The sequence below is a fragment of the Scomber scombrus genome, chromosome 10 (assembly GCF_963691925.1).
Source record: "Scomber scombrus chromosome 10, fScoSco1.1, whole genome shotgun sequence".
Lineage (NCBI taxonomy): Eukaryota > Metazoa > Chordata > Actinopteri > Scombriformes > Scombridae > Scomber > Scomber scombrus.
In genome coordinates this window covers 10082783-10153967 of record NC_084979.1, presented here as the reverse complement: position 1 = coordinate 10153967, position 71185 = coordinate 10082783, and the positions used below count along the sequence as shown (strand labels likewise).

General features: G+C 39.6%; 6 protein-coding genes across 6 annotated transcripts; 2 read left to right on the top strand and 4 right to left on the bottom strand.

Moving 5' to 3' along the window:
• Window positions 1–1631: 1631 nt before the first annotated feature.
• On the bottom strand, window positions 1632–9847 carry dalrd3 (DALR anticodon binding domain containing 3). The gene is made up of 13 exons (XM_062426918.1): window positions 8842–9847; window positions 7389–7696; window positions 6669–6991; window positions 6492–6550; window positions 6256–6357; window positions 6095–6159; window positions 5702–5760; window positions 5490–5572; window positions 5080–5206; window positions 4224–4282; window positions 3995–4111; window positions 3821–3889; window positions 1632–3494 (listed from the first exon to the last, which is right to left on the bottom strand). Exons 1-13 carry the CDS (start codon window positions 9073–9075, stop codon window positions 3375–3377), a joined length of 1725 nt encoding a protein of 574 aa, XP_062282902.1. The 5' UTR covers window positions 9076–9847; the 3' UTR covers window positions 1632–3374.
• A 1069-nt stretch (window positions 9848–10916) lies between these two features.
• On the top strand, window positions 10917–13849 carry LOC133988095 (uncharacterized). The gene is made up of 2 exons (XM_062427637.1): window positions 10917–11473; window positions 13141–13849. The coding sequence occupies exons 1-2, from the start codon at window positions 10978–10980 to the stop codon at window positions 13437–13439; spliced, it is 795 nt and encodes a 264-aa protein (XP_062283621.1). The 5' UTR covers window positions 10917–10977; the 3' UTR covers window positions 13440–13849.
• A 1322-nt stretch (window positions 13850–15171) lies between these two features.
• LOC133988094 (uncharacterized) lies at window positions 15172–17178 on the top strand. The gene is made up of 2 exons (XM_062427636.1): window positions 15172–15752; window positions 16309–17178. The coding sequence occupies exons 1-2, from the start codon at window positions 15239–15241 to the stop codon at window positions 16605–16607; spliced, it is 813 nt and encodes a 270-aa protein (XP_062283620.1). The 5' UTR covers window positions 15172–15238; the 3' UTR covers window positions 16608–17178.
• Window positions 17179–24690: 7512 nt separating this feature from the next.
• impdh2 (IMP (inosine 5'-monophosphate) dehydrogenase 2) lies at window positions 24691–36888 on the bottom strand. The gene is made up of 14 exons (XM_062426542.1): window positions 36457–36888; window positions 33679–33727; window positions 33149–33250; window positions 32969–33043; window positions 32392–32598; window positions 31878–31965; window positions 31073–31272; window positions 30620–30710; window positions 30202–30297; window positions 27336–27479; window positions 26893–27037; window positions 26511–26654; window positions 25347–25430; window positions 24691–25106 (listed from the first exon to the last, which is right to left on the bottom strand). Exons 1-14 carry the CDS (start codon window positions 36552–36554, stop codon window positions 25085–25087), a joined length of 1545 nt encoding a protein of 514 aa, XP_062282526.1. The 5' UTR covers window positions 36555–36888; the 3' UTR covers window positions 24691–25084.
• Window positions 36889–39003: 2115 nt separating this feature from the next.
• arih2 (ariadne homolog 2 (Drosophila)) lies at window positions 39004–55810 on the bottom strand. Its single transcript, XM_062426543.1, has 15 exons — window positions 55706–55810; window positions 51434–51987; window positions 48512–48579; window positions 48089–48161; window positions 47415–47556; window positions 46314–46435; window positions 45765–45874; window positions 45027–45144; window positions 44815–44865; window positions 44448–44469; window positions 43341–43492; window positions 42728–42871; window positions 42118–42186; window positions 41839–41964; window positions 39004–41158 (listed from the first exon to the last, which is right to left on the bottom strand). Exons 2-15 carry the CDS (start codon window positions 51701–51703, stop codon window positions 41087–41089), a joined length of 1539 nt encoding a protein of 512 aa, XP_062282527.1. The 5' UTR covers window positions 51704–51987; window positions 55706–55810; the 3' UTR covers window positions 39004–41086.
• Window positions 55811–56965: 1155 nt separating this feature from the next.
• xpc (xeroderma pigmentosum, complementation group C) lies at window positions 56966–69089 on the bottom strand. The gene is made up of 14 exons (XM_062427033.1): window positions 68963–69089; window positions 66968–67252; window positions 66659–66755; window positions 65842–65926; window positions 65568–65725; window positions 65216–65336; window positions 65017–65106; window positions 63705–64550; window positions 63329–63489; window positions 62098–62179; window positions 59751–59882; window positions 59380–59549; window positions 58769–58862; window positions 56966–58525 (listed from the first exon to the last, which is right to left on the bottom strand). Exons 1-14 carry the CDS (start codon window positions 69072–69074, stop codon window positions 58190–58192), a joined length of 2769 nt encoding a protein of 922 aa, XP_062283017.1. The 5' UTR covers window positions 69075–69089; the 3' UTR covers window positions 56966–58189.
• Window positions 69090–71185: the final 2096 nt, after the last annotated feature.

Below are 71185 nucleotides of genomic sequence, written 5' to 3'. Positions count from 1 at the left end.
AGAGAGGAAATACACAGTGTGTTTTCTGATCCCTTTCCTTCCACCTTTCTATCTTTTTTTCTTTTTCTTTGTTTCTTTACTTCTGATTGAATGGAAAGAACGAACAAGCCAAGAAAACAAATATTGGGAAATTAGAAAGACAGTTGGGAAATTAGAAACTAAACAAGGCAATGAACATAAAAACAAAGGAAGGAAGAAAAATGATGCTTGGAAGCAATTACATAAATGATTTTTAAAAAGAGTCTGGGTATGGACAGCATCATAATACAGAATATATCATGTTTCATCTACTCATAACCACATATTTGCATCTGTATGTAATTACATATTAAATAAACAGGGAATTAGGATTTGAATACAGCAAAGTTAACTGTTATACTGATTATTTTGTTCTTAATTAAATAAAAGCTGCATTATGTGTAATATACCGTATGTAAGTGTATAGATTCAGGAAGATATTGAATAAAAAGCAGCAGGATTTCACTGCAGTCAAACTTACAGTGTATCGTTCATTAAAGTCAGCAGAGGGCCTCGTTTATAAAATATAAAGAGTGTGTCTAACTTTGTCCTGGAGTACACTGTACAACCATTTCATAAGGGCAAAAAAAAAAAAATCTGATGTTTACAGGATTAACAGTGTGGATAATTCATTTTAACAAATTAGTTTTAGTTGTAATTAATCAGAAAATGTGAGCCCACCTTCCTTTTTACATATTAGGTCCAAAAGTGGAAAGTGATGATCAGCAGATGAGAGTGAAGGAAAGAGCAAGTTAGGAGTGAAGGCGAGAGGGAGTGATGTGAAGAGAGAAAAAGGTCAGAGACAAATGGCATGTCACATTACAGGGTTGTATCTACAGTGATGGACCACTGTTAACAGAATATAGTTCATATCCAGGCAGTGTGGGTGTTATTGTTGGATCTGTGTGGCCTGAAGGCAGAGTGCAGCAGTAGAGCAGGAGCGGAATTATCTGTAGAATAACAGTATCAGTATATACAGTATATCTGTTGGGTGATGGGAGGAGAGACTGTGTGTGTGGAGCCAGAGTCTCGTGGTTATTTTAACTCTGCAGACAGGAAATATGCAGATTCTGTGGGTGGGACAGATGTGTGTAGGAGAGAGTCTGACAGTATTATTTAGATTCTGATGAGCAGATATACATAATGGAAGAGACACACGGAGAGCTGCAGGATAGATGTTGTGTAAGACAGTAGTAAATTAACATACATAAACTAAATGTTTTGAAACAGAAGTGACACATTTCTAACAGCAGTTCTTGCAATTAAGAAAAAGAACTGAATCATTTGAAAGCGAGTATAGACGGACATGAAGAGATTTTTAGGAGGAAAATGATGAAGTCATTAAAAAGTCTGTACTGGGTAATGAGTTGGGTTTTCTTTTTTAAACATTATTTTGTTCATGTGTTCTTGGCCTGAGTCCATTATTAAAGTGTTTGAGTCATCTTGTAGCTGCTTGGTTTCCAGCTATAAACACTTATCAAGGTTTTCAGAAATCTCCTTTAGAAAATAAGCAGGACTAAAATGAATACAAGTGAGCTTAAGCTCTGTTTGTTAGGATTCAGTGAGTTTATATTACAGCACAGAATAACAGGATATATGAGGGCACTAAGCAGAGAAATGGGAGCAGAAGGTCAGAGATATAGAGGCCTGAGGGTGGGACCATGGCAGAAAGAGAAACCCACCAATAGCTACACTGAAAATACTGTTATGTGTGTACAGACACAATAGGACAGTGTACAGTATGAGATAAGAAGAAAAAAAAGATGCAAAGTAATTCTTCTTATCTCTTGCTTTAATACTATGATAATTACAGCGGAAGTTACCAAGACAGTTACTATAAATGAATCAGCATATCATAAACATCTCATCGCCTTTTCTATAGCGAACAAAAAGTAAAAAAATAACTTTAAAAAAGTCCATAGACCAATCAGGGACAAGCAACATTTGCAGAGAACATTTCATGCAGTGAGAGGTGAGTGGGAAAGATATTTGTGTTCCATACAATTATTTTGTTCCAAAATAAGAAATTCAAAAAACACCAAGTTACAAAAAAACAATGTACAGCAGAAAGTTCAAACCAGCTATGGCACATTTGAGCAGATAGCAGATAACATTTCAGAGATACTCAAGGATCAATTTCAGGTCATTATTTAGCCCCTTTCAATATGTATAAATAATATTTTTGGCATAAAACTCTTCATATATATTATTTTCATGCCATTTCATGCATTTCCTAAAAATGGTAACACAACACCCTAAATGCTGATTTTTCTCTCTCTCTCTCTCAATAACTTATAAACACTGGTTATTTTCTGGCACATGTCTGATAATGAAGATCGGGTGTTTGTCAAGCAGGACAACTGTAACTAGTTGGAGGATTTTAAATAATCATATGAACAGTAATTAAGACATATGCAGAATATATATATTCTGTACACATCTGTTTTTTTAACTGACAATAAATATTTGTATGGCATTTATAAATACAAGTCGGATAACACACATGAACATTTTAACAAGGCTCATTAAAAAGTACGATTTTTTTTCTTCAGACAGTGAAACAACTATGACTTTGAATGAGCTGTGATAAGAATAATAATAATACTAATTAAGTTTTTGTGGGATGTTTATACTGGGCACTCTGGTTAAGATACTAGTGAGATTTTGGCACCAAAATCATGCTAAAAAAGTCTAAGGTTTTGTGGGCTACCTACGGTCATTAAGAGAGGAGAAGGACCTGTGATAAGCAGGATTTAAAATTACAAAGTGGGGCTTCAACAAAGAAAACTGTATCATTTTCACTAACTCTGACATTGCAGATTTAGCTCATTTGGCTATTAAAATTCTGATGATTGATATATTCCCAAACCCATCGAGCAGCTAACTCAAAAGTGAGGAACAACATACAAACAGGCATCAAATTTTCCAGGAAAATCACTCCATCCAGATCAAGCTGACCTCGCACATTGTCGCTCAAGCATTTTGGATAAAAAGCGCAGTTTACTGAAGCCATATTTCATGATTTATGATGACATCCTTAAAATATTCAAACAGTTACAGTGAGTCCAGCTGCAGGAGTCATTGCAAACGAGCTGTAGGAGCTTCATAAGTGGGCAAGTTAAGGGATCTTATTATTAGTCGTAACAGCCAGAGACTGTAGATGTGACGTTGCTTAAAAGAGGAAAAAGGTGAGTGTGTCTTAGTTGGATACATTTTCATTGCTTAATGAAGTGTGTATGTAATCAGGCTACAACTGCAAAATAAAGGCGAATGTGTGAGTGTAGGTGTAGGTGTGGGTGGGTGGGGAGGTAAGACTAACAGTGACTACAGAATGATAGACGCATGTCAAGTCAAGGCTATAGCTGCCTGATGGGGGGAAGGTTAAGGGTGTCCAGAGCGCTGTGGTAGAGCTCTCTCAACGCTCTCAACAGATACAGACGACAAAACATCTGGTTGAAGAGATGAGGCAACGGCTCCTGGAAAGACAGAATGAGAGACGGGAAAAAAGAAAGAGAATAGAAAGAGAGAGAAAAAAAAATAGATTAAATATTCCTGACCTCATAGTGAAATGGTGTCTTTATTTATTTAACATCAGTAATCACATTCTGTCAGTGATTTTAAAAAATTCACCAGATGGGGAAATGGGCTATTAATACACTAATCTCCACATGGTGTACAACAGGAAGGGAACACACATTCACACACACACATACACACACACACAAACCCAGACAAATATATTTACTGTACAGAATCTGACCCACAATAACAAAAAGTATGCTAATAATAAATACGTCCTCACCCCGAGCACGTGCACTCTGTTGTAGTACGAGCTGAAGTCTTTACTGAGAGACACCAGGAATTTACAGATCTGAGGAACACAAACACACACATGAGTTACATAAACATGTCATCAACAGCAGATTTTGATTTAAGCCACTACTGATTAGCAGTGTGTTAATTATAGTCCTCCGACCTGTTCAGTTTTAATGTTGACTCTGGCTCCTCCCCCTTCACAGTCTATCGCCTGTCCTGATTGGTCCAGCAGCTCCGAGAACGGAATGAGGTAATTGAACAGGAGAAGCCACTCGCCCTGTCAGTGAAAAACAGAGCGACAAGATGTTTATGTATAATAATGGAAAGAAAGAAAAAGAAAAACTAAAAAGGACATCAAAGGAGACACACAGAACAAAATGAAATGTTACCTCTTCTTTGAGTGCAGAGAAGTCCAGCTCAGAGCCATCAGGGATTTCTGGGTACAGACCTGCAGATAAATAGTCAGAAATACATAAATACACTTGATGATCCGCAATTCAATTGTTATAAAGTAAATAATAATCTTAATATCTTAATAAACACTATTTATTTTTTCACTTCTTACACTTTATGTCGTACTTCAGTGCAGTGCTGCACCTAATGATTATTTCAGCATTGATTAATCTGCCTATTATTTTCTTGATAACTAACCATTTAGACTATGAAATGTTATATGTTCAATTAACTGTCCTATATGAAAAGGGAAAAAGTCAAAATTAACATTTGAGAAAATGGAACCATCAAATATATAATGACAGAAACAATTAATCAACTACCAAAATTGCTGGTGATTAATTAAACTAATTGTTGCAGCTTTAAACTTCTGTGAGTCTGCAACACACATGCATACTTCTGATATGTAATGATCAGGATGTCTTTCACAGCACTGAGATGTCTGTGACTTCAGTTTTCAGCCTACTTTTTAGTTTTGACTTCTTAGTGTAAAATGCCAAATTTAGAACGACACAAGAGTAGCTCTTTTGCTAACTGTAGTTCCAATAATAGTCTTACACTTTAATACATATGTATCATTCTTGTTTGATTAGAAAAGTGTATTATTTATCATTTCTGTGGCATTTTAACATATATTTTAACATCATGTTAGTTTGAGACATGAGTACAGTTTCCATAAATAACTGAGTGTAATGCATAAAAGATTGGCCTGCAGTTTATTTAGTTTTTTTGGCAAGTGACCTGATTATTTGTAATGTTGTTGATGTGTGAAATGCAAAGTGCAACTCTCACCCTTCCCCACTCCTCTCTCGTAGCTGTCAAACAAAGTGTGCAGTCTGGCGCAGTTATACATCACAAACACCCCTCCTCTTGGCCCTTTGGTGGACACGCTCCCTTCCCTCTGGACGTCCAGTGTCACCTACACAGACAGCTGTCAATCATCCTGACCCAGCTATTTACATCACACAGCAGACTGCCATTGGTGTAAAAGGGACGTTTCTACGTGAACAGAATTCATAACCGACAAGCTTGTGAAGTCATGTTATAATCACTTTGGGGGTTTGAGACAATTACATACTCTTGAACACACACACACACACACACACACACACACACACACACACACACACACACACACACACACACATCAGCAGCTACGTGACACATTGTGGTGCAAACGCACAGCTGAAGGGAAGACTCACAGGACTGGTGTGGACTGTTGACAACAGCTCAAATCTGACAGTGGCAGAGGTCATGACCTTGATGATGTCATCCCACGTCTGACCTACATGAGGAGGAAGAGGAAGCAATCGCCCAAATTATTTCCCCTAATCTATAGTTAATGGTAATTTGTATCAGTAGGGTCAGTTTCAACATATGCACGCTGCTTTTATGCGCACACACACACACACACCTTCTACTTGATCTCCGTACTTCATCTCTGAGGCCTCCTTCATTTGACCTCTTCTCAGCCTGGAGGAGAGTGGGAAGACAAAAAGAAAACGCAGACAACAAGACTTAAAGTATACAACAATAACATGAGGATGAAGAAAAGTATCGTCAACGCCTTAATTTATTTTAATTAGAGTAGTTTCACGGTGTGGAGTAGAGCTCAGTGAGTGTCTTTTTGTAAGAATAAACATCTGTCTGGTGGAGAGCTGGGCAGGGCCAGAGCTTTGATGGAAAAAGAAATGGGGGAAGAGAAGTGGACACAAGCGAAGGAAGAGGAGAGAGAAAGCCTACAAGACAAAGAAATAAACGGGACAACAGATGGGAGGGAAAAGATATATCACAAAGAAAGTCTTACTGCAGGTACTGTGCAGCAGTGAGGTGAGAACCAGGAGTCTTCACAGGCCCACACACCAGATGTCTCTGCGCACACACACACACACACACACACACACAGAGAGCAGAAGAGGTTAAAACAGGAATACAGTACTCTACATGATTGTGCGTCTGTGTGGATACCTGTGTATGTGTCGCTCCACTGGCTCTCCACAGCATCGCTATCTGCTGCTGGCGGAACTCATCCTGACAAGAAGTTACATGTAATGCTGTTGCCATGGCTACCTATAGAAAAAGGCAGCAAGGGTATCCAAATCAATGCTTTGTTTGTCCTTTTTTTTTTTTTTTTTGAATAATGGTATTCAGTGGCTATAAAGTGTTCAGTGTGTTTAGTTGCTGCATATTTGTGTGTATCTCACTGTGCAGTCGGCTGTGGCTGCGTCCAGTTGTGCCAGGTGGGAAACGCTGTCTCTGTGCACTGAAACAGATACATCAGCAATCTGTTACAAGCAAATATACAGTACCAACTATCTGTTATCCTTGCTAACTTTCATCTTACCTAAAGCTATGGTAAAACATGCCTCTGGTGGTCTCACCTGTGCAGGTACCGAGACTGGGGTCATATCCCAGCAGCCCCTCCTCCTGGAAAACTCGTTTCAGGTTGATCCTGAGTGCTCCCTCATTCTCCCCCTCCTCTGCCTTCCTCCCTCCTCCTCCTACTCCTCCTCCACTGGTCCTCCTGCCTCTCTCAGTTTCCCTCTCTCTGTACGGGGAGTTCTCCAACAATTCCTGGACTTTCTCCTCACGCTCCTCATTGGTGCAGTTGGCCGGGGCTGTTGGCCAATCGAGGCCCAGAGTTCGGAGGAACGTGATGATGTCGCTGTCTTCAGGAAGCATGGGGCAATAGGACACTGAAAATCTGAGACAGGTAAGTAGATTTATATCAGTATGTTTCACCTAAGGCTGCAACTTACATTTATTTTCATAACTGATTTATCTATTAGTGTACATAATCTCCAAATATACTGGAAAACGCCCTTTACAGCTGCAAAAAGCCCATGATGAAATATTCAAAATGCATTTGAACATTTAAAATTTACACTAATATAAAACAAATCTTAACGTTTAGGAGGCTGCAACCAGCAAATCTTTGACAATTTTCCTTGATAAAATAACAATTAATGGGGATTCTAAATTTTTGATGACTGATTTATGGTTTCAACAATGCTGAAATGCCACAATAAACAAGTAAATTTGCTTTCATGATTCCATTCACCAGAACCTCCTGTCATGTTGGAATTTACCCCCAGACTCACCCCTGTCTTCTCAGCAGTGCCCCCATGTGGTCAGCCAACAGAACAGTCCTCAGCTGGCCCAGAGTCAGTGTGTCAGGAGTGGGTGTGTTGGGTTTCGGGTGCAGGGCAGGACAGTTGATCACCACACAGCCCTGTCTCTGACCTGATGGCGTCAGGTACTCCGTGGCTCCACCCGCAAGGACGGCCCTGAACGCTGCAGTCCGGTCCACCCTCACCCTCAGCCCTTCACCCATCACCTCCCCACCAGCCACAGGCAGAACCCCACTGCCATGGAGGGACAGGACTCTGGACATAACTGCTGGAGGGACCTATGTGGAAACAAGGGACAGAGACATCAGAGACTCACATGCATGAAAGCATGAACACGTTTATATGTGAGTGAGTGAGTGAGTGAGGAGAGAAAGAAATGAAGGGAAAAGGCTGAATTTCAAGTGTACATACAGAACAAGTACTAGAGATGGAATGATACACTAAAGTGGCATGCAACTTATATTGTAAGATATTTTATTGGAAAGGCATTATTATTCTTGTGAGATTTGCATTTATAGAGATTTCCCATGAGTATGCTATTCAATATTTTCAAATTAGAAATACAGTAAACATACTTTGTTTGTTTGGGGGTTACTGTTTTTCAGCTCATATGCATTTATGAAACACGTTGCCTATTTCTCACAAGTTACTGATACTAAAACAGATACTGTCAGTATCAGTGGAAAACATATTTGTATCTGCTTCAGACATTCATATCAGTGCATTTCTTGTCTTGCAACGCAATGCACGCAACAATATCATGCATGCTTTTGCATGCTGCACATTACATTGCAGACCAAATTGCGTGTGTTTGATGCCACCACAGTTGCAGCTTCGTGTTTGCAGCTGTCTGTGCCCCATATTGTATCTATCACTCATGGGTTAATAATTACTGCCGCAGGCTGAGTGTCTGGTCGATCATGATGCGGCCTCTATTAGTCCAACGGTTTGTCTGTCTCAGTGTCATTAAAACGTCCTCATGGCTTCAGGTTTTAGGTCTGTTTTGTTCAAATGTAGATGAACTCAAAGCAGCCTTCTCCTGATTTATCTAGCAGGAGATTGGAGTCAGCTGGGCGTTATAAAGCAGATAGTTCCGGCCCCCTGTTCTCATTGGCCGAATCACGTTATAAATTGTTAATATTAATGTCCACAGTAACGTCACCCTACCTTTAGCTACAGTCAAGGAACTATACTATGTGGCGGAAGGATTATTTGTTGACTTTCTGTGAAGATATGTCAGTGAGGTTAACTAGCTAACGGTTAAAACCTCAATTTAATGACAGTGTAGTTCAGTGGCGACACATGTTATGAAAATATTTTTTTCGGTTCATCTAATTGAACGCAATTCGACGTAAAACATGGATAATTGTGAATTAAAGGCACTAAAATGCTGACAAACACAACAGGTATGAGACGAACCGACCTGCCCGTCCGCGTACAGCGTGTGAAGCATCGTGGTCGGTGACAAGAAGTCTCTGTTTCGGAGGTTTTTAGCGCTGCTCTCCTTGAACCAAAGCTTCTCCGGGTCAGGGAAGATCCTATCGCCTCTCCCCTCGCTGGCATCGGGGACATTTTCACGTTTCCCCCGCAGTGCGGAGCTCAGCGCCCGGACTGTAGGGGTGATCCGGAGGGGCGAAGACTCCTCGATATTCTCCATCACCACCAACAACACAAACAGGTGAGCTCGCTACCAGGCTATCAGCACATCCACGCCATGCTCCCGTCTCCTGCTAAAATGCCTCCACACTAATGTGCTCTGCTCCAGGCTACACTACGCGTCAACGCTGCAGAGTACAGTCGATTTCGCAGCGAAAGGTTGATAACTGATCGATGTCAGATATTGGCTGTAAAGGAGGACTGCATTGGCTGTTTTTTCCTTTGCGGAACCAGTGAAGTGCAATGTGTTTCTTTCCGAGGTGAATATCCGTGTTGGACCAGTGGATCATGCTTAATAGCGCCATCCAGTGTGAGGCAGAGTGAAGTGCAACTGTAATTATACTTAATGGCCAAAAGTAGTATATGCAGATCTTTATATATAGTCTATGGTGTGGTGCTGTTCTCCTGGTTTGGGCTGGACCCCATAATGAACAATAACCCTCATGCTACAGCACACAGTGATATTTTAAACATTAGTGTGCTTACAACTGTGTGGGAATTATTTGGGAAAGGCCCTTTTAATGTGTAAAAATATGACCCCTGTGCACAAAGCAATGTCTTTTCCTTGGGTTGGTGCAAAAGATCTCGACCAGCCTGTATAGATCCGCTCAGATCACTGACCTCAACATCAATACCTTTACCTGTACAGATCCCTGACCTCAACATCAATACCTTTACCTGTACAGATCCCAGGCCTCATCGCCAGGCTGACATCAGTGTCAAAACTCACTTGATTAACTAATCAATTAAGGCAAATCGATACATGAATAAATATCTATATGTATATATTGTATATGTATGTACATATGTCTGTACTTATAGACGTGTGTATGAGACAGGCTGAAGGCTGTCAGTGTTAATTGGTAATAGGCCCGTTGGCCTGGTGTAGAAAGCTGTCTAGATGGTAGCAGCTGAAACAGTCCATGGATGGGGTGGCTGAGTTGTTTAATATTCCTTAATAATGATAATAATAGTCTTATTATACTGATTTCATCTGTTAGTTTTTTTTTTTTTTTTTGCTGTTTCTTAGTTCAATTGTAAATAAATGAATGTAATTTGGTTTTGATTGTTGCACAAATTAACAAAATAAATGTTGCACATTTTAAAGACCAGACAATTAAATGAGAAGAATCATCAGAACTGTCAAAAGTAAAGAATAATCACTGGTTGCAGTTTGAGTAGATAATAGATTATCAATGATGTGGATAGGTTCATAGGTAGGTTTTTATACTGTATCTGTTTAGTAATCAGGTCCCACTGTGAACACTGTAAGGGCTTTTTCTTGCTGTAATTATTCATTCTGTTAATACAGACCATTGCTCACTTTATAGTGTGTTTAGAGTGGGTGGGGACAAAATCCACAGTCTTCAATGATATCAAGTGGATATCCTACACAGTTGCAACCTTTTTAGTACACATATCCATCATCTTGTTGTTGTTGTTGTTTTATTAGTTTAAGATAAACTTTTGAATGTATTTTTGCACCAAAGAAATGTTCCCCATCGTCTCCATGGATATTGTCTTGGGAATAAATCTTTAAATGGTCTATGAACAGGAGGAATAAAGGGAAAGAAAAACCTTTGGGAACCTGATTATTGCTTTAAGACAGACCTATTCTCTAATCTATATCATTAAACAACATCACATGTCATTTTTATAATGCTATATTCAATTATGTAACACATTATAATTACTTATTGGTCAATAAGAATGTTGCATTGAAATAATTGTTAGCTACAAAGAGAGGGCTGTATAATAGACGATCTTTGAGCGCGTCCACATCCGGCACAGAAATGTGACGTTAGGGGCGCAAATATACAAGGGAGCTGTTTGAGTTAGTACAACACTTTGTTGAGTTGAGACATTTTAGCGATAGATCTTTTTATTCCCCCAAAAAGAGAGGATGCACAACTGGCAGGAGAACGAGATCAAAGAACTTCTGACCATCCGGGGGTCTGAGGCGATCCGAAACCAGATCACAGGGACGGCCAAGGACTCTGTAGTTTACAACAGGATGACCAGACTGCTGGCGGAGAGAGGGGTGTACAGGTCCCACATGCAGATTGTAAGCAAACTGAAGGCGCTGAGGAAGCAATACACAAAATACCACCAGCTGATGATCCGCTGCGGGACAGACCGGGTCGACTGGCCGTTTTACGAGCAGTGTCACCAGGTCTTCTCCATCGCCCCCTCTGCAAACCCGGTGAAGCGGCGGCGGCGGAGTCCCACATCATCTACACCCACATCTCCAACTCCTGCCAACAGAGAGGAGCATCAGGAGGTCGTAGTCAGCCTCTGGGACGAAGTGGACGAAGCAGACATCCAGAAACAGCTGGGGCCAGTGGAGGCGGAGGAGGACGAGGAGCAGTACAGCTCATCAGAACATTTACAGCCCATCAGTAAGTGTGTCGGTCATTCATTGTTTTGATCTGTTTTGTTTGATTCCCCCCCCTCGCCCGTAAAGCGTCCTTGGGTTTGGGAAAGGTGCTATATATAAATTAAACTTATTGTTATTTATTATTACTGCGTCCACAACTGAAGTGAGACCTGGATAACATGCAGGGTCATGTGTCTTCAGGTCTCAGATTGAGGTTTACAGCATTTGAAAATAACTGTATTTTATTAGGATATAAACACAGAAAATGATCATTTAAAGTCATCTGATGCTCTTCTCTCCAGTGAGGCTGCAGCTGGCTAATGCAAACAGCAGCTGACAGTCTTGGTTGGGACTCTAAATAACAGTCAAAATGAGCATTTATATAACATACATGCCAACATAAAGGCAAACTTACCTAATGTTGTTATTTCTGCTGTGTTTCTGTGCTGTTTTGGTTACTTTCAAAGCACGCAGTGAGCAGGCACATCTCTCAACTCTGGTAGTGAAGTTCATGTATGCTCGCGAGACGACATTTCACTCATCAAAAATTATCAAAAGTATGAAGATGCATCCATGATGAACTGATGTCACTTAGTAATAAAAGCTTCCTAAGTTTTATTAAGCCAGAAAAAGCTCACATCATTGGTCTTGTCTCTCTGCTCTCATCAATCAAAAATATGAAACAAAACACCCATGGACGACCCACAGCCAAACTTTGAGATGTATTTGAAGTGGGTTTTTTTAGTCAGGTTGAGATGGACCTTTTAATTGAATGTGCAAATGACACCTTTGACCACCTGCTCACATCAGTTTTAAAACCAAAACTGGACCAGACAGTATTTACTGTGTCAGCCATCTTCATCCTGAGAAATCTGATGGGCCGGTTGCTGACATGAAGCCTATATTGGGCCATAACGATGCTGACTTTGATTTTTTTCTGGAAGTCCTCTCACCGTGTGCTGTGACTAGAATATGGCAAAAACTGACACATCAGTACTCGTCAAAAATATACCGAACTATCTGAAGGTTGTCACACTCTTATTGAATGGACTCATGAAACAATTTTCAAAAACCACTGGAGCTGTGCACTGCTGCCACAGAACGAGCTACCCTTTTGACCCTTTTAAGACTTGAAATCTATGTGATATATAACATGTTTGTTTTGCTTAAATTGTCCCAAGATGACTCCATATTTGTTCAAGTTAAAATCCCACATGTGAGCAAGTAATCATTTGTTCCAGTTGATTGAATCTTAAAACAACCCCCACCTCAATGAAACAATATAGCCAATGTTTTTTTCTACTTTTGATCATAATGCGTTCTCTGGTCTCGTATATTTACCTCATTTTGTGGACCTTTTAATGAGCATCACACTGATGCATCGTAATGGAGAGGACCCACAGATCAATCAGGTGGGTAAACATGACCGTCTGTTCTTTAACTGATGTAAGTCTTGTTGCTCTTCAGAGCTGCAAACATGCACATGTATGTAATGTAGCTTAAATACACATTATGTCATTGATATAATGATACATTGATATATAATTTATCAAATAAAAGTAAATGAGTTGATTGTTGACACTTAAAGCTCATAGTCATTGTTTTATTTTAAGCCCAGTCTGTTAAAACACAGATAAATCCTTTTACTGATTGATGATTTACTGATACTGCACTGTCTTTGTCCTCTAGTGTGCACCGTTCCATCGAGGAAGAGGAAAACAACAGTGATGGAGCAGGTCTCTACGTTGGTTTCGGCGACGGTCACCCAGCTCAAAGAGATGGACGCCGCCATGCAAGCTCAGGAGGACGCACGGCTGCAGAGGTTAATGGACCACGAGAAGGAAATGCAGAACAGTCTAATGAGTCAGCTTGTAAACATGCACGAAAGGATCAGTCGAGAAAACCACGAGAGACACCTGGAGCTGGTGGACAGGATACTCTCTAGGTTCCCCTCACCTTCAGCACCTTCAGCACCTTCGGACCACTGACCGACTCTTTCTGTGTGAGTGAAGGCAGCCTATGACAGGATTATTCAGGTTTAGGGAACACTTCTGTCTCTCTCCTCCTCCAGCTGAACAGTGCCTAAACCCACATTCCTCATTTACTTGATAAAATCTTTGGTTTTTTTTTTTTACTACCCGGGGAGCTGTCGCTGGACCTCCTTGGGGGTTATTGCAGAAGCCGTGATGAGCAGGAACATTACACACGTACTGTATCTACTTCGTGCAGCAGCCAAGAAAACAATAACACTGAACTGGCTTTAAAAAGAAAAAGAAACAAGCGATGACACATGACAGTCAGTAGTTAATGAAAATTCCACCATGGAAAAAAAAAAAGACTTTCCTGCTGAGACTGAGAAATGCACACTTCACAGACCAATGATCACCTTGATGTGTTCAGGCAGGCATGCAGCTAGGCATGCTCAAAAAACCTTTGCATTACATCAGTTTATATTGTAAATATATTTCTGGTGATGGGTAACTGAGGCTGATAATTTCAGTGTTACAGTTTCTATATTATTTTTGGTTTGTATTTCACTTTTTTTTGGTTTTATTTTATTGGGTAAGTTTTTTTTTTTTTAATTGGTTTTATAACCATAAGTTATAAGTTATAGTACTGTCCCATAAGTAGAAGTGATGGTTTGATGAGGGGATGCATGAGGGTAGAGACGAAGGTGTGTGTGTGTGTGTGTGTGTGTGTGTGTGTGTGTGTGTGTGTGTGTGTGTGTGTGTGTGTGTGTGTGTGTGTGTGTGTGTGTGTGTGTGTGTGTGTGTGTGTGTGTGTGTGTGTGTGTGTGTGTGTGTGTGTGTGTGTGTGTGTGTGTGTGTGTGTGTGTGTGTGTGTGTGTGTGTGTGTGTGTGTGTGTGTGTGTGTGTGTGTGTGTGTGTGTGTGTGTGTGTGTGTTGAGTACAAAAGGTTGACGGGTTGGAGAAGTGGTGTAAAACTGGGAGAAGAGGGACGGGCAAGTAAAGGAATATCTACACAGATGGTTTTCAATTTGGTAGAATTTAAAAGAGGTTTAATAACAGGAATGTGTGTGCGTTTAACTTTACCCAATAAACATAAAGTTGAAGGAAAAAAACGCATTCCTTTTTTATATTGACTTTATTTCTCAACAGTGGAAGGAAAATATTTCACTCATCTCTCCTTTGCCTTTTAACCTCAACATTGCTCACTGTACAGCTCTTCCTGGGTTTTTTTAATTTATTTATTTTTTATAAAGTTAACCCATCAGCAGTAGCTAGACATGAGTGCAGAACAGCAATGCACTATAATAGTCTAATCATTAATGTAACAATAATTCTATAACTGTTTACTATATCATTCTACTTCCAAAACTAAGCTGTAAAATGCATTTTATTAGGATGCAAATTTGGCATGAAATGTAAAAAAAAAAAAAAAAAAAAAAAAGTTAATTCAGCATCACAGTGGATGGTGAAGACCTGAAGCTAACCACTTGTTTAAGACAGATGTGAAAAAATTGTGAACCCGTCCTTTAATCTACAATGTTGTTACTTATTGCCGTTTTTATATATTTTTATTCAATTATATAACAGTATGATTACTTACTGATAACTAATATATCAAAAGGTTTAAATACATAATTGTTTTAAAGATTTACATTAAAATATTTTTTTAGCTATAGAGTGATGGATCTACAATAGACGATCTTTGAGCGCGTCCACATCCGGCACAGAAATGTGATGTCTGGGGCGCAAATATACAAGGGAGCTGTTTATAATAAGTTGAGACGTTTCAGAGGTACATTACTCCCCCAAAAGAGAGGATGCACAACTGGCAGGAGAACGAGATCAAAGAACTTCTGACCATCCGGGGGTCTGAGGCGATCCGAAACCAGATCACAGGCACAGTGAAGGACTCTGTAGTTTACAACAGGATGACCAGACTGCTGGCGGAGAGGGGGGTGTACAGGTCCCACATGCAGGTCATCAGTAAATTAAAGGCGCTGAGGAAGCAATACCTCAAATACCACCAGCTGAAGATCCGCTGCGGGAGCGATCGAGTCGACTGGCCGTTTTACGAGCAGTGCCACCAGGTCTTCTCCATCGCCCCCTCTGCAAACCCGGTGAAGCGGCAGCGGAGTCCCACACCCCCGTCTGCATCCACACCTCCATCCCCGCCCCCTCCACCACAGCCCGCTATGGGTGATGAGCATCAGGAGGTCGTAGTCAGTCTCTGGGACGAAGTGGATGACGGAGAGATCCAGAAACAGCTGGGTCCAGTGGAGGCGGAGGAGGACGAGGAGCAGTACAGCTCATCAGAACATTTACAGCCCATCAGTAAGTGTGTTTGTGTATTACTGTGTTCACAACTGAGATGAACAGCGTTTATTTATTTTTGACAGAATCCAGCTCGGTGGTTCTCAGAGTGAGGTCTGGGGACTCCCAAGGGGTCTTTGAGGGGGCTCCAGGGCCACCCAGGCAAAAATGGGAATCATTAATTTTACCTATAATTGCATCCATAATTAAAAGTAATGACAGAATGTGTGACTATTTTGGTCATGGGTTTCATACACTTTATCAGATGGGGACTCTTGAGACAAAATGTTACCAAATGAGGGGTCCGTGGTGTAATGAATGTCTGTTTAGGGGTTGACATGAAGAAGAAGCAACAATCCAAGACATTTCAAATGCTGTATACAATTCATTCTGACTCAAAAATGTAATGAGCATCACACTGGATCAGTCAGGTGGGTAAACACAATCGTATGCAAATAATTGTTGTTTTTTTTACACTTGAAGCTCATACTTTATATCAAGTTCAAAGGGTTTAGAGAGCAATGCAATATGTTGTTGTCCTTTTACTGATAGGCAACACTATGCCTTTTCCTTCTAGTGTGCACCGTTCCATCAAAGAAAAGGAAAACAACAGTGATGGAGCAGGTCTCTACGTTGGTGTCGGCGACAGTCACCCAGCTCAAAGAGATGGACGCCGCCATGCAAGCTCAGGAGGACGCACGGCTGCAGAGGTTAATGGACCACGAGAAGGAAATGCAGAACAGTCTAATGAGTCAGCTTGTAAACATGCACGAAAGGATCAGTCGAGAAAACCACGAGAGACACCTGGAGCTGGTGGACAGGATACTCTCTAGGTTCCCTTCACCTTCAACACCTTCAGCACCTTCGGACCACTGACCGACTCTTTCTGTGTGAGTGACGGCAGCCTACGACAGGATTATTCAGGTTTAGGGAACACTTCTGTCTTTCTCCTCCTCCAGCTGACCAGTGCCTAAACCCACATTTCTTTTATTTTCACTGTATTTCGTAACGATGTATGGAAAAATAATTAGCTGACATCATCTGTCTTTGCCTTTAACCTCAACACAGTTCATGCTACAGCTCTTCATGCTCTATTTTGATTAGCTGCTCATACAATTACTAATACAATCACTAACAGCGGAGCTGAGAAGACACAAATGCAGAGGAACAATAACAAAACACTAACTTAAATGGAATGCACGTTAATAGTCTACTCTATTACTATCATTGCATTTTTTTTAATAGCAGCAATATACAAAACAAATCTAAATTCAACAATTATAAAGCCCAAATGATTAAGTCACTTTAATCGGATAGCTAGACTATGAATTAGTGGATGTATAATTGTGTAGATAATATCAAAACGTACCAAATAAGTTCAAGACATGAATATTACATATTACACCTTTTCTGACTCAACTGACTCAAATATTGCTTTAAAATCATTAAAAACGTCAATTTGCTAATTTATGACAAGAGTATTCAGAGGTTCAGAGTCTGATGTTTGCATGTGATGCAGATCAGAAGTGAAATCAAACTCTTTCTGTACAGGTTTAATATCTGTGTCATGTGAGGCTGAATGAAAACCTGAAATTGGAAATGTAAAACTATCAGTTAACATTAGAGAGGAAAACTAAGTCCCAAAAACTGTATTGGAGTATCTGACATATGGGTTGGTATATTCCTCTTATCACCTGAGCTCAGCGTGCATGTGTCAAATGAACCGAGCACCTTTAGCAAATAAAAACATTGTTGGAGTATGATGTTTAGAGAAAGACTTTGCTGCAAACAGTAATGTAAATATGATTTAGTCAATGCTCCCCGGGAGGAGAAGAAACAAGATAGTGATAGAAGAATGATATACAGATACAGTTTAACGCTTTAACATTTATTTGAAATATCCACGTATACAAATACGACACCGTTAGAAAACAATGAGCAGAAGACGCTGTTTTCGGTGTCATTCTTGGCTGACACGGAATTCCCGGTTGCGTTTTCTGTTGCCAGCATCCGGGAGAAAACGTGTCATTGAGGAAAAACACCTCCTACATCAGTCAAAGATTGAGTCATTACACACCAATGTGCCCTCTTCAAAACGGCATCAACGCATTCAAAGATCTTACTGGGTTAGTTTCACTTTCCTTATGTATTTGACAGAAACAAAACTTCAGTTCCACCTTAAATGAACCATCAGGATTTAAAAGCGGTGAGCAGTTAACACTACTGTAGCTTTTATAAATCAAAGTAGGCACACTACAAGCTAAAGAGCTGAGATGTGTATTTTTATTGTACATACTTTAATTGTTACATACTGTTATCAGTGTTTTGCTGTTTTAAGTTTTTTTTTCTTTGTCGAACAATAAAGTTTTCACTGGACGGAACGTGAAGTTATTTTCAAACCGACTTATCAGAGTAATCTGAAGTTAAAGTGAGGATGATGAATGAGTCGTGGTAGGAAGGGGGGGACGACGCCCTGCACACGAATCTCCTCGTTGACGTGAAGGGAGAAGTGCTCGCCATCTGCCCGTCTCCTCAGGATGTCCTGTGCATCGTGGGATGGAAACGGACCCCATAACCAGCTGGAGCTCAGAATCACAGCTGCATTATGGGTTCCGTTACAATCCCACCCACCAAAATGAGCTTTGGGTCTGGGCTGGGGGTCTGGTCAGGACAGCACAACTAAAAAAGGAAGAAAAAAAAAAAAAGATTAGAAACAGTTAAAAAAAAAAAATTTAAAAAGAGAGACAGACTAATGGACCACAATTTTATGACTTGCAAAGGGAAAAAAAAGACATCCTACATCTCTGCTGTATCTGCAGAAGAATAAAAAGTTTGTTAGTCACAGCTTTTCAAAGGAATAATGAGACAAGTAGCATGTGTTTGAAAATGTTAATGGAAAGAATTAAATCATGATTTACAGACAGTATTTCCTGTGTTTCATTGATACAGAATAGCATTCTCTTGTTCAATATCCATATTGCAATAATAACTTAATAGTTTGATTTTGAAAACATTAAATAAAAAAACATTTTAATCCGTTTTTGTTTTGTTTTTTTGTAATTTGGATAGGCTGACCCTTTAAATCTTGTTTTATGCAGCAGTAACAAAGCCTAAACGTATTGCATGACCATAAACCAGAGTTATAATGAAAACAAAGGTTCCCTTCCCACTTTCAGTAAGTCATTATGTTAAATGATAATGTGGTTACAATAAGGCATCAACTTCCCCTGCTCACTTTGTTTTGCCTTCTGTTTTTTTATGTCCTGAAATGACCTTATTTCACATGATCAGTAACAATTCACATAATCCAATCATACCTACAGTAGTAACATGGTTTTAATTACTCATCTTGAGCTGAGTAGTAAATGTAAAAGTATACTGTACAAAGTGACAGTCTACATTCTGCTTATTCTTCACACTGTGGATGCTCAAAGAAGAAGGAAATACTTTTTTTTAAATTAACTTTTATCTCATGAATTATTTGTGTCACTTTTGTGCCACTTAACAACAGCTGCAGAAATGATTAACAGGTTTTTAAAGGAGTCCACGTTCACTGTATTGCTGTGTGACATAAAACAAGGCATCCATCCAAATGATCTGTAATCTTTTACTCACTCTTAAGTGCAACCACAGAATTAAGAATTACAAATCAAAACTAAAACTATCACTGTAAAAACAGGCCTTTATATGTATAGTACTGTGTGAGTTACCCCAAAACTGCCTGATTAAAGAAAGATGCTATGATAAAATATTAAATAAATAAAAGATAAAGTAGTAAAACCTTTTATTGAATGTTGTAAAATGATTATGACGCAAAGCTGCATAAAACTTGATACTTTAGTCTTTGGAGAATGGATCAAATTCTATCTTCTTAGTCTAGATAAAATAGCATTTTCTTGTATTTTCAGGTCAAACCTTATTGAAAATATTTAATCTAATAAAGTAATAAAAGTTTACAAGAGAGATGATGTGAATCTTTAAGGAATTTCTTTTTTCCTTTTTTTGTTTAGCAGAAAATGCTCTAAAAAGTGTTCTGTAAAAGCACACACACCTTGCAGCTTCTTCATGATGCAGGAAAATCATCTAACACCACATTAACAGCTTCTGCTTTTAAAATACTCCTATTACATGTTTATCTACTTTTTTTCCCTCCAAGACAGTCCATAAAATATTTTAGCAGGAAATGTTAACCTGTCACTAACAGTCTCACACAGATAAATAACCTTTTGTGTTTGTGCTCTATCCTGAAAAACCTGTTGTGAATTATCTGCTGAGAGAAAAAAGAAAGCAAGCGAGAAGGAGCACGGGAGGTCAACGTGACAAGGAAGAGCTGATAAAACGATAAAAGGAAGGAGAGAGCTGAAAAAAAAAATTAAGGAAGAGATTCACATACAAGGACTCCTCCTGTAGAATAGGTTTTTAAACCCTCATCTGAAAAGCTGGTGGCAAATTCTCACATTGTCAAAAGCTTTAAAAAAAATAAAAAAATAAAAATGTTTAAATGAAGACTAAATCTTAAGGGATAAAGTTATTGAAAAAAAGGAGACTTTGATAAATGACAGAAGCTGCATTATACTTTCAGTTTGTCAGTTTAAACCGTCAAACCTCGATGAGAACCAGAATCCCTCTCTGGATTTCTAACAATGAGATGAAAGATGAAACAAAGACGTTTATTACAAGCAGTAAAATAAAGATGTTTTTTACCAGGACAAAGTATAAAAGCTTAGAGTAAGGAGAAGGAGGGAGGCCGGATGAGGACTGTCACTTGGAAACAAACAAAGAAAAGCAAAGTGAAAGTACACAAAGAGCTGCCAAAACTCTTTTTTTTAATGAATTATTCAGATTACACTTAAGAATTTTAGGACAAAAGTGTTGTGAAAAAAGTTGTGCAGCTTACCAACATCACTGAGCGGTGTGTGTCCTCTGTGCTGTCCCGTCTGCCAACAGCTCCGGGAGTCCAAACTTCCTCTTTAAATACTCTAGAGATTCATTTCACTTTCACTTCTCCTGATGAGACAAAACTCCTCCTTTCCTTCCTTTATCCACTCCCTCCCTGTCTCCTCCTCTCCTTGCTGGAGAGAGGCAACAGCTCTACTATCTTGTCCTTTTTCAAAAAGAAAAAAAATCTTTATGTTTAATAAACACACTAAGTGAACAGAAATGCTCATTTTTGTAAGGTTGTTCACATCTTTACAGTTTTAGCTGCTATAGTTTGTGAAGAAAATGCCTTTTAATTCAGCACTAAGCTGTCATGTGAAGTTTGCTCTCAGTGTAATAATTAAACCTGCACTGATAAGGTCAAATTTGAATTAACAGTGTTCATATATAATGATAAATGTAGACATGTATATGCTCTCCCTATCAAGTAAAACACTTTAGTTATGTAACCTGATCCCTGTTCATTTTAATGGGTTTGTGATTTGACTGCACACACTTTAAAGTCTTGACTATTTGTTTTATTGAGTTCTTTTCTTTTGCTGTTGCAAGTTGCATTTTTTTTAAAGGACCGATCCACTCAAATAACAAAAACACATATTCTTACCGGCCTGTTGTGGTATTATTTACAGTTGTTTTTTTCCGTTTTTTTTCTTTTTATCTACTGAGGTTTAGAGATAAACATTCAGCCATGGCATATCTTTCTACAAACAAGACTAAACATGTGAGCAGTTATCACCTCATCATCTAAATACTTGATGCTGATGAAAACTGTGTACAATGTTTACTGAGGAATATTCAGACAAGTAAGGATTTGGATATTGGAGAGATTGGATATTCACTGCTGTGAGCATCACACATTAAAATCTAGAAAATATCTCAAAATCTGGTCAATTAAAACCAAAGCACCCTGTGTGGCTAGATACCACAAAGGAGAGAACATGTTTTTTTTAATATGTGTGAGCTGACCATTACATTTTAAAAAATGTGCTGTGCTTGAAGCTCCTCGCTGCCTCACTGATCTTTTAGTTCTCTGTTATCCACACAGATCCTCGATCCCATTCATCATGTTCCTCAGGTTAAAAAGTCAAGACTTCAAGTAAGTGCCTTTAACTTAAACTTTTACGTAATTCTCACTGTGAAATTCTTTAGTTTTTTGTTGAATCCCCCCCCATACTATAGGGCCTAGAAATGTTCAGAGTAATTAGAAGGTATTTAATTATTTACTTAATTAATTTTAAAAGTGGTGCAATTTGGCACAAATTATGGGGAAAAAAAGAGAAAAATTATGTGTAATTGTTGAGTATTTTCTGTCTGTTAAAGAATTAAGATTTTCTTTTATTAAGGACTTTTGCTAATTCAAAAATATACACAAACCTACATTTGGGATATACTGGGAAATACCTGCAATTACATAGAAAATTTGCAGGAAATTTGTATAAAATTCAGTGTTATGAAAGTTACACACGTGGTCATATACAACAGTACAGAGAATTTTTATATTAAAGCATGTCCTAATTAATATTGTTCATGTACTGTAGTTTTGGGTTGATTCTGCCTTTAGTGTTTGTTTTTGGCCTAGAAATAAATTAGTTTGCTCGGTCCACCTCAAAAAATACTAATTACTACCCTGAATTTTCACCTGTCTCATATTTAAAACATTTTTAATTGATCATTATTTTTATTTGTAAAGTGCAATTGTCATAAAGTCAGCTTTTTAGATAAGTTTCATACAAAAAGCATCTGTGATCATAGTATCTGATAGTAGGTATATTATAGTAAAAAGAGTAGTAGTAGTCCTAGTTATAATGGCAATAGCATTAATCTATGTCATCTAGCCGTGTAGGTTTAAAATTGGGTTTACATTTTTTTTTAGACATTTTGGTCACATATAAGCATTTTTGAACTCCATGTCAATACAATATTTCATTGTTTCATGTTATTCTTAATGAAATATAGTCAGAAATCAGCTGAAACAAGTGTTACATGCAACCTAAATGTAAAAAAAACAACTTTTTCACACAAATTTAGTTTGATTTTAATCAAGACATCTACATTCCTTTGACCAGCAAATACTGGGGTGTTGTAGTATAACAGTGGTAGCACTAGCAGTAATGGTGATGGTGTCTGTTAGCAATAGTATTCGATGGATCAGTGCTTAGTTTCACATGTAAACCTCTCATCTTCCATTTGTGCTGATTTCAGCCTGTAAATGGACTCTTTTCTTGTGTGTTAATTAGAAACATCTGCATGAGACATGATGGATGAGGTGAGACAGGTGTGACCAACAGACTGTGACAGGAGGATTCCCATCAGTCCATCTGGCTTTCAGGCTGGAAAGTCCGGTGGATTTGGCGGAGTATGTGATCCTCCCAGGAGACCTCCAGCGGGCAGACTGAAGGTGTGGTAGGTGGCTGTTTGTGCTGTGATGGAGGAAACTGATGGGTTTAACCTCCCACGCTTTTTCCTTGAATGTACTTCGATAATTAGCGGTTTTGGCAGTCTGTCAACAAACTGGGTTTCTACTTCTCTAAATTAAAAACTGAAGTAAATGATGCCAAGTTACCTCGTTAAACTGACAGTTATTGGCAGATTTTTAGTTTTAAATGTATACTTTGTTAACATTACACAGTACCTGTCAATACCTGCCTTTCTAATTCAAGAGCATGAGAAGATCAAACTTTTGACTGGTGGTGTATTTATTTTTTAGGAAACAAATTGAAATGATCTTTAAATGTTTTTCTTACTCTTAAATTTGAATGTGAGATTGATGCGTAGTGACCAGATGAAATTATCGAAATTCAAACTGATAACAAGCATTGGCACAAAGTGATTATTTTAACAGATTTGGTCATTTAGGTAATATCTTTTATATGCAGTCTATGGGTAATATACTATAAATTAACTGATATGTAAATGTAAATTCTTAGAAAGGCTCCTGAAAATAATGATGTAAATTATAAATAAATTGGAGACTGTTTAAGGGACAGGTTCACATTTTCTTAAAACAGTCAGGAGCCCACATGAACATTGAAATAGTTTTTTCTTGCTGTAATCATTTGTCCTGTTCATACTGACCAATTAAAGAATTATTTCCAAATGTGCTTTTAATGTAAGTGACAAAATCATCCTCTAGTGCAAAAATGGATTCATCCAAATCTAATATGACGCTAGTCGTCCAAACGAGTAAAACCAAGTAGATACGTTTCACTATTAGTCTTTCTAGTGCCAAAGTCCCTCTTTTTGTTCCTATTCTTCCACCACAGCTCAACAGGGAAACACAGAGGGGGATTCTGACGCTTAAGACTGTAAATGTGTAAGATATTCACTTGACATGACTAAATCAGAATGCTGAAGCCTCATATAAGCTTCGAATTTTAAATAAATGTTTGTGCAAAAGAGGACTGATATCACTTACCATGAACGTTCTTTAGATGTCCAGTATGAGCAGCAGGAACGATTAGAGTAAAACCTGTTACAATGTTAATTTGCGTACCTGAATGTTGGTTTAAGAAACACTTAAAGTATTGCCTACAATTAAATAGGATAGCATGTTCTTATAGACATATAGTATGAAGGTTTAACCTAATTCTGCCTTTAATTTCAGATGTTTATTTGGTCTTGCACTGTACTTTATGTGACTGGTCTGCCTTTAAAAATACCAATAATGACTGAATGCTTGATTTAATAACAGATTAAATCTATGAGAATGGTAGTCAGGTTGAGAACACATTGGATTTTCAACATCAGATGAAGAGAAACTGTATGTTGGGTTGTTGAAGTGACAGTTTCACAGTAGATACACAAGCTGTAACACGTCGTCTCGGGATATGCTTCTCCTCTCCTGGTAACGTGAGAATCTAGCACTTTGAATCTTATGTATTATCAACCAAGTAGAATTTGTTATCTAAAGCATTAACACCGCTAAATGTTATCCATGAATAGATACTAAAAATTCTTTAAAAACTTCTCATTCCCCAAATTATAAAAGTTGCACCATTGACCAAAAATAGATGACGGCAGCTTGTGGAAAAACACGTAAGCTTTTATTATTTGACAACATTTCTGCCATTCAGTGGACACACCAGTATACTGGAGACAATTTATTTAATCACAACATGGAAGGCATTGGAGGACTCAATCACACGTGCACTGACTGATAAATGCTTAGCTCCCCTCCATTACACACAAACATACTAAACAAAGACAATGCATAGATGATACTGGCAGGAAGACTGATGGATCCTTGGAAGAGTGTGTGTCTATGTGTGTGTGTGTGCGCTCTTATCTCTTACAGGCTAGTTTGTATGAGAAGTTAGTTGTGCGTGTGTAGAATGATGATGTATGAGTAAGAGGGACTGGCGAGTAGTGTGTTTGCATAATGTGCCTGTTGTGGAAGGATTCCTCCGTCTGGCTTCTTAAAACAGACGTTTCTCGTAACTGTGGGAGAAAAAGAAGAGAAGGAAAGATCACACGACAATCCATGATGCTCCCTGAGGTTTCCTGTCAAGAACAGACGCAGTAGTGGCGCTAAAGAGGAAGTTTAACTTGAAGGTTTGTGTAGTTGTGGCGAGACATGAAACTAAAAACTTTGAAGACGATGGAATATGAAACTGAACAGAACAATGTGGATCTGAGTTGAAGAAGCAGAGATTTGTATTGCACTGTATGTGTGTGTACCTGTGCAGGCTGTGGACTCCACCCTCCATTTGAGCTGATGTTGTTCTCTTTTCAAATTTCAGATCTCCAGAGTACATCATGGCTCTGTCGGGAAGAAAGAAACACTGTTACCCACAACATCAAGGGAAGAAATACTCTTCTACACAAATGGTGGAAACCCGACTAAGAGGCTACACCCATGCTAACAGCCCTTTGAGCTACAGTTTCAGTCAATAATCATTCTCTTCTAATTCTAATTTTAGCCCCATTTTCTATCAGGGTTGCCTCAGAAATCAAAAGGTCTTTAAACCATGAAAATGGAGTTATCCAATCAGATTTTTTTGTTGTTGTCTCTAAGCAGAGGAATGGTTAGCTGGCTCAGTCTTTGGTTAGGACTTAATAACTGGGACAGAAGGCCACAGCAACCATAGCCGTGTGTTGGTTTAGAAAGTGATGGGTGAATTAATTCTTCATATTTTGATTTATAGTGGGAACAATAATACTTAATTCAAGGCTCCTCATCACATTTGTTTGGTGATGGTGGCTCATAATGACTTTTGTGTACACATCTAGTAGTTGTTTTTAAGTCAAACAGTGTAAAGCTAACTCTGCTATTTTAGAGATTTTTTATGGGATTATTACTGTATTAATATGTTGTTAGCATCATGCTAAGTGAGGGATTTATTTTATTTAATAGCTACTGCATTAACTTCAACCAGAGAAAATTGCTATTTTGCTATCCATTAACAAGAACTATATATATATATATATATATTCAGGCTGGCAGGTTTTGTATTTCCGGTTATCTTTGCATGCCATCCTAAATGATCTGTGATTTGTTTGACTTGTTTATGTTGAGCATAGAGAAGACCCGAGGTTAAAATGATTATTATGCCTGTTCTTGTTTACCTTTAGGTAATGGTTAGTTAGTGTTACAGTTGCTTATCCCATGCAAAATCTTTTGCCCTGTTGCTGCTCTTTTGGTGTGTGTGTTTTTTTGGGACGAGGGGCCACTGACATTCTCGCATGACAACATTCACTTGCTTAACAACAACAAAATATAAACCTAGGTGCTCATACCTTTTGTTAATCTGTTTACACTCACATTCCTATCAATAGTTTTTTTTCTATGTGAGCTCCAGAAGCTTCAGTACACACAGATAATGATGTGCTTGTGTTTTTTACCTGAGCTGTGTGAGACTCTTTGATCCGATGTCCTGACAGGAGTGCTGAATGCCAGCCAGCAGGTAGGGAATAAACTTGTGGATGGAGCCTTTGTCCTGCACTGCTCCAGAAACACCCTGAGCAACTTTAATCTTATCACACTCACTGTGGTGGAGAGAGGAAGGGAAAAAAAAGAAGAAAGAAATTAGTGGTGCGGAGGATCAAATGACCTTCCCCAGCCTGTGTACTGCCACCTAGTGGGTTCTAACAGCATGGTAGTGAGGATGAATGGTGCTGTGTAGATGGAGGTGGTCTTTTTTTTTTTTCTGGGGGTAAAAATGAGACCACTGTATTGTTGTGTTCTAACCTGCAGATATAAAAGTGTTAGCCTGTGTTTCTGTACCTGAAGTATCTCGTCTGGGAGCCCAGGTTCTTGTCCATGGCATCCAAGGAACCCATGCCACGATATTTCTTCAGCCTGATACCGTCAGAGAAGAAATATTCACCGGGAGCTTCACTGGTGGCAGCTAGCAGGGAACCCATCATCACTGAACCAAGATGGAGAGAGAAATTGGTCAGTTAAATTAAAGGACTGGATATTAATGATGACTGAAAAGCTAAAATGGGATGAAAGTAGGGAAAGGGAGGTCTTTTTTTCTCTTTTTCTCTCCCAGTGTGACCATGGTTTCACACAGAGCAGTAAATACCTATAATCTAAATCTAAAAACCAACTGCTCAAATTATAATCTGTAACATTTGAAAACAACAACATGACAGCATCCTAATAATCTAATCTATAATCTTATCTTCTGAAATAAACTCATTATTAACTCAGACTATCCGTACCTGTGGATGCTCCCAGTGCCAGGGCTTTAGCGATGTGCCCGACAGTCTGGATTCCGCCATCAGCAATGACCGGCACGCCGAAGCGCCTGGCGTACTCTGACACCTTATAGACGGCTGTGGCCTGAGGTCTGCCGCATGCCAGCACTGTGAGGAGGAGGAGAGAGACACATATGATCAAAACAATGTGACACAATGTGTACGACTGAAGACGTTAGTCATCTTAACCACAGGTTTCTGGTCTCATGACTGCTAGCTATGCACACTCTTTATCTATCAGAAAATACACTGCAGACGCTCGCAAAATGCTAACCCAGCTCACCACACGGGGCTTTACAGGTTCATGTTAGAAATCTGAATAAGAGAACCTGTTGTGTTGGTGAAGTAGGAATTTAACAAATACTTAAAGTACACATCAAACACAGCTTCCTAACTGACTTCAGAGATTTGGAGCAAGTTTTAAAAAGGCGTGCATGGTGGAAACTCCCAGGAAGTGAACCACATTGGTTTCTGTAGTGATTTTTGTTCAAGAAAAGTGGGAAAGAGGAAGTTAAACTTGTCACATCAGCAGACAAGTGCCCCACACTTCAGTAAGTCTCCACTCTCTTCTCACATATTATGCCACCTCTGCTCAGCCGAAACACTGAGTTTAAAGATTTCAAACCAGTAATGTTTCACATCAGCGTAAGTGACAATCAACACCAATACCAGCAGCAAAAAGGAGAAACGTCACAATTCCTGTTTTAACGCGACAGTTGTTTTGCTTCCCGTCAACTGAGGGCTGCCCGGTACTTACCACACTAACATCCCTGCTCTGTGTTCATGTCACTGATGGAGAGAAACCTGGTATGATCACAGCTCAGTAAGTTCAAGCTACCATCGTGATATTTATGATACTCCTCTTCAGCTATCATTTCAGAAACCATGGGACCAAATCAGAATTACATTTTTTTTTTTTTTTTTAAAGTAATCTCGTCCTTTTTCAGCCACGATGCTGCTCAAATTCCACAGATGACAGGTGAATCTCTGACACACATCCATGCTTCATCTCAAAAAGTGTCGCCTTTCAGTGCAACAGTCACAGCTGGCAGCACATTTTAACGTCAGATTTTTGAATGCATGCCACCACGTCCAAATGCAGACTCACTGTACTGACTGACAGGGCTCGTCTACACAGGAGGGGTTTCACACTTTCTATATGTATGTCGTTGTCAATTGATATGGCAATTAAATAATTTCTATAATTGTGATGTATTTTTTTTTATTTCATAATTGTTTTTTGTCTGTAACCCATAAATAAATCATATCATTTTAGGCTTCAAGTGCATTTTCTTCTGTTCTGTAACTAACTACAGTGATTGTGTGTCTTTTAGCTCTGCCAAAACATGCAGCGTGTGGAGTTCATCCATGTTTGAACGCATCCTGCTGTGTAGACACTGACCGATGACAATGCTGCTGCACTAGTCACATGCTGCCTTAAAGGGAAGCGTTGGAATTTATCAACCTGGACCTAATTGTCCCATTTTTGTGACTCAAATTTTGCCGAAATGAATACAATGGTATTCATCGCTAATCGTTCTCATGGTGTCATCAAGACCAGAGACCAGGAGGTCAGTAAAGTGGGAGGAGGAGGAGGTGCAACATTCACTCGGGATGATTGACAGATTAGTGAGGACGCAGGAACAAGCAAAACCCCAAAACCCCACAACACCCGAGGCCAGCTCTCAAAAAACAAACCTACTGCCACTACTTCTACTGATGCAAAGCCGTTAACCAATCAATGCAGCGGGCTGTGAAGGGAGGGAGAGGGGAGAGGGGTGGGGGAGTGGGGGGCGCACACTGTGATAGTGGAGCCAATGTGAGCTGAGAGCAGGCCAAAGAGGGTGGGGGGGGAACTTACTGCAGTATCCTGTAACAGTGGTTGGGTGTTTGGGGCTGTGGAGCTTTATTGCTGGTGGTATACTGGGGGGAGCTGAACACGGACACACAAAAACATACACACACACCACACAAAACATAGAGGGAAAGAATTTAAGAGGAAGAGAAAGAAGAGGAGGAGGCAGGTATGAAGATGACAGACAAACAAATTTAAACAGTGAAAGAAGGAAAAAATAGGATAAAAAAACGAATATTTCTCATGATTTGAGAAGAATCTTCGACAAAATGAAGAGACGACAAGAAGCACAAAGACAAACAATAACTAAACTTTTTAACTATGCCAGAAGAATCATAGCAAAATCCAGAATCTAGTCGTTTTCACGCCGGCTACAAAGAACAAAATCAGCTTCGATCTTCTTGTTAACTGACTCACAACAACCCGAACTGCATCATTTAACCAACAACTTTATTTCTTAAATCCAGACACTGAAGCCCAAAACAATTATGAACATGATCATGACAGGAGAGTCTAGAGAAATATCAACAACCACTGCGTCAAAAGTATCACAAAGAACGTTGCAGACAAAAGATGGCAAAATCCTTTAGAGATGCTCATGTTTCAATATCTGCTGAATTGCACTATGGCACACTATATGGAAGTACACATACTGCTGTGCCATTATTGATTTTAAACAGTGCACTCGCATCCCAGCGTGAAGATCAGTCAAGCAACCCCGAAACCTAAAGAGCACAACAAGCTAAAAAGTAACTAATGCAATCAATCGAACCACTTAAGCATCTCATTGTGCGTTTTTACAGCAAAAACCAAAGTTAATCAGTTGGTTGGACAAAATGACACCCAGATTTTCATTTTCTCCATTTGATTGGCGTCTATATTAAACAGATCAGAGGCCCCAGAGTGGCTCATTTTGGGTGGGAGCTGTCAGTGAGTCTGATAGTGTGTTTTTGAGTTTGGTGGTCAGTCACTCACCTTCCTGTGTGATGCAGATGGAGCCGCTGCCCATCCCCACTCTCAGTCCGTCCACACCTGCGTCGATCAGGTTCTTGGCCTGAGCTGCAGTCACCACTGCAGAGCACAGAGGGAGACAGAGAGGCTTTTAGCTGAGCACAGGAGCCATTAGGGGAGCTCAGCCAGTTGTTTGGGTGCTCAGAAAAGCTTGTTGGATGAGAAATGTAACCCAGCTGATTTCAATTACAAATATCAGATGTGCATGCTTTCTCTTTTCCCTGCTAATAAGAATTGTGAATTTCACTGACTGATCATTAGCAGTGTGGCTCTATCTAGTCGAAATAAACAAGCAGCATCATTATGAAAGCCAGTTCTCTACAGCTGGAATCAATGAAAATACTTCTGATTATTTTGCTCATGTATGTGAACGGGTAGTTACCGTTGCCTCCGATGACTTCTAGGCTTGGGTACTTCTCTTTGATGTATTTGATCATGTTGATCTGGAAGATTGAGTTGCCCTGAGACGAGTCCTGGAGGTACAGAGGAGACATTTCTTATAAAAACATCACTTTACTTTTTATTTGCAGTCCACTGTTGGCAAGAATCCAGATCAAATCAAAGGAGTCTGCGCACCATTAAATTTACTCCCACAGCTGAAGAGAGATTGAGGTTGTAGTCCTGTATGGATCTTTATCAGAATGATCATCTCTCATAAACATCCAGTGGGAGCAAATTTAAGTTAATCCATTACACATCTTTGAAATGGCTCGCTTTCCTAATCGGCACCACAAATTCAAAAATCTATCCCAGTGAAATAGCACAAATCAGTCTGAGACCAGTCCCACTTCATTCTCTTTAACCTCCATGGTAAATCATTACAAGTCCTCCTCACCAGTACGACCACATCCACCCCGCTTTGCACCAGCAGGTCCAGTCGGTATTTGTCGTCATTGTGTGTGCCGATGGCGGCGCCGCACAGCAGCTGTTTGCGGGAGTCTTTGGAGGCCAGAGGGAAGTCTCTGTTCTTTTTCAGGTCTGTGCGGGCGATGATGGACACCAGGGAGCCCTCTTCATTCACTATCGGAAGTTTACCTGCAGGAGCAATCAGAGCGGTTAAACACCTGGATGCAGTTTTTAAAAAAGCACTGATAAAACACAGATTTTCAACTATATCACTATCTGAATTAGAGATGTAGTATGAAAAACAACATCAATTTAATGTTATCTGTCTGAGGTGCAGCTGCAAAATGTGTTGTTCTTCCAGCTGACTGTTCACCTGCAGCTGCGTCAGCATTCAGGCCTGTCTAACATTACAGCTCATAGTAAGTTTGATGAGGAAAAAAGGTTTTATATATGAAAATAAGCCTCAGTAAAGAGTATCTGCTCATTAACTTTGCCTTTGCCTCTCTGCTGGGAATTAACACACTGAGTAGGGTTAGTCAGTCTGAATGTGAATTGTGCAATGCATTCTGTTAGTTGTAGGACTCCCTCTTAAGAGCAATATAAACAATCTTGTTGTCATATGGCACCAATTTTAAAAATAACTGCCTATTTTTGTAATATAGGTGACCTGGTTTTAAGAAACCATCACATTCACAGAAGTCAATTTTCCCTTCAATTCTCTATTAATTTGTTATCAATTGGTATTTTTAACTGAGTGACTAAATCATTATTTTGTAAACAAACCTCCTGCTCACCTTTCTTACTCCTCTGGAGGATTTCATTGGCTTCTTTCAGCGTCACTCCTGCGGGGGCGACAACGAGATCCTCCCGCTTTGTCATCACCTGTAAAGACAGCGACACACGGGACAAAAATAAAATACACATCTGAACCTGACGAGAACAGTCCCGAGAATGAACAAACTTCTAGTGTTTCTAAAGGTTTTGAGATGTAACAGATCCTCTATTTAAAAAAAAAAAAAAAAAAAAAATCGTATTCAATATGGAGACCCTGGATTTGCCTGATATCAACAAATCAACACTTTTCTCTTCCCTCCAGCACAAATAAAAGCTAGATGTTAACACACATTTATTTTAAAAGCTTGTACTCGAATTTAAATGTGTGATTAAATTATTGCGTGGTTTAGCATCAGCAGGCAGGTGTATGAGACACTTTTTGTGCTGATTTCCAACAGCCTTGTATCTACATGTGATGTACAGAGGCTCTTTCTAAAGGGAAAAAAAAGACTTCTATTTCTAAACTGCACCCACCTCGCTGAGCAGCAGGTGGTGGTCCTCTTCCTTCAGGAAGTCAATGTCTCTGGATGAGATGATTCCCACCAGCTTGCCGCCCATCTTACCGTTGTCAGTGATGGGGATGCCGCAGAAGCCGTGGCGAGCCTTGGCCTGGAAGACGTCGCGTACGCGCTCGTTGGGGCTCATCACCACGGGGTCTGTGATAAAGCCCTGCTCATACCGCTGGAAGGAGGAAGGGAGGGAGGTGAGGAAAAGGAAGGATGTGGGGAAGGACAAAAATCACACAGGTCTACTGGATCTAACTACAACCCAAACTGACTAAAAGCAGCAACTAAAGGAGGACATAAAAACACACGAAGATGATGTGAGAAGAAGAAAAGGAAGATAAACATACAAAATGAACATAGAAAAGAGTCATGAAAGATAGGAGGCTGAAAGAGAAGAGAGGGGACAGGTAATACTTTAAATACAGAAAATAGCCTGAAGTAAAGAAAGAGATAGCAAACGATGAGATGAATGAAATAAAAGAATGAAAGAGGAGGAAAGAATGAAAATAAACATCACAGATAGTCATCATTGTCATCATTGCTACCTTGACTTTGCGAACTTCATTGGCCTGGAACTCTGGAGTGCAGTTGTGATGAATGAAGCCGATGCCGCCTGTTAGCTGGGAGGACACGGTGCATTAGTGCGAGCGTCACGGTGTGAACGTGTGAAACGACAAACCACCAAATCATCCACGGACAGTGTGTGTTTGTTTTGTTGTACTTACTGCCATAGCGATGGCCATGTTGGCCTCTGTGACTGTGTCCATGGGAGTGGAGACAAAGGGAGTCTTCATGGTGATCTGTTTGGTGAGTGCTGACGTCAGATCCTGTAAAAAGAAACGGGAAAACATAGATATTTCTATTTATTTATTACTGATACAGTAGATAAATTAGTGAATCGACCACCTCAAAAGGCTTAAAATATTTTAATGTTAGCATTGAAAGTAAAGTTAATTCAAATCCATGGCTTGTTGTTGTATGGTTATATGTTGGTGCAGCATTTAGTGTATATATTAGGTGTTGGTGAAATGTATGTATAAAGGCTCAGTTATGATTCTGGGATGCTACGATTCCCTGCTCTGGTTTGTGGATGCATCACGAGTCAGATTCAGGGAATATCTGTGATGGGAGGAGTGATAATCTTCACCCCCCACCTCCAAAACTATCCCAGACTCAGATTAGTTTAATACCACAACAGCTGCGTTAATGAGATTGTGTGTGTTTCGCATGTTATTTGACCCTCGTCACCACTCACCACTTGGTCTGATGTAAAGTCGATGTAGCCTGGAAGTATCAGGACGTCGCTGAGGGAGAGACGAGAAAGAAAAGAGGGTTAGGGCAATAAAAAAAAAGATTACATCATCGGATTTCTCGTTTAAGTGCTAGTAACAGATTGTTTATAGATGGTGTTTTTTTGGGGGTTTTTTTAAACAATGAGGTAAACATGTAGTCCAAGTCTGCTATCAGTGAGCACATCTGAGTAAACATTTCCAGCTTAATATTTTCTAGTTCAGAAGTAGAAAAGCCAAGAAATCATGCAGGGACAAATGTGACTGCACTGACTCTTGAACAGGACATAACATGAGTTTCTTTCTTGGGAATCCTCAGCAAGTTATCACGTTACACTGCGAGGACATGGGACATATTTATGCAGAGAATCTATTCCAATGCAAAACATGTTGCCGTGTAGCCTAAGATGCACAGTGAGACCAAGAAAGAAACCGCAGCTCGAGTGTCTGTTTAACCATTGCTAGACTTTAACACGCCAATCAATGAAATCAATGGGTTCAATGGGTCAAAGAGGCGTCATTACACATTTACTATGATATCACAGTACGTATTTACTCATTAAATAGCGTTTGGACTAAGTACCCAAATTGAAGGTCCAGATTGATGTACAAAGGTCTTTGCAAATAGGGCTCGTAGACTTTGGAGTGACCTGCTTGAGGAAATCAGGGCTGTGAACTCTGTCTCACCTTTTAAATCCCTTGAAAACCCACTTTTTAAAAAAAATCGCTTTTCACTGATTTAATTCATATTTTAGTTTTTTTTTAAATATTGTGATTAGTTTTTATGGTTTTTAGTTTGCTTTAATGTCTGTGTTTTAAATGTGTTCTGCCTTTATTGTAAAGCACTTTGTAATTGTGTTTTGAAAGGCACTATATGAATAAAGTTTATTATATCACTGCCATGATATGATTTATCAATTGATTGATCAATCATTTCGTCTATAAAATGTCATAAAAGTGATTCCCACAGCTTGAACTCTAATATATTCCAATTAAAATGATATTAAACACATAGATGGAACCGTTCCTCACATCTGAGAAGCTCTAACTAGCAAATACTTCACATCTGTGCTTGGTAAATGAAAAAAAAACAACCTGATCTGTTATTGAAATTAATGTGATTTCCTTTAAAAATTGCAAATTTCTTGCTATTGACTAATCAATGGACAGATCCTTTCAGTGTTTCAACATTTATTACCAACATATTTTAAGATATTTCGTTGTAGAGCTGGTAGATGTTTTATATCATATATTGATGTTTCTATATTACCAAAGATATTATCTGGGATTTTGGACATGAAATTGTGTCAAAATCAGGTCACTACACATCACTAGTACTGTTTGCACTTTGTTATAAAGAGGATGACCAAGATGAGAGATGCTCTAAATATAGCCGGCCTCCACAGTCCAGCATAACAACACAGGAACATGTAAGCCTGATCCTAAATTTGGGACCAGCAAGTTTACACGAGGAATGTTCCCTTCAAACACGTCATTTCCAAGAGGCTGCAATTCAGATTAAGTCAGTGTTGTTCTCCTTTTCTGAGCATGCTGCTTTGGTTACCAGCAATCCTTTCTTAACTGGCACTATATAATTTCAAAGGTAAAAGCAGTTACTGCCTGAGATAAATCGCCATAAAGCTTCACTGGAGGCTAAAATACAAACAAACTTGCCTATTTTACTGTCAACAATGAATGACCAACCTGGTCATATAAACACAGGGACACTAGTTGTATGAAGTTTGTCCCTATTATATAACTAAACAATGGATTAACTATGCACTTGTTTTCTGACATTTTTTCTGTTGGTTTAATAATAATGATTATTACAATATTTTAAGACATCACAGATCTCTGGTAACTAACTTAATCGTGATTGATTAGTTTGGACATTTAAAGGGCCAGTTCATCCATGTTACAGGCTGACTTGTTACATGTGGAGTAACAAGTCACCCTGTGCGAAACAGTTGCACTGTATCTTCTGTGGCTCTAAAGGGAACCTTCAAGTTTAAAATAAATATGCAAACTCATAATGTTGAAATATAAGTTAGCAGAAAGCTTGCACTGAAAAGTAAAGCGGTGTGAATGAAGCAAGCGTTTAGAAGGCAGGGAGAGTATCAAGAAAACTGCAACTGGTTGCATTATGGGAAATGTAGGATCCAGTGGTTTTGAACTTGACTTATATTAGGGACTAACTTAGTAAAGGTTGCTTTTGATCAAAGTGCAGCTTCAAATGCATTTAAGAAGTTCTGTGCATTAATGTCACATGTCCTCATGCTGTAACATGATAACCTGCTGAGGACTCTCAAGAAAGACATGCATGTTATGTCCTGCTCAAGAGTATGCGCAGTCCCATTTTACTGCATGCCCTCAGGCTTTTTTTTAAATATTTCTCAACTAGAACATAATCAAACGTCCATTTTGAATGAACCCACCCTGGCAGGCTGGCACGTGTTACCACAAATTTTCAGTTATTCATTCATGTAATGTTGATAACTGTTTTTCGGTCAACACCCCCTCAGTAGGAGGCTGTCGGTCAGTGTCACGTTAGCTGAGTCTGACTTTTACGCAACACAGAAATGAGCCAAACGGGTCGCTGAGCAACCGACAAACACCCCGCAACCATTAACTAGCAACGTTACGACGATTAAAACAGATGCTTCTGTCAGCACACACGAGCTAAATTAGAAAGTGACTCATTTGTCGTGGCTGTTGGTGGGCGGGAATGAACATGGTGTCTTTACTTGTATGTGAGCCCTTCTCCTCCGTTGAACAGCTGCTGTCCACTCAGCCCGTCTTCAGGGACGTAACCGGTCTGCCCGCTGATTAAGAAGTCCGCCATGGCGTGCTAATATCGCTTCAAAGTCCTCCTCAGCCTTTTTAATTATTAAAAATGAACAAGCTGCTAAAGTATGGACACAATGCACACACACACATACAGAGGCCCGGGAACAGCAGACAGACTACTTTCGATGTGCTTCTCGGTCGGTTAACGGTCCGACGTCGTCCTCCTCTTGCTCTGTCTGTATTACCCCGGGAGGTTCCTGTTGTCTATTAGCGGCTACAAACTGAACAAGCAGACGTCGGTATGAAAGCTTATCTTTCCTTTTTCAGGCCTCTCTGCCAGCAAGAGCTGTGTACTCATGCTCTCTGTGCAGCTGCCTCCAACACGTGTGTGTTCCTGTCTGACAGCGTTTCCGACATCGACGTCAGGTCCGGCCTAATCGTCACACCCACACTCCCCAATTGGTGTAATGTGGCATTTCAGAGGTGTCGGAATAATCGGAAATTATTAGTTCCCCAGTAGGAAAATTCACGTGACCGCTCTAAACCATCATGAACAGCGCAAGTACCAAATTTGTGAATGTGTAGAAAAGATCTGTATTCTTTAAAAAACAAAACAAATATATGAATAAAATCTGTGAACAAATTATATCTGTAGTGAGGTTACACAAAGACACTGACAAAAACGTGGTTTTGTGCACACCTGCCTACAGATTCATAGCAAGTAACAGCATGCAAAACTTAGATCTCAAAGTTCCCACTCTGTGAGTGTGACACTAAAGTTACGAGTGCGAATTTTGACACCGTTTTCTACAGCTGAATCCAATTGGTCAAACGTAGAGTACATCTTTCCAATCAGAGGGCAGATGGTTTTGACGCTTTCTCCTTGCAGGTCCTTGGATTTTTAAAGCATGGGTATATAATAAGAATACAACAGTTGTTCATACATCAATGATTAAAACATAGAGAAAAATACTATTTTACAGTCATATCTGAAGATGATGATAACGATGCAATCAGTGGAATATAAAGATAGCCTGAAATAGTTTAGCTGATGTATATATTGTACACATAAAGTATATTACTGCTAATATTCTGCACTGCGACCTCTTTTATGTTTTTACTTCTTTTTTTTTAAATACTGCAACGCAAAAAAATCTGAAATTTTGATATAGGTTGATGGATTCACAGAAGACAGACAAGAAAAATGTGCCCTGAGCTCATCCTATTTTACAAAGGCCACTTGCAAAACATCCCCCATACATCTTTCTTAATATAGGAATAAACACTGAGTGTGCAGTCCTCATCATGCTCCATGTTACCGTGAGATGGTGAAACTGGGTCACAAACAGAAGGCCATGGCAGAGCAGTGGAGCAGTTAATTTTGTCTTGGCACAAGTCTACACTAACTATATTAGGCTGCAGGCACTTGCAGCCCTGTGTAAAACGTGCCAATCTGATAATGTCAGAGGTGGCCTGGCTTTCTGCTGCACATGTCAATACTGCAGTGACTGTTGAGAAGCACTCAAATCCTTCTAAATCCCCCATAACCCAGGCAAAATCCCTTCACTTCTCTTTACATTCACTCAATGTGCCGTTCTTTTGTAGGGAGCTATTCCAGCATTTTATACTGTTGTTGGAAAAGCCCGCAGTAACTACTGCATGACAGGTGCATGGTGAAAACGCCTGCAGTGTGTATCATTCTGTCATTTACAGTGGTAGCACAGATGTGAAAGATTCAGATGTAGATCTGCAATCCCTATAAATGAATGGTATATTGAGCACATATTAAAGGGTCAGGCAATAACATGGAACTCTATCTTAACAATCACAGGAAATTATTTCTATAACTATATAATAACAGTATGGACTAGAAAATTAATTTGAGTTTAAATACAATTATCTTTATCATAAAATAAATGCAGACTGTATAATTGCACCTTACATCACTAAAATAACACCTTTATTGTATATTTATTGCCCCAAATTGCTTGAATGTAGACTGTATCTCTGTCATTTCTCTTACAACACCCTGATCCTCTTACAGCATTAAAGCAGCCAAATGCAGCTTTCTATGAGCAATAGTTCTGCTTCTGTTTACAAAAACAAGCTTGTTGATGATATATGAAATGTTTTGACTGGTACTGTATTCTTTCACATCTCAGCTGCATTTTTTTTAATCTACAAAATTGAAAGTTAGCATTTCGCAAAAAAATGTGTCCAGATGGTTTTGTTTTTCAAAGTGATGTCATATGAAACTTCTTTTAAAGGGGAAAGAAAGAGACATTTCCTTACAGGATCTTTAATTCATCACATTAACTCAGCTAAAATGGGAAAAACCTGAGACAAATACCCTATGAAATGTTTTAACTCTATTACTTTTTATTTGAAACAAGCACTTTCCCAAATATTATACAAGTTCAATTCGGTTATAAAGGTTGTCCCTGTTGTGTATGTGTGTGTGTGTGTCTGTGTGTATATGTGTAATGAATACACAAGAGACAGGGTCCGGTTTGAAAAACTCTCAGTAACTCTATTTCTGTATTAATGTACAACCGTTGAAAATTACAGCAATTTTTTTTGGTAGTTTTTTTCTTTTCTTTTTTTTTTTTTTAAACGATCTATCTATCAACAGCCATTTTCCAGAAGAAACGTGAACAATGTGAGCGGGGGAAAAGAAAAAAAACAAAACGAGAGAAATAAAGTGAGGGGATGAATGTAAAGTAAGACAGAAGAGCACGAGATGGGGGGGACAAATTAACAGTTAATGTTTATCTTCTGCTGCGGAGTGTTTGAGCATGAGTGTGTGAATGTGTGTGTGTACGCATGCTATGTCAGTGGGTGGTGTTGTAGTGTGCATGAGTGAGTGGATGAGATTACACTTGCTGCTTCAAAAACAACTATCATCTGATCCGTGGGGGTAAACAGGTTTTGCTCACCCTGTCGTGACAGAGGTCAGGCGCACACCGGTTTGGATTTACATTAGCTGAACACAATCAAGCAACAATACCAGTATAATGAGAATAAAAAGACACAAGAATGGAACTGAATAATTCAGCAGTTTTACTTTGATCACGATCACTCGCAACGGTTTGCTGGCAGTTCTGGTCGGAGCAGGTTTGGCACCAACACAAACACAGGAGGGGAAGGTGTGTGTACTGTGAAACACTGGCAACAAAATCAGTCATTTATACACACACTCATCTTATTCTTTAGGTTCTTCTGTAAATGAACATGCATCATACATAGGAAAATACTATATTTCGTTTGTTTTTCAAGTAATTTAGGGAGTATGTGGGGCCACCATTTTTTCACAGTAAACACACCATATTCATATACCAGGCAGAATATCAGGAAAAAAAAAAGCACTTTTACAATAAAAGTCTTCATACTCTGCCATTTAATTGTTCATTGCACATGTCCTGGTTGATACAGTTTGTTAAAAACAGAGCCAGAACAGTGGCAATGACATGTTTCACCCAGATGTATCACACCCTACTAGCCGGCACACTTATAGGTTTTGCAATAGCTGATGTAAACAAACATCTGTTTCCGTACAACTTTCAAGAATTACTCCCATCATATTTGTCGTAGTGAAACGTTTTATTCATTGGTTTACATCAACCTACTGCAGCCGAGGAAAGAACTGAAAATTAAGGTGTAGAAAATTATGAATTTCAACTTTGTGTGTGTTCAGGCCAATTCAGGAAGTGATACAGCTAATACTGCCAGCAAGTGGCTGCTAGGTGGTATGGTCTCATAAAACCACCAAACTCATCATCAGCACCATCTCCTTTAAGGTGCAGTGTGCAGAATTTAGTGGCATCTAGCGGGACTGACTTGTGAGAAATGGAATATAATATTCATAAGTATGTTTTAATTAGTATATAGTCATCGGAAAATGGTTGTGTTTTTGTTACCTTAGAATTAGCCCTTTCTATCTACATAGGGAGGGAGTCCTTTTCCACGGAGCCCACCATGTTTCTACAGTAGCCCTCAATGGACAAACCAACCCTGTATAGAGGGCATTTCATAATTTTTCGCCTGTTTCACAGCCACCATAGATTCCCTACACACTTGACGTGGAGGGGAGGAGAGGGTTGAGTTGGTTGCAATCTGCAACCTCACCACTAGATGCCACTAAATCCTGCACACTGGTCCTTTAAAAGAAAACTATTCCTGGTCCCCGTAACAGCTCTGACATTTAACAGGCTACAGGTTGCCTTCTGCTCCTCATGTGAGTAATGGGCATACCCACTATTTTCAGACAAATGAGACATCAAAAAAATTGACCTTCACGATCAGATCTGAAACGCTGCGACAAGTGTAACCATGGTGAATGTGATGCTCTGAAGCCAAAACATGTAAATGAGGATGAGGGAGGGGAGATACAATCGTGCCATTCTGTGACCCTGCAGCATTATAGGAGTGAGATGAGGGAGAGACAGAAAGAAAGAAGCTGATGAGCGAGTGTAGAGAAGCGTAAGGAGAGGTCAGGGTGACTGCACCGAGGGATGGTCATGGAAGGAAGCAAAAGTGGGAGACAAGGAAGAAAGGAGATGCTGGTGCTTTGCAGTCGCGATTGGAGCTTCAGGTGTCGTGGAAATCCTTCAGCAGCGTGCGTCGCCTTTGCTCAGCAATGTGCATCTGATTCTCCAGATCCTGTCAAAACATCAAAGACAAAAAAAAAATCAGTGATGCTTTAAGACCCAAACTTTTCTCATATCTACATTCCTAAATAAAATAACTTTTATAGGACGTGGTCTTGATTGGCTGTTCTATTACAACTTGATACAAAGAGTTGCAGCACATGGAAAAGTTAAATCATATGTGAGCAAAACACAGGTAAACTATGCTTTAGAGACTTTACCATCCACAATGCTTTGAAACTTATACTTTTTAAATGAAATATAACTAATCTAGAAAGAGTTTTTCTTTTGATTCTATTTTAAGAGTTGTGTGATACTATTTTACTATTTAGGAGGCACTTTTTTCCATAGCCAAATGCCAATTCCCCTCACTTAAACTGATAAAAGTTACCTGTGGTTGTTTAGAATAGAAGTTTCTTTAAATTTTAATGTACATTTTTATCAGTCTTCCAAACAAAAACTGACACATTTAGGCGCACATATTAAAGATGACATTTAGCTTTTTACCCCCGCCTGAAGTTTCTATTCTCTGGGTACAATCTATACAAAAAATGCTACAACAGACTAATGCTCACTTGGTACACACTTTAATCAACAGGGCAAAACTTGTATTCCTTTAGTCATCTGTCAGAGCTATTGTAATTTTACAGCTCGTCTCCTCTTACACTCCTATCATTTATTATCCTCTCTCACCCCTCTGTCACTGGCACTGAGCTCCCCCTCGGCTCCCACCACTCCTCTTTCATAGGTGTCCGCACGCTCCACCTTCCACGACAGGTTTTCTATCTCTGCCTCCAGCTGGGCCTGCTGGTACTCAAACTGCAGACAAGGACAGACAAACATAAAATGAGTCTGTTTCAAAACAAAAGTATAATTAAAGACAATTATTATAGGACTCAAAACAGGCTGTAGGAGAGGTAAGGATTAAACTACGTGTCCTGTAATAGAGAACAGGCAGTGTGTGTTTCTCACCAGTTTCTTGCGTGGGCCGGACTCCATGTAATAGGCGTAGGGGTATGTATACTGCAGTGTGTAGCGACACTGGAAACAAAAACACAACACACACAATGTTGTATTTAGTGTGGAAATATTTGAAAAATGTTCACTCAAATTTAGAAAGTGTGTGTAGATTTATTAGAGATTGAATAATCATATTAAACCTTTAATTAAGTTAGTGTGTAAATTGACACAGACAGATCTTCACTGCAATGTTTTATAATCATCCAATCAGGAAGAGAGAAAGTGAATCAGGTGATCTGTCTTTTTCCCATAACATTTCACAAGAAAAGAGGTGTGATAAAGCTGATTTTATTGTAGTAATGAGAATTCCTCAAATGTGTGTTACGTGTCTACATTGATCCACTCAGACCTGTTCACTCTGTTAGCAGCTAAAAGTTAGCCATCAGGCCCACTGTTCTTTCTTTCTCCGCAGGCAGGAATTATCTTAAGTTTTAAATTGAATTTAAACAAACTTGTCAAACAAACTGTTAACCTATGTGTCCATCTTATGTGAATCTCCTCCTCGCATCACTAACTGTGCATCAACAACACACATGCAGACACAGTTCAGTCTGTTGAGTACCTTAGCCAGTAGCTTTGCAGCATTGTGAAGGTACTGCCAGTCGATCCAGGTTCCCAGGTTGTTCATCACTCTCTCCTGGATCTTCTCCTGGATCCTCTGGTACGTCTGAGCCTCCAACTGCAGAGACTTGTTATGATTCTCCCACTGGTGGAGGAAAAGGAGAAAAGATAAAACAAATAATGAAAGATGGAACAAATAAAGAGTATTTTTCCTTGAATATCTAGTGCTACGTTGGATTGAAACGTGTCTGTGTGCTGATCAAATTCTCATGTCCTCAAATCAGGAGGAATTCTGTTTAACGTTCATCTCCCTCTGATCAAAGACATTTGAAATAACAATTGTGAGTTCATTTGGTTTTAGTATCTCTAAAACTGGGTTTTCCTTGGTGGAATCCCACCAAGGATCAACAGATTTCTGCTCCAGTCTCAGCATTTGGGTAGAAAAGTAAACAAAAGTAAAGGATGAAAAGGTTTTTGGCACACCAAAAACAGCAATACAGTTTTTTGCCAATTACATGTATCCCGGAAGCTTTACTGAGCATTTTGCTATTAATAGGTTTTATTTGATGCTATTCAATCAAAATGGAAATGGAAATCCAAAAAAACACCCTCACCCTCTCAAAGTAGAAGAGGTATTTCTTGAGGGCCTCTCTGGCCTGAGCCTGTTGGCTCTGGTTCACTATATCAGGGTTTTCTTTGTATCGACTGCACTCATAGTATTCACTGCCATGAGTCTTCCAGTCACCAAGACACATCCAGCAGAAGTCTGTAAGGGGACAAAACATACACATGTATGGACGCTCAACTGTTTCAGGATTACGCAGCATGTACAGTAACTAACACTGTTTACAGGCTTACTTTTACACAACAGCCTAAAACATCAGCTATGTTCTCTACAAAATAGTCTACAGCCCCTCTAAACTGGTTGATAATAGACTGTGGTTGGTAATGTATTTAAAAATGTTTCCAGTCCATGAAACACAGCTGGATTTAACATTTGTGGTCTGATTTAAAAAATATGATAAGTTAAGAAGACGTTTGTGACTTGAGGGACATATTTACAACATTATTCCAAATGTTTTTTGTTTTTTTTGAGTATTTGACTAAACTGTATGCTGCTTTCTGACTTGTCAGCTGCCATCAGCCCAAAGATGCAAAGACGAGGAAAAGCCTTCACAATTTACATGGATTCAGGCAGACGGACAACCCAGAAAAAACTAACAGTCCGAAAGAATAGCAGGACCGGGCCAGCGGCTCCCCAACATCTACCAAAATGTCGAAGCAAATAAACAAGCAATAAACTGACCAGTGTACTAAAACTTAATAAAGTGACAGATTTGCCTGCCATATGTCAGTTTTTCTTGTTTGTAAATAACATCCGGTTGTAAGTTCCGTTGCAGAAGACAGCAAATGTTAAAATATTCCAACTTTTGGCAGCAATGCCATCTGTGGTTACAGTTGCTGGTATTCGCTGCTGGCCTCATAATTTTACCGTCCTGCTCTCATCCACTAAAATGATGACCAGTTTGCCGTCTACAATCTGCTTGAATCCATGTGAAGACAGCATTGTGTGTTATCTTTCACTTTGAAGTTTTAAGTTCTGTTATTCTTTCCTCTTACATATCACACCACTAGGTGGATGTAAAGTGCCTTGCAGAACAGTGATTTCATGCTTCACTGGATTATACTGGAGGTGCAAAATTCTGAGATGCACTACTTACCGTGTTTACACTTGGAGCATTGCTGAAATGAACAGAGACATAGTAGGAAGTCAAATTAGTGAACCACAAACCTGAAAACAACTAAGCACGTCAAACCAATACAAGCGAATAAATCTGAGCAAATACGCAACTGAATGTTTTATGTAAAACCAGTAAATGCTTGCTGTGACTCATCTGCTGTGACACACACTAATTAGAAAATATGTTAAGAGAAGCAAACAACAGATAACATATCTTTCCAGAAATTCAGTGTCAAAAAATTAAAGTGTCAAACTATTAAAGTTGCAGACTTCAGCTCTCAGAATCAAAATATATTTTTAGCATATCCTGTTTTCTGGGAAAATGTGATTTTTCAGCTCTGACTCACCATGTGATTGCATCCTCCGTTCTTCTCAATGCAGATATTGCACTTAGGACACTGAGGGAGAAAAACAATCAATTCACATTTCAATCTGTGCTGCACAGTTACCATCAAATTAGAGAAGTGTTTCAAACAGTGTTTTCAAAATGTGTGAGATTGTTTGTTGCCCTATGTGTGTATAAAACTGGTGTGTGTGTGTGCGCGCAAATCCATCGTACATCTTTAGTGTGTGCGCTGATGTAGTTAGCCGTCTCTGAATCGTCGGCACATTTGGTCAGCCATTTCCGGATTGTTGCACAGTCTGTGGGTGCATGGTACATCTGACGGCATTTAAAACTGATGGAGAAGAAAAGAAGATTCACAAAAAAAGACTCACATTTGTACTGTTTAAAAGGACACAACGTAATTATTCACATAAAAAAAATGTTGTTGGGAAATTTGCAGGGCTTGCAGTATGACAAAAAACAGAAAAAACAGGTTCCTTATTTAAAAATCTTACTCCACTTACTTCCACTTTCTTAAAGTAACTTATAACTGTATACAATGTCATGGGGCATACAGATGTTACCACAAAGTCTTTAAATAAGGGAAGTACAATGAAAAATAACTGCTTCAGGATAGCAATTACACATAATCAATTCTTGATTCAGTGCCATATTCAAATACAACCATATTTCACAGCCTGCAGACAGGCCACAGTACCTCACCATACCAGACTGACCGTGACAAAACTTACATCGTGTTAAAATGTCTAGCAAAAATAAAATTATTACTCCTGTATTTTTGTGACATAAATAGTACAAGTTAAAGATGAAACCATTTAGACCAAATATCTATGCATATATCAGTGTAGCTCCTGTATATTTGCATGCTGTCTGTGTGTGTGTGTGTGTGTGTGTGTGTGTGTGTGTGTGTGTGTGTGTGTGTGTGTGTGTGTGTGTGTGTGTGTGTCCTACCAGAAGACTTCACTGCAGCGGCTACACTGCACCCTGCGAGCCCGCGGCTCCTGCACCTTGATGACGATGGGACAGTCTGCACCCGGACACAACTGCAATTGGAAGTGACTCTGCAGGTTGGAAAGAGAGACGAAGATACATTAAGACTGTCAGAAGATAATTTGTTATGATTTTGTTGGATGGACAATTTAACTGTTAGGTCAAGGTTTTTTTTAAAGATAAAAAAAAAATAGACATAAAAAGCAGCTTGGTAGACTGGCTTTCTACAGGAAAACTGTTCTGATGAAAACCTATATAATGTAATCATTTGCATTAATGCATTTAGATGAAAACCCAGCTGTCAAAACAGACAGTGAAGAGAGTGATGATTCAAATTTAATTCCGTGTGAAGGAGTATCAAAGGTTCACTTGTCAAAAACAAAGACTTACTGAGTTTTTCTCCCCTTCTCACTCCCTCTCCACATACCTCTGACGTCGCATTTCGCTATACATGCAGATTCAGCACACACATACATACACACCCACACACACAGACAGACAGACACACACCTCGACATAGTCTCTGAAGAGGTAGCGTCTGTATTTGTCCTTCAGCTCCTCTCCTGGCAGCAGTGGCAGGACAAAATCTTCTGGCATTTGCAGGGAACAGTCCTGAGCCATACACGAGATACCTGGAAACACACATACACAATGTTTTTATACACATACATATGTACATAGAGGATACACATACTACTCTACAAGAGGCTGAAATGATTACCGTTTGCATTTCGTCATTTAAAAGTTTGCGTGTGACTGAAAACATTCCACTGTGGCTGTGTTTGGTTTTAGTGGACTGGTTTCTAGTGTTACAGTGACCCAGAAACCTTATTGGGGGTCATCTTTCATTATAAAAGTGTCCTTCAACCAGCTGATAGAGAAACACTTATCAGGCTTAGAAGGGCTCTGACTTTATCAGAGACGCTGAAAGTAGCACAGGGACACGCCACAACTTGCTGCGTACCACACACACACACAATAAAGTGCTTGTGCTCCCACACACTCACAACTAACGGACAAGAAGTCTGGTAAGCTGTATGCACTTTACCACACACATACAGCATACAGCATACTGCACAAAAACGTATTACTGATCTGTGAACACACCCACACATCCATCTGCTCTCCTGCTAACTCGCACACACAGTCTCACAGTCTAATAATCATAAGGCTGCTGTAGGAGCTCGTCTGCCTGCTAAATTTTACACCATATGGGAGCCACCAAAACCTCAGATTACACCTTCCTTATCTTCAAAGTCAAATGTCACTCTTGGATTTTACACACGCCCACGCACACAAACACGTAAACAGATATGAACATGTGCATAAAAAAACCCACCAGGATGTGCAGGCTTTGCTGACGTTAAAAACAATATAATTAAGTGACTGTCGTGTTAAATTAAACACCAGTCTGCAAACACTGCACGTCTGGGAGGAAAGCCGAGGCTAAAATAAACTTTTTGAAAAAGATCAGAGGCTGAAACAGTGATAAAAACCTTGAGCGAATAAACACACACACACCCACACGAAGGACAGATGTAACGATACATGAAGAGACATGGATCACTACACAGACACATGCAAACACACACACACACATTCTCTACCTACCCACTCCCAGGCCATCTTTGACCAGTACAGTGCAGTGCTGCTCCCAGCATCCTTTGCAGAAGGAGTGCTGGCAGGGAAGTGCCAGCAGGGAATCCCTCCTTACGACCTGTAGACACACACCACACTGGAGGGACTGAGGGGCCTGAAACACACAAACACATGAATAATCAGCACACACTGTACTGGAGAACCTGGAGGGGAGCTCAATACACAAACACACTCAAAATAAAGTAAAAACAAAGATAAATAACATCTGTAGCGCTAATATTTAGGAGGATTAGAGACATGTTACATAAAACTCAACTGCATTATAGCAACCAGATGACTGTGTGTCCTTAAAATTACTTTTCTGTGAATACAGCAGTGAATCAGTGGCTACACGCAATGACTGATTAGGCAATGACTGATCAGGCTCAAACTACTCATTATACCTGCAATAAACACTGTCTCAAAGGACATTAAGGCTTTATTATGGCTTTTACATAATGTTTACAAACGCATGTGTATGGTCTGCAAGGTTTTACTCATAGTGTCCACACAAAGGACAAATGAATGGGAAAAAGGGCTAGGTTAGCAACCCATAAGCAGTTTTGAAATAAGTTTCAAACATGTGAGTGATATAAAAACATGTAAGCAAATCATGTGAAACATCGTTTGTTCCTGTTTGTACTCACAGTGACTGATCTGCATGTGCTGCTGGGCTGAACCAGCGCATCTGACAACAGCAGAGATGAGTTGGACTTATATCTGTGGGAAACATGGACAGAGTCAAGGGTTGTGTGTGTGTGTGTGTGTGTGTGTGTGTGTGTGTGTGTGTGTGTGTGTACACATTTTAAATTGCAGTAGAGAAGAATGAAAGGTAATGTGAAATAAACAAATAAGAATAGGAGAAACACAAGTGGTGGAGGAAGATAACATAGAAGATAGAGAGAAAGAGGAAGTACAAGAAAACGGCTAAAAAGGTGATAGACACACTTGAGAAAGGCATGAATAAAAATGCAAAACAGGAAGGAAGGGTAGCTGAGTGATGAAAAAGATGGGTTGTAGGACTGGACAATGAAAAAGGCGGGAGTAAGGGAGGAGCAGAAGAGACATACCTGTCCAGTATTTGTGTAACCTGCCAGTGAAGATGCACCAGGATCAATTTTGCTACTGCTGGTAAAACCTGAGAGAGAGAGAGCGAAAGAGACAGAGCAAGAGAGAGAGAGAGAGAGGGAGAGAGGGAGAGAGAGGGAGAGAGGGGGAGAGAGAGAGAGAGAGAGAGAGAGAGAGAGAGAGAGAGAGAGAGAGAGAGAGAGAGAGAGAGAGAGAGAGAGAGAGAGAGAGAGAGAGAGAGAGAGAGAGAGAGAGAGAGAGAGAGAGAGACCACTGAAATGTTACATGAGTGAAGTGAGTGACGTCCGTCTTGACAGTCAACTCGTCTGTAATGATGCACAGCTCTCATATCCACAGTTGGGCTTGTTTTGACTTTAATGGATGAAAAGCTGACAGTACTACTGATGAGCAGGAAACCTGAGCCCACTGCAACCACTGATAACAGAGTTTCCTAAGTACATATATTTTGGCCGCATACCAAGTAACCTAAAAAATCTAAATACATTTTAAAAATGTAAAATAATCAAAGAAAATATGGACTGCTTAAAACAATTATTTGATTAATAATGGAGAAAATGTATCAATGACAATTTTAGAACTGAGTAAAAACATTAAACATTTGCTTAATGCAACTTCTCAAATGTGAAGATTAGTCTCCTCTTCTCTGTTTTACTGCATAACACATTTTGTTTTATTGATCATTGAAGAGACAAAATAAGCCATTTGAATCTTGGACATCATTTTGCCTGAATAAAAAAAATAAAAATTAATAGCTTTATATTCTATACATACAAAATACTGGTTTAAAGACTGAACCGACTCCATTAACGCCCCTCTGGTTCTCTGCTTCAATTTATCAAAGTAGAAAAACAGAGTTCCTGCTGATGACTTGATGTATTCTCTCCACTGTAACTGTGCAGTGAATATTAGATGAAGCCGGAAGTTAGCTCAGAGTATTTAGGATTACATTAGCACCACAAGCCAGAGCTTGTATTGTTAGAAAAGCCTGGAGGTAAATGATTCAAATGCAGTAAAATGACTGATAAGCGCTCCCTTCGTTCACCTACTTCCATCAACAAACACGCGACTGCTTCTCTGGGAGCTGCTCACTTCTGCACACAGAGAGCCAGAAGTGTGATTATGTGCAGCTGCCAGTGTGAAGTAAAGTGTTACAGCAGCAGCAGCAAAAGGTGAGTTAATAAAACTAAGCTTTGAGCCTGGACATTGATTGGATGGAGGGGGCAGATCTGATAGGGAGGGAAGTCTAGGGGCTGGAACCCAAATAAGCGCTATCACCCCAAACTTAAGTTTAGATCGAGGGACCGCCAGGAGCCCCAGGTCAGCCTACCTGAGAGACCTGGACGTAGAATAAGGGGGTAGAAAGTCTGTGATATAGGAGGGGGCCAGGACATTTGGGGCTTTATAAACAACTAGGAGAAGCTTAAAATTAATTCTGAACCATACAGGTGTACAGGACCCAAGATCAGCATCACCAATTCAGTATCTGACCAAATGTGAAATATGATTCCCTTCTGTTGCTGAGTTTTGGCGTTGAATAATGGCCAGAAACGTGTTCTTGCACAACATGATGGTGACACAGTGAAGCTGACCTTTGACATTTTGGATTTTAAAATGTCATAACATCATTTTATCCTATTAGACATTTGTATGACCTTTGACCACCAAATTCTTATCAGTTCATCCTTGACTCCAAGTGGATATTTGTGCCAAATGTAATGAGATTCCCTTCAGGTGTTCCTGGGACAAAGTGTTCGTGAGAATGTGACCTTTGACCTGCGACCACCAAAATGTAAACAGTACATCCTTGACCCCGAGTGGACGACCAAATTTGAAGGGATTCTCTCAAGGTGTCCCAGAGATATTGCGTTCAGGAGAATGAGACAGACTGACTTGAAAACATAATGCATGTGGCTAGCACAGAGGCATAAAAACTCGGTGTAAGCATGAAAGTCGAAATTCAAGATGATATAACCTTATGATTACTGTTATTGTTGATTACATAAGGATGCATAAATATCAGTGAATCCACTTAAAAAAAAACATATATTCTTAAACTGAGATTACCATTAGTGAGCTTTAACTTTGTCCTCAGGTGTTTCAGGCTGATAATTATAAAACTATAAACTCAACAATAATATATAGGTACAAATCTGAACACAATGTATAAATAGGTAGGCATCTTCAACTCTTTTCATGGCCTTACATTCATGCTACGTTTGCATTTTCTGCAGCCACAAAACTGCAAAATACATTAACAAGTCTAAAAGTTGCCAATCCATTGTGAATAGAAAAAAAGTGAGCTTTCGTAAGACAGCGGCATTCACCCTCAAACACACTGTGGTGCAACATAACAGAAATCTTACTTTCTGTTGCCTCTATGTTTACCTGTCGTCACTTGTCCTGAAAGGTAGACTGAGGTCATCGATCAGCATTTACATTTAATTTGTGAGATTACTTTGTGAGCATGAAAGAATGATTTGATTGCCTGTCTCAGTGGGAGGAATTACGGCTTTATTAGCATTAATGAGCTGCAATCAAATCACTATCTTACACTCATGCCATCCTCTGATGACAGAGGATGGCAAAAATATGTCGGTGAGAAGAACTAAAGCGCACATTCAGCTTAAATGCAGTGTCATTAATCATGGAGAGTGGGAGGCAAGATAACATAGGTTTAACCTGCTGAGAACAGGTGTGACTTTTTTCAGTCAAAACTGCATCAGTGTGGTGGTAGCTCCTATTTTGTCCTAAATAAAGCAACATACAGCAAAAAGAAGGGTTAACATTATTTTTGCTTTGAATTGTTTTACTAATAAGGTGTTTGTTTTTTATCTGATCCTGCTTTTGGAAACATTTATATAAAAATATTATATTTCACACAGTCCTGATACAGACACACTCACCTTCAGTGCAGCAGCCACAGTGTTCACCTCCTCTATCAGCACCCTCTGACTCTCTTTGTAGGTCAGACAGGTGAACTGGTACTCCTCCGGATCGAAGGAGTCGGCGCCCTGTTGCTCCACATCGCTGGCCACGCCCTCATAGTACCCTGCGATGTCGCCCTGGTCGTCCTCTTCTCCTCCGTCGTCGTCCTCATCCTCCTCTTCTTCAGAGTTTACCCCGAAGTCTTCCTCGTTGCTGTCCGACGCCTGGCTGTTCATGTCCACAGACATCCAGTCGATTGAATCAACCACCCGCACAGGTAGACGGCCCGCCTACCTGTCGGATCCCAGCGGTCCGATCGGCTGAAATGGCTCGTACGAAGCTCCACTTCCACCTGCCCTTGCCACTGACCGTCCCGCCTGGTCGTGTCGCTGTTCAAAAGGCACCCTGGCTTTTCCTGTCGGCCTGAGGCCCGTAAAGAGCGCGCTCAGCAGCAGCGGAAGAAGCAGAAGAAGTCACACTCACCGTCACTCATTTGGAAATTGGTTACAGAGTGATTTGAAGAGAACAAAGACTGGGGATGAGAGAGGGGACAGACAAAAAGATGCAAAAGAGTGAGAGTTGAATAAAAGAAGTGATAAAGAATTACATGTAACTTTAAAATAATTATTTTAATCTTAGTAGGTCAAATAACAGTGGGTCTCCTGTTAGATTAGACTGTATGACTAACTGGAGTTGATGAAAAAATGTTTTCTATATTTGGCCCACATTTCTGTAAATTTTTACACTTTTCAAATCAGTTTATATACTTGACTGCAGTACAGTACATTCACAAGACAGCTGCAGCACATTTAGCTGCATTCACAATAATAAATAATCAGGAAACACTAATGATGAGGTCAAACCGAGCACAGTGCCATGGCTGTATAACATCTATAGTGTCCTGAAAATATCAACATATCGATGTAGTCTTTCTACAAATATTTTACTTTAAAATTTAGTCTTTGGCTGACAAGATTAAGATGCATTTACAGAACAAAGCAGCAACAATTCAGAGATACTAACAACATAATGAATCTGTGCTGTTTTCAACCAATCCTCCTCCAAACGCTTATTTATTATTTGTTGGAGAGAACCAATTACTAACTCATTCACTGACAGGAAGCCCAACCATCTGCATTATCACTACTGCGGAGGTTAATGGAAACTGCTGAGACACAGACACACACACACACACACACACACACACACACACACACACACACACACACACACACACACACACACACACACACACACACACACACGGCTGTATCCAAAAGGTCAGTGTACAAAATATCTGAAGGCGGCCATGTATGTGCAGTATTTCTTACAGTGCCAGTAACTATTAAAAAATTAGTTACGTTGTGCACATTTAAATTTGCTTCAGTTCTTTTTATCTGGATCCAGTTATTTTACTTTGAAAGAAAGATATACTCAATATACTTTATTATCTGGGTAACATTTCTGAGTAATGAACTATGGTGACTTCCTTAAAATAGGTTAGACTGCGCCTGACTCCACTAAGCACTTTTGGGAGATATGTTTGACTGGCAGGTAGTTTAGTAGCTGGTGATTTTTAAATTCATTTGTCCCTGCGGCATGTCAATTTAAAAAAGAGCTTGTTAACTAAAGCCAGCCAGCTTTGATGACAAAAATCTCTTCAGTATTTTGGGTTCCAGTTTCTCAAACACATATTCAGGGTGGGAAATTAGCACCAGCCACATGCTGGCAAAACATGAAAGTGGCCAGTAGATTTCAGACACAAAATATTGATTTACTATTGATTTGAATTTTAAAGCCACTGGTAGATGTTCCCTTTTTTTTTTTTTTTTTTTTTTTTTTTTTTTAAATCACTTCCCACCCTGCATACATCCACATTTTGATATCACTCCGTCCTTTTTAATTGCATGTTACATTTTTCTAACGGTGTAGTGAACCATTACTCTATTAAGGTCAATCCACTCTTTCAAATTGAGTAAAACAGAAGCAGGATATCAAGTATCAAGCCGTGTTCATGTTTTTGCTTATTCTAAATAAATAAATAATAAAAAACGTACAATTTCTAACACAGCAGGTAATCGTTGGGAGTCTGGAGTTCCTTTCATTCTCCACAAATAATACTTGTCTACTGACAAAGGAAAATTTGCTGGTGGTGTTCAGAAACCAGCCGTCACTCTGTGGAGAATAACAAAGGCTTCCTGTTCTGCCCACAGATTACATGCACGTATCTTTAAAAACTTGAACCATTTGTCTTTGCAAGTTGACCATGCAATAGTTTCATATATAATTGTTACATTTAAAAAAAATGTTTACACTACATTTATTTTGTCCCATTTTCAAAATTACCCTCGTCTTAAACATAAGGTGCATGACATATTTGCTAGATAGTGCGGTCTGTGGACAAACTGATAGTTGTCATTGCAGACTACATGGCTGACTAGACATGATTAGGTCCAAGGTCCCTCCCTCCAACCTAGCCTGCACACTCGATTAGATCACAGCTACAAAAATCTTACTCACAATTTGACTCACTATTTATTTATTTTTTTACTGTATATAAACAATTAAAATCCTCCTCTTTATTTCCTTCCTAAGGATCCACTCCTCTGTCTGGTCACGTCTGTAGCCCTGCTTCTGCTTCACAAAGGCAGGATTTCAGTTTTTAACATCAGCTCTCACTCACATAGCCTGTGTTTTTCTATCCTACTACATTGAAGATCTGTTGAACACGTGCGGGACACACAGTATGGGTTAAGGCTTAATCTCACAGTTTAGAGGATTAGCTGAGGATGCTTTCGCTTTGGGTGATGACGGAGACACACACAAACCCTACCTGCCCCTAACTAGGTGGCAAACCACAGAGTAACACCGTACACAAAAGGGGATAAGAAAGATCGTCTGAGCTGGAGATAAGAACTAAAATAACTACATTTACACAGCAATAAAGCAGTGATGCTTGACTGGATTACTGATACAAAAGACAGTTTACCCATGACATAAATTGAAACCGGTCAACATATCTGTGTGTCTTCAGTCCACAACTGTGATCATTTGGAGGGATTGATTTCATATTCCTAAGATTATTCCTAAAATACTTAAAAGTCTCAATTTAAAATGACAACAGTTCTGCACTCCAGCTTTACAAATCACACAGGATTTTTCCATACCTACATAGATGATGTGAATGTCCTATGAACTGCGGAAAGTGTTCTGCAGCATGGCTCTGTAGCACCAGTGTCCAGCCAAATTTCAAGACCTGGTCAGAAATAGGGTTGCCCTTCCACACACATACAGTTGTATCGCATTGTGTTTGGTTAATGTTCAGGGGTAGCTACTTATGATATCCTGTGCCAAATGTTTCCCCACCATCCAAAAGGAGTTTAAGGAATCATGTAACTAAAAGATACAAACTACGATGTACGTTTATTTCTACACAATAATAATAATAATAATAATAAACTTAATTAGGATCGCACTTTTCATTCATGGTGAAACTCTAAGTGCTACGGTACCAATAACATAGTACACACTACATAAAGATATTTAACCATGCCGGTGAGTTACAAAGTCACCGATCAAAGCAGTTTGCTGGCACCGTGTTTCAAATGTGACTTCACAAATATCCACCTGGATAGAAAACAAGGTTGGCCGGGAAAGCCAGCCAGCCGGCCCCAGTGCCAGCCCGGCGACTGACGCCCGGTCCGGGCTAAAAATAGGCTGAAAACTGGGTGACACACATCTTGCTAGGCTAATGTATCACCACGACTCAGCACGGGTATGATAGCACGTCTTGGGGGATGGTAGGTAAGGGGTTCGCGACGGGATTAAGCAACATAACAAGCAGCTTGGTTTTTGCTGGATAACGGCGTGTCGGTGTAACTATAAACGGCCGTGAAGTCAAATCCAGCAAACGGTTGGCTAATTTACCGTTAGCCGGATTAGCTTCCTGACTAGCTTGCTGGCAGCTGGTAACGGTATGCCAAACCCGCGACCCTGCCGAGTTACATTATTGGGTACTTTCAGAAGAGACTTGCAAGTTTTATTCTCTAAAAAACAGAATATACAACACACGAGCTAGCATGTTTAGCACCCCCCCCCTTTAAACGTCCCCTCTCATTGTGCCTCCGCCTCTCGCCCACTCTAGTCCGGGGATTGAGATGTAAACAAGGCCCTCCGGAGCTCCGGGGTACACAGACAAACACAAACAACAGCTGCGTTAATTTCCTCTGGTTAAAGTTGGTGGTATTTACCTCTCGGAGCGGCGTCAGTTCGGCCCGCAGTCACAGCCACAAGTGTTTCAGTGTGTGGAAATCCAAACAGCGATTTACACCCTGCTCGCTGGGTTAGTAGGCGGAAGATAGACGGTCACAGAGGTACTTATAACTGACGTCACGTCCGTTTTTCTCAGCCTCTCTTCAGTCCATGCAGCCCATTAATTCAACAGTATCACAATGAGAAACATCATTACTTTTTACTAACATACATGTGTACGGAAGGAGGTCTGATTGGTTTTATTTCATTTAAATTTTATTTAGCAAAAAAAACAGGATTTATCTTCAGTTAGTGGCATTGTTTTAATGCCTTCAATGACTTGGAGGCATACTGTATACTCCCAGCATACAGTAAATGTACACACATCTAAATGTACCAAAAACAGAAGGAAAATACTTCAAACTCTCTCCTTCCCCAATGTCCTTTCCTCACACTAAACACACCCTTCTATATTTCAACATTGCTTGACTGTTGCAAGTTGCAACCATTTTCTTTCACTTTTATCTCAAACAAATTACACATCTAAATCTAGACATTCAGAGGGTTGAATAAGTTACCCTATTTTGAGGTTTTTAAAGCTCTGTATGTTACTAACACTTTGCAGCCAACCACATCAACAACACCTCACACCCTTCTCTATCCCACCCATGGACACTACATATTATATTAACATAAGATCTATAATCTTATATTGCACAACTGTGAACATTTGTACATTCTCTTTACATTATTTTTTGTAAATCAATAGTAATACTTAAGTGGTCATTATAAAGAGCCTTTATCATGTTATCAACTCATACTGCAGACAGTGTTTAATTCCTACTGCAATGTAACGTGCATCTAAATATGTTGGGCCTGCAGATGTAGATATATTTAAATGGCCACTTATAAGCAAAGGGAACATAAGCTGTTTCAATTTTAAGACAATGAGCTGCTGTTTTGTCTGTTTGAGGCTTTACATTTTAGATTTTACACTTATGTAAACCAAAGTTACAACACAATCACAATTATACAAAAATGTCTTGAGATAATATGAGATATGCAAAGTTCAGAAGGTGCTATTTATATTCTGTGATGAGGGTGTAACTGGACCCTCTCTGGCATTTGTGTATGTGTAGCAGGCTGCTGCACCCCAGTTGGGGTTTACTTTTTGACATACTCAGAGGTATTTTATGATCTACTGCCAACACAAACACACTGATATTAAAAAGACCACAACATTCAATTTGGGTGTTCGGCATTTTACTGGTATTCAAACATTTCTTACAAAAATAAAATTCATACAAAAACTGTTTACTGATTTAAATACAGCCATCGTCTGCTTTTCACTATCACATATACAGACACAAGGTGTGAAATGATGAGAGAAGTGTGAAAAATATTCGTGAGAGTTGTAGATGCTAAACGTGATAAATAGTACACAATACAACAATCTAACCTCCAGAGATGTGGAAGCCCAATAAGGAAAGAGAGAAAAGGAGGAAGTGCAGCACTCATGACAACCATCTACAACCCCAAATCAGTCATATCAAGTCAAATATGAACGGTAGCAAGCTAAAGACATGGCTGGAAATGTGACAAACCTTGATTTACAATACAAGTTTCTGTGTTCAGGGAGTCAGTTTACATGGTGTACATTCCAGCCAGTAACAATGGCTGTGCTCCTAATTTGTGTCGCTTGTTATGCATTGGCAAGGGCAGGAAACGTGCTTAACTGGAGTTAAGACAACATATGAGATGGCAGATAAGATACTGAGTTCCTATCAGCTTATAATGAATTAGCAGCATGTAGTGGAGATTCTGTGAAGCTTTAATCTTTTACAGCCTTGAAATGTTGGCAGAGACAGTATGATAGCTTTCCATTGAATACTTGCAGGAGGGCTGAGTATATCACATCTGTCCAGGTGAAGTGATAAGTTGTGTGTCTACATGCAATGTCAAATACACATCTGGAACTGTAAGGGCACCTCCCTGTTCTTACATTCATGCTGAGTTTGTTTTTTTGACATCCTGAAAACACAGATCTGCGCTGGATTTGATACACATAGTCAATTTGTGTACTTCCATTAAGCTCTCATACAAAGAGTTAACACAGAACATGGAAATATGTACAGAATGCTCACAATGGAGGAAACAGATCCACAGATAAGTTCACTGAAATCATTCATCTCTACTTCACCCTCCCCTCTTTCGCTTTTCTTCTCCAACTTATAGTGTTACTGCCAAAAGGTTTCAGTCCTGACCAAACCTGCAATAATTATTTCAAACCTGTTCCACCTATGGCACACAGTGCTTTCATGATTTGTGAACATCTTCCTAAGTAAATTTCAGCAGATGTAAGAATATGATCATATAATCTGGATTTAAGTAAATCCAGTGCTGCAGAGTATTAGAAATGTCTCCGGTCTCTCAAGCTGTTTAGTGAATTATTTCTGCCAGCTTTTAGTTTTCGATCTGTGACATCACACTTTCTCAAAGGGGAACAAATGTTTCTCTTGCCCTTTCTTCCCTCGTTTAGTCTTCTTCAACCCACTGACGCTCCCACTGTCCTCCTCTGTTTGTCTGTTTTGGGGCCAGGACATTGCCAGAGTTTCAGATGCCGTCATAGCTCCAGAACCTCCACCCTCAATCACCTCCTCATCAGAGGAAAGTCCACCATTCTCGTCTCCACCGCCTTGAGTGTGAGCGAGGCTCACGGGGTCCAGGTTCTTCTTGCCGTAGCGCTGTTTAAGCCTTTCTCTGATCAGGAGCCCCTTCACAAGCAGAGTCCAGTTGGAGATAGCTCTCTTTTCTCTTTTCTAGAAAGTGGAGGAGTGAAAATAATGTTGTGGTGGTTTAGTTGCGCAAGGACTTTAAATAACTGGTTTGGCTTATACATGAAATTAGTATGGTTCTCATTTATTAGTCCTCACACAGACTCATAAATCAGTCAAGGCATGGTCATATAAAGTTATTAGCATCTAATAAATTCACCAATTAGTTTGCAATTAAACAAAGTAACACAGTCAGACACACACACAAACACACACACAAACACAAACCTCTCTCTCCTTTTGTTTCTGAAGCTCTTGTTCTTCCATCCAGGCAGCTCTGAGCACCTCCTCATGCTCCTCACACACAATGTAACCGTCCGTGCTGAAACACACAAACAAAATGTGAATTAAACTTTTTTTTTCTTTTTTTACTCTCACATTTTCATATATAACATATTTTTATGATAACTGCATTTTTAAAATTTACTTCCAGAGAGTTTATTTCACAAAATGCAGACGATGGGGTGTTTGACAAATAATTAACTATTCTGATAATATTACACAAATATTTAAGATGAAGTAGTTTTACCTGAGAGAGCACAAACAAAGAGGGAAAATGTTCCTAAGCATGCACTATAAGATAATGGATCTATAAGATAATATATAATGCACTATATACTTGAGTAAATTGAAGTAAAAAAAGTAATAAAAGTACATTAAAAAAAATTGATATGAAAGAGTCTGATATGAATTTTCTCTACACACTGTAGACATTTTTGGCATAGATCCTGATGTGATGGGACTAAATTAACTGATGGGCTCCCAAACGGATAACATTCCCAGTCTTCCTTGTGTTGAACTAATCCTGTCTCAGTGGGATTGTCACAGTGTTGTCTTACACAGCGTGCGAGTATCCTCCGTGGAAGTCGAAGCCAGTGACTGCTGGCGCGGCGTCAATGTCCAGCTTTCTGGCCACACGGTTCAGGTTGGGCAGCCTGACATGGACACAACCCACCGGTAACATACAGGGCTTGAACAGGTAGACGTTACCGTAGTCGTTACGGGGAACCTGAAGGGAGCAAATAGCACGTAAACAATACTGGACTGTTAATTATATTTAATTGATTGTTTGTAACATTTATCAAGAACAAATGCCAGGCAATTTTTTGGTCATACTTTTATAAATGTATCACTGTCAAGGCTTCAATGACCCTATTTCCTCACAGTTATCATCCTAGTTCAGTGTTCTTAATTAATACACAAGAGCTACCTTTCCATCCACAGCTATAGGCGGTTGGTACTGTTCGGTCTGCCATTCTCCAAACAGAGCCAGGTCATTCTGGTCCTTCATCTCAGCCATCATCCTGGCCTTACGGGAACGATTAGAGAAGCCCCTCACCATCTGACAGAGAGAGAGACACAATGGAAGACATTATATGTATTCTGCCATTACCTACTTTTTTGTCACGCAACCACCAAGTTTCATACAACGGATCCTGCCGTGGGCTGTTCTGTTTATGAGTCACCAGCCAATAGAGAGTTTAATGTGTCAGCATGTACTGCTCAAACCTCTACTACTGGTTTATGCAATGTATGCATTTTTTTTAACAGTCAAGAGTACAGAGCATCCAGTGCTGATCAGAGATCTGCATTTCAAGGAAGTAAATAAGGGTGGATACCTCATATGTCGTCCTGTCACTGCACACAGGTTAGTCTGAACATCAAAAACTAAACTAAGAGAACATAATTTCAGTGTCAGTGCATAAGAAAATGCAAGTAGAGCAATGACTTTCTCCGCTTTCTTTCCACAAAGTCAAACTTGTACATGTTCAGGTTTGCATCTGCTTGGTGGTTAGATCCCAGACTCCTCCTGTCCACATGTCTAAGTTTCATTGGACAAGATACTGAAACCCCAGTTTATAAAAATGCAACCATTTACAATCTAAATCAGTGCTTAGCTGCTGTAACATCAAGATGCATGACCCTCACTCTCTCTCAGCAACTTTGTTCATTGATCAGATTAAGACAAACTGAGATTTAATTGCATCATTGCTCCCCAAAGTATAGCTGGAAGTAACCGACAGCCACAAAATTAACTTTGTTACACATGGTCATTTGTTTGGGACAGGAGTCATATCAGAGAGGCTGTCCTAAACAAGTGATATCATCAGGGTTGGGACCCTGAGGTGATATCTCCCGGGCCCATTAGACATCTTAGTAAAATCAACTTGTGGAAATTCTCCACAAAGGTCATCCACTCTGTTCCCTGTGTGAAAGGGAACATTACAGTAGTTGACCATGAGAGGGAAAACCTGCATGTCATGAGTGGTGTTTCTGAGTAATCCATGAATGAAACTGAATAATGCGCTACATAGTGGGGTAAACATTTATCTTCTGGACTCATATTAGAAATCACATCACACACAGCAAAAATCAACCAGGCAGGACACAAAATTAGCACTTGCCACCTGCCAAATGCTGGTAAAATATGCAACTGGCTGGAAGATTTCCTTCCCTCACCAGCCAACAAATTAGATGGTAATCTATTCAGTGGATGTCAATGTCAATGTCAATGTCAACTTTATTTATATAGCACATTTAACACAGCCAATGGCCTACCAAAGTGCTTTACAGCAAAATAAGTAGAAACAATAAAAACAAACAATAAAAACAATAAAAACAAAAAAAATAAAATAAAATAAAAAATAATAATAATATAGAGAAATAAAACAGATAAAAGACCCAATAAAAGCGGCTATCCTCCACCAAAGGCCAAAGTGAAAAGGTGCGTTTTAAGTAGTGTTTTAAAAGTGGAGAGGCTGTTTGCAGTCCGCACAGTAAAAGGTAATGTGTTCCACAGGGTGGGAGCCGCAACTGCGAAGGCTCGATCTCCTCTAGTTTTTCTGATGGATCGAGGAACGTCCAAGACCACCTGGTAAGCTGACCTAAGGGCTCTGGAGGGCTGATGGAGTTTAATAAGGTCAGACAGGTATTCTGGGGCCAGCCCATTCAGAGACTTAAAAACAAATAAAAGAATCTTAAAATCAATCCTGTATCTAACCGGAAGCCAATGAAGAAGAATGTGCTCTCGTTTCTTAGTACCAGTTAGGAGACGAGCTGCTGCGTTTTGAACCAGCTGCAGGCGGTTAAGCTCTGACTGGTCAATGCCGACATACAAGGAGTTGCAGTAGTCTAAGCGAGATGTAAGTGGGTGGTAAAACTTGAGCATTTACTAGCCATTTGCCAGACAAAAAAAAGTTAAATTTGCACCCTGCAATCAGGCCTCATTCACTTCATTGTTATAATGGAAAAGGTAGTGGTTAACTTTGATTATCTGTGTGTTGTGGTTATATGGACATGAGTGGAGTCTTGATTTGAATTTAACTGCTCCTGATGTTGTTCCTCTTTTTTTGGTGTCAGTCACGGATCATGCAAATTATAAAATAGCTGAACTGATTTGGCTACAGTGAGTGACGCTAGTGCGAGATAAAGTCCGAGGGGAAACAGAAGTGACCAAGAAACTAACAAACATAAAAAGAGAAATCACAGCTGGAGGAGAAAAAAAGAGGAAAGAAATAAACAATAAAAACGAAACTGAGAAAAGTTTTCTCTCTTACCTTGAATGGCTCTTCTCCTAATCGGACAGTTTGTGCTTCTTTCAGCCATGTGTCTTTGGAGTGGAGGGTGTGCACACAATCCCTACAGAGAAGGAACATTTCAATGGGATAAGAATAAGAAATAATGTCTTTATCACACTGAGATTCTTACAAAAATATAAATTCTCACTGCTTGTATTATGAGTCATGTGCAATATCATACCTTCTACTATTTAGGTGTATTTAACTTGAGGCCGGAGTGCACCACTGCATTGTCTGATCAGTGTTGAATTTTATTGATCAAGTTAAGTATTAGCTTACTGTTTAATTTCAGTTGTGTGCAGCACTTTCTGCACGAATTGACCGCACTGTTTTGAGAATCATGTATTTATAGATCATTAAAGCATTGTGTAATTCCAGCTGGGTGCAGCACTGCATTGTTTTGTCAGTTATTTATTATTTCAACTATGTTTTGTGTTGTCATATATTGCTTGACTGCAGCTGTGTGTAGCGCTTTTGCCCAAGACAAATTTCCCTCAAGACATTAACGTTTATCTTATCTTATTTACATCAGGAGTTTAAAATTTAAACCCAATACATACTGTTTTTTGGGTGCATTTTTGGTGGATTTTAAGATTAAAGCACTTGTGTTGTGAACAGGGTCTAACAAACATCAGCAGTCAATAGCAGATGTATTTCACAGCTAAAAGATCACAATCTGCAGGTGAAAACAGCTTCAAGCACATGACAGGTTATCTAATAAAACAGCACCACCAGGTGGCCACTTATACTCACAAACACAATTAATTCAAACATGCAGGTCAGTGTTTGTCCCAATTTAGCTCATCTTCAAAAGCACCAATACATGACTTCATTTCTTCAGTTCTTCAGAGTACCAGAAATCCAGACTGAACCTGTCTCCCACAATGAGATTAACAATATGCATACAGAATACCATTAAACTAATGATTCCCTAGTTTCCAGTATAAGTTTAAGTTTAACCCATGACGTATAAGTAGCAAACAGACAAACTGACAAAATGTATGGCAAATGTTTCCATGTTTCGCCCTGTGATTCACAGCATTTCCAGTTTGCTCCCAAAAACAACATCCCTTTCATACTTCTTTACAAAGCAGCATTCACAATGAGAAGAAACTAGTTCATCCCAGATGATAGTGTATAAAGTACGTCCTGCGATGCATCCTGGGGAGTAATTTAATTAAGATCCACGCCTAACTGTTTCACTACTGACCTGGAGTACACTGGCTCTCCTCGGCAGTATCCCAGTATAGTGGCTGTGGGGGGGTAGATGGCTTCGTATTTCAGCATGTGTCTCTTTAAGGCGTACAGTGGGTGGTTTTTATACTCCGCTACAGAGATGGGCAGGGGTTTGTTCAGCAGCCTTTTCTCCATCTGGATGGTCAACATGGGGAAGACTGATGGTGTAAATACATCTCCTTGCATGTAAAAAGTGATTTTTTGTCTCATATTTAGCATCCGTTTTGAATTTTCACTTTTTGTAAGCAAGAATATCTAATCTTTTCATGTTTCAAATGAGATTATATTCTGGGCTACTTTGGACATCCCACTATCATATATTTTACTACTTATACATTGCCTTGTCTCACCTCCTTGTCCTCCTTCACGTCCCTCTCATCCTCCGGTCCCAGGAACGGCACAAGCGTTTCCTCCCACCATTCTTCTTCCACCCTTCTCTTCCTGGACGATGTCATCCAGGTGGGGTCGTATTTTCTCCCCAGGTCCTTCACGAACCCATCCCCGTCCACTGCCACCACGTACGTCACCGGCGCTGTTGCATTCTGGGAGCAGAGTTGAGGCATCGCGACACCGTGCTCCACATCTACGCAAACCCAGGAGGATGATTTTTCCAGAAACACCTCCAACCACTCGTCCGTTCCAGGCCCCTCTCTCCTTTTCCCGCTCCTTCGCTTTGTTTGGTTGTTCTTCGTTCCTTCTTCATCATCATTTTCTTCACCCTCTTTATCCTTTTCATCTTTCACCTGGTTTTCCCCTCCGCCGCTCATGCTCTTTGAGGCTGTGGTGCTCTTGCTGTTGGTCACTTTGGCTTTGCTGCTCCCTCTCCCCTTTGAAGTTTTGGCCCCGTCCTCAAAATCATCGCTGTCGTCCTCACTGGTCAGCTGAAAATCCTCCTCATCACTGAGCCCCTCATCCTCCTTTTCACCTTCAGTGTTGCTATCTTCCTTATAGCTGACCTTTGAGGCGACACTCCGGCGTTTTGAGTTCTTTGGCTTTTGACGGCCATACGTTGCAGCCTCCTCCTCTTCCTCTTTTATTTCTTTCCTCTTAGCTTTCTTCCCTCCTCTGTCTCCCTTGGTCTTCCCTCCTCCAGCTGGTCTCTTGGTGCCTGGAGAGACTTTTGGTTCCGGTGGGCTGGTCTTGGATGCTCCCTGGTTCTTTCCTGGAGCACCGGGAGATGTTTTAGCCCCTTTGCCCTGGAAAAGACAAGATATTTACAGTATGTGTATTTGTAAAACACAAGACTCAGCTAATATTATGTTATCAGTTTGTAATGAACCGACATATGCTGGGGAAATAGAATAACCAAGGATTTCTGTCGTTCCCCTGATGAATTTTGCAATTGTGGCTATGATTAGAAAATGAAACTATGCAATAATAACAGTTTTCTCATTTGCTTTGGCTCAAAGCTCAAATGACAGTTGAAGGCATCAAAATAATATGTGAAGTTCTTTAAAAAATGTATGTGGATCTCAATTGTAAAGTGCTGAGAGGCCTGTGGAATCCCTTCAATAGATGATCGCTGTCTTCTCATGTCTTTTAGATGAGTCGATTACAATTACTTGAGAACAATCAAGCAAAGCATTAAACTGCAGCCCTTGACTAAATATGGCTGCTGAAAATTCATCTGTATCTTTTTAAGAGTTGAGTAACAGTCAGTACCTTGGCTGATGGAGGTTTGAGAGGAATTGGCTGCAGAGAAAGGACCAACCGGCAGAAGAGCTGCAAAGACCTCAGGACCAATAAGAACAGCTGCAGGAAACATAAAACACACAGGAGAAGAATTATTTCAACTTACTCGCCCTTTGTGTTACTAGCAAGGGCTGTGTTGCACTGAGTAGTCTTGAGTTAAACTACCAACATGAGTCATCTCCTGGTGGTTTCTCGCCGAGACGCTGGCCAACCTCCTTTCCAGCAGAGCCCGTGGGTCCGGACGCTCCTCATAGGGAAGACTGGAGTTGAGGGTGAACGTTGCTCTAAACCTGGAGGAGAGAGGGAGAGGGAGAGATAAAAAGTAGACAACAAAAAATAAAGTGATTACACAAAGATAATAAGAACTGATATGATGAGTTTGATGATTGTGGACTCTGTGGAGATGATTTGGATATTGATGCCCACAGTTAAATCATTGAACACATTTATTACAGCATTTTACACATCCTGACATGAATATACTAAATATGCTTAACATTTAATATATGATGAGCACACACCATCTGAGCAGTCCAGAGATGTAATTTTGGTCAATGCGTTCTTTGGCCACTGCGGCGAAGTGGGCCGGCAGCAGCGACAGAGTGATGGCCAGCAGGTCTGGTTCACTGCACACACGGTTGCGAAACATCCCATTGGCTATCAGGCACATCAGGTGGACCTGAGAGATCAATCAGAAGTAAGTAGTGACCAAAATCCCACTGTGGTGATTTTATTTCACACAAAGGATTAAAAGCAGCACAGAATATTGTTTACAGCACAGGTGTGTGTTTTCACCTTGTGTGTGTCCACCAGTACGTCCTTCTTGAATCGGTTCATCATTCGCCTCAGATATGCCTCAAACTCAGCCTGCCTCTTCTGCCTGGCCAATCAACAATGATTAGAAACAATAAATAAAATCAACAGACAACACACATTTAAAAAGATATATACAGTTGTACATCCATTTAGCTTCAATGTATGTTTTTAATAATACTTAAGCAGTGGCTAAGTGCTCAATCAGTTTCACATGAAATAAGTCTATGGACCCTGAGGGAAAGTATCTTAAAAGCCAGACTAAATAAATATGTAATAATATTGAACTGTGTTTACAGACAAATTTGATAGATTTGACTAAAACAAAAATCCGGAATCAACAAACACTTCTACATGATTTCAGTTTATGAAACTAAAACAGATCACAATTCTTTTATAAATAAATAAATAAATCAACATCTTTTTAATTTTCTAATCTCAATTTTTTTATTCTGTATCTATTTCAGTGAGCATATAATATTTTACCTCAACTAGGTATCACCGATTGGTTAATCTAATTTTACAATCATTTAGCCATCATGCTTACGCTTAATTTAAAAAAAATCTTTCATTTCATGATGCATGGATTATATAACTGTATGTATACTTAGAGATATGTTTTTAATTATTAGGGTTTAAACCCTGAACCGGTAGAACCTAGTTCAGTTTGTGCCAGTCTTTTTTTCCTTCTGCCATGAGCTAAAATCTGGTAACATGGAATGAATTTAGACATCTTTGCTTTACAATCTCCCCCATGTATTTTCAGTACAGCCACAATGAAACCATGTGTTTCACTCACTTTTTCCTGACTTCTGGAGACTCGATCTCAATCTCTACTGGATGAGAGGGCAGGACAGGTTCTGCTGGCTCAACTGGACCCAGAGGCCCAGCCAGCTCTAATCAAAACACACACACAAAAAACACATTTTATTTTCAACTCTCCTATTTGCCAATGTGTTGTACTCCCTGTGAAAATTAGAATGTTCTCAAACATACTCTCTGACCTGCAGAGAGAATTTTCTTTATACTAAAAATGTTAAGTATTTTATTATGACTGAAATTCATACCGACAACAGGCAATGCTGTTTTCTACAGACCCTTCGCTTACCTTCCACTTCCTCCCAATCATCCTCATCTTCCTCACTGTCCTCCTCCTCTTCCTCCTTCTCTGGTTTCTTTGCAGTCACCTTGACCATACGTGTTGGTGAGGTCACCATGTCAAAGTCATCCTCGCTGTCAATTTCCTCCTCCTTCACTGGTGACTGGAAGTATTTACTGGTTTTGACAGCACTGGTGGAGGTGGTGGATGTGGTAGAAGAGGTGTTTCTTGCAGCTTGTTTCGTGGAGGAACGAGGCTTTGATTTGACTTTCCTCTTGATCTCCCCATCTTCTTCTGTGATCAAAGAAATGTTTTTTTAGCAGCTTAGCTTACATACTGATTAAAAATGAGTAGTGGCTTATAATAGTTGAAATCCTTCTAATTTAATATTTAGTATAAATGACCCAGATCACTATTGTAGAGTATCTTCTCTTACCAGCCTCTGCACAGGCTTTTATATCATGAGCAACAGTGTGATATATAACAGAATAAATGTAAAACAAACAGTGAAGTGGTGCTGCTTTTATCCAGAGAAAATTATCTAAATGCCACAGGAAAAGATGATTATGTACAAAAGGAAAACCACAGCATAATAGTGGTGATGGTGGTCGGGGTCCTCTTCACAACAGGAAGCAGTAAGGTTTATCTCAATTTATGACTCACCAGTCATGAAACAGACTACCAGTCTTTTCAACCATGGTCTCATTTGTTTGTATTGAAGCACACCCAAGTAACAATAATGCTGCTGTTCAAATAGCAGCCAAAAGCACATCTGCTATAATGCTGTTGTTGTAAATTCAGGGGAAAAAAGGAACAGCAACCCATGCATTTGGAAACTGTGACAACAACAGGAAGACTCATCTTCAGAAACATTCAAATTAAGCAAAATAACAGCAAAACAAGAGGCAGACAAATCAGCAGGAAGATGAAGATGCATAAATAGTTTCTGAGCTTGTTGTGTGACTTATCCCATGTTAAAAAGATAAAAATCACACCTGTGGAGAAACTTCTTTTCACATAATGTGTCGTGTTTATGATTAAGTGTAGCACAGATGTGCATGTAGGCCAACATATCCACTCCAGTAACCATGCACATCATCCATCCATGCACCTGAACAATGGCTCGCTGTAAAGTGTCTTCCTGGTAGACACATTAACAAAAACAACACTATTATTTCTAACCACTGAGGAGCCTAACATTTTGACAGTACTTATAAAAATTAACATATTGAGGTCATAATGACATGAATAAGGTGAATTATCTCCAAAGTAAACTGAATCATCCCTCACTAGGGCTGTTTATTCACTTTTACTGGAATCATATTCACAAAATTCTGCTCTGCAAATTGATGGTTCATGGCAAGTTGTGTAAAAAAAAAAAAAAAAAAAAAAAAAAAAAACTGCAACATGAGTGACTAAAGCTTTTATGTTGATATGTGAACTGTCTTTTTAAAATCGAAAACAGGAGGTCACTACATTAAATATCCGTTTGATCATTTATTATTGATCTTTCTCCATCTATGTCAACTGATCTCAATATGATCATATACAAATATTCATGATGGAAATCTTGAGTGAGTTCTTCTACACTGTTTAACACCCGTTTGTTTTTGTTTTTTCGATCTCTCCTTTATTTTGTAGGTGCAAAACACCGCACAGGTGTTTCGGTAGAATGAGTGCCCGTGTTATCTGGCGACTATGAGCAGAAGGCTCATAGTTGCTCGTAGTGACGGCAGCTGCTGAGTAAACACACAGAGCAGCCCTGAAGTTTTCTTACATCAGTTAGTTTTAAGTACATTTTAAGTACATACTCGTACTTTTAGGGGTGTCACCTGCGTGCCCTGTTCGTGTTTTCAGCAGCTGCCGTCACTACGACAACTTGAGAGTCACCAGTTAACACGGTCGCTGATTAAACAGAAACACAGGCTCGCTTTGCAGCAGACTGTGGTGGCATATTGTATTCATTAGTCACATGTTAGCACGATGCATCACTCCTCACTTTACCTGCATCTGTCTTCTTCGCTCTTTCCTTCGCTCGGTTGCTCTTTGCCTTCAACCCCTGCTTTAGTTTCTTTGTATCGGCTGGTGTCTCTGCACACTCTCTCCGCTTTCCCATATCGTCTGTCTTTTCTGTTACTTTTCTCGGTCAAAAACACTTTTCCTATAAAAGTATTTTGGCTAAGCTAGACTAGCGGAAGTCCCTATACTCTTCACATGGTGATGTACACAAGGGTAAAGGAAATATCAGTTATCCAACATTTCATTCAGAAGCTTTCATAACACCACAAACTGAGCACAGCTTGTTTTTGGCGACAGGACTCTAACGTCACGTCCGGTTTTTTCTTCTTCGTGGTCGTCGCAGGCCCTGACGTACTGCCCCTTACTGCCCAACTTGTCTTCTGCTTAAACGCTTCTTAAACTCTTAATTTATTATTTTTACTGACATGCGTTTCTCTGCTGCTAACTTAAAACTTTAAAGCATTACATACATCTACAGAGGTTGGTGTTGGAGCAACGTAATACCACTTTTTAACACTAAGGGGCATTGTTGTGCAACATGTGAAGACATTAACTCTATTCCAGCTCCTCTGATATTAAAGTTTCATCTTGAGCTTTGATCGGGTTTTTTTTTTTTTTTTACACATTAATAGCTGTATTCGTGGGGTTTCGTGGCAACGCACCCGTCTGGCAAGGATAGGGTCTGTTAATTTTTTAAATATTTGAAGCATTTAGCAAGAGAGATGAGTCCAAACATTAGAATAACACCTTTAGATCCTCAACATAAAGGCAGTTGGCATTAAAGGGCTATACCAGAATTTCCACACGTTGTTTTTATCTACTACAAATATATGATTTACATTCTACCACAAATTTAGTCTTTGGTTAGAAGATAGGCCTACATCCAGAGATGCGCTGGGACACACCTTCAGTGATGTTCCTGAGTGCAATTTTTCTACCAGGACATGAATGCCACACATCAGTGCTTTGACTTTTGTTATGGATGAAAATCAGTGTCCGTCTGAAATAATGAAAGATTTGAAAATATAAAATAGTATAGTATGTGTAATGTACACTTTACAGATACGATGGAAGGCCACGCAGTAATGTCCTTTAAGAATTTCAATGTCGGGGCTACAGTCCCATGATAAGTTTACTCTAATAAAAGTCACAAAATATAAATTAAGAGACATTCTGTTTCAATGTATTCTTTTAATATTTCATTTATCAGTGGTTGGTGTCACTTTCTCTTGTGTAGAGTCTGTCTACCTGGAAGAATGTGTTGGAAATGAAGCAATAATCAGACAAACACAAGAAAAGAATATCATTTATATGATACAGTTAATGGAGTTTGAACAGGAACGTAAGACCATTAGACAACTCTGGTCAACTATCTGATAAATACACCTGGCTAATAATGATTTTTGGTAGCTATGTCTGAAAATAATCAGTCACAGAGGAGCCATTCTAAATTTCCACTTATGATTACAGGTCACCCTAAGTAGATGTGATATATTGAAGTCTCTATCTGTTCCTGATTTGCAGTAGGTCATTTCACACCACAATATATATATATATTTAACTTTTTTGAAACTGGAGCTTCACAATGTCTTAGTCTACCTTCATAAATAAATAAAAAGTCTTTGATTAGATTCCCATCCCATTTGCATGTTTTCTTATAATTATGTCATAATTATGTAAGGACTTCAAACTCTAAACTGGCTTTGGATGTGAAAATGTGGTTATGGTCATCTCTCTGTGTCAGCCATGCCCTGAATGTTGTATTGCCCTCCACCCAGTGTAAGCAGGGAAATGTCTTCTTCCCACTGGGGCCCCGAAAAAGAACTAAGTGGGTAGAAGACCATGACTAAATTCATTCTTTATCTTGTTATTTTTTGACAAGATTATGTGGTTTCCCTGAATCGAGTTCTGCGTCTTGAGTCCGGATCAATTCTGTTCATTTCATTTCAATTTCATTTTCATTGGACTCTGTTGTCATCCGTATCGATCTTGTTGCGATTCTGTGGCAGATGTGTGTGTTTCACTTCAGAAAGCCGTCTGTCAGCTGATACAGTCAGACAGCTTCAGACTGACTCGCTGCAGTACAGACCTGATGGGATCAGGGGACCATTTCTGTGTGAGTGCCCTGTATGTGTGTGTGCGTAATGCATACACCATAACCATACATATGCATACCTATTGCATGCATACACATAAATGAATGCATGT

Coding starts and splice junctions, on each gene's coding strand:
- dalrd3 (XM_062426918.1), bottom strand. CDS start 9,075: ATGGAGAATATCGAGGAGTCTTCGCCCCTCCGGATCACCCCTACAGTC. Junction 7,697..8,841: donor CGCTGTACGCGGACGGGCAG/GTCGGTTCGTCT, acceptor GTTTCCACATAG/GTCCCTCCAGCAGTTATGTC. Junction 6,358..6,491: donor CAGCCACAGCCGACTGCACA/GTGAGATACACA, acceptor CTTTTTCTATAG/GTAGCCATGGCAACAGCATT.
- LOC133988095 (XM_062427637.1), top strand. CDS start 10,978: ATGCACAACTGGCAGGAGAACGAGATCAAAGAACTTCTGACCATCCGG. Junction 11,474..13,140: donor AGAACATTTACAGCCCATCA/GTAAGTGTGTCG, acceptor TTTGTCCTCTAG/TGTGCACCGTTCCATCGAGG.
- LOC133988094 (XM_062427636.1), top strand. CDS start 15,239: ATGCACAACTGGCAGGAGAACGAGATCAAAGAACTTCTGACCATCCGG. Junction 15,753..16,308: donor AGAACATTTACAGCCCATCA/GTAAGTGTGTTT, acceptor TTTTCCTTCTAG/TGTGCACCGTTCCATCAAAG.
- impdh2 (XM_062426542.1), bottom strand. CDS start 36,554: ATGGCGGACTTCTTAATCAGCGGGCAGACCGGTTACGTCCCTGAAGAC. Junction 31,966..32,391: donor ACCACCTGCTGCTCAGCGAG/GTGGGTGCAGTT, acceptor CTGTCTTTACAG/GTGATGACAAAGCGGGAGGA. Junction 26,655..26,892: donor TCCCAGACGAGATACTTCAG/GTACAGAAACAC, acceptor TCTCCACCACAG/TGAGTGTGATAAGATTAAAG.
- arih2 (XM_062426543.1), bottom strand. CDS start 51,703: ATGTCTGTGGACATGAACAGCCAGGCGTCGGACAGCAACGAGGAAGAC. Junction 43,493..44,447: donor ATGCTCCAAGTGTAAACACG/GTAAGTAGTGCA, acceptor GTCCCCTTACAG/ACTTCTGCTGGATGTGTCTT. Junction 41,159..41,838: donor TCAGTGCCAGTGACAGAGGG/GTGAGAGAGGAT, acceptor ATGTTTTGACAG/GATCTGGAGAATCAGATGCA.
- xpc (XM_062427033.1), bottom strand. CDS start 69,074: ATGGGAAAGCGGAGAGAGTGTGCAGAGACACCAGCCGATACAAAGAAA. Junction 65,107..65,215: donor ACCACCAGGAGATGACTCAT/GTTGGTAGTTTA, acceptor TGTTTCCTGCAG/CTGTTCTTATTGGTCCTGAG. Junction 63,490..63,704: donor ACGTGAAGGAGGACAAGGAG/GTGAGACAAGGC, acceptor TTGACCATCCAG/ATGGAGAAAAGGCTGCTGAA.